The sequence below is a fragment of the Poromitra crassiceps genome (assembly GCF_964638095.1).
Source record: "Poromitra crassiceps genome assembly, contig: HAP1_SCAFFOLD_89, whole genome shotgun sequence".
Classification (NCBI taxonomy): domain Eukaryota; kingdom Metazoa; phylum Chordata; class Actinopteri; order Beryciformes; family Melamphaidae; genus Poromitra; species Poromitra crassiceps.
The window spans coordinates 714,334-786,422 of NW_028152245.1; the positions used below are offsets into that span (position 1 = coordinate 714,334).

The window sequence follows — 72,089 nt, forward strand, 5'->3', positions numbered from 1 at the left end:
CGGTACTCTTATCGGTACTTTTTGTTATTTTTAAGAGAAAAAACCCCCGAAACAAATGGGACTGGTTGTTGTCCGTTCTTTTTGTTATTTTTAAGAGGAGAAAGGGGGGGGGGGGAAGAGACAAATTAACCTGGTCACAGTTAGGTGGCACTCATTTATCCTTTCCTCAGTCATTCTCCCACTAGCTGCCATGGTGAAGGGGTTTGTGCTTGGACTGGGCTGGTTCATTGTAGCTGCAGGCTCAGCTTTAACAAAAAAGAAGTTGCAAAATCTTAATGGGTGCGTTTTTATTATTAATTTAAATATCCTAAAATATCCTTCTACCACACTGTGCCAATAGCAACATTCAGCTAGGGAAAGCATAATAAAAATAAAGCAAGACAGTATATGTCTGCTGTACTTCCCCCCAAATCAGAAATCACTAAATAAAAATCCCCCCTGCTCTGAAAGTAAAATTTCTGAACGACAACTGAGATGATGACCGTCACCTGACGATTTATAGCAGACTGTATTTATGATGATTAACACACCCAAACAGCGGAGAAATATTTACTACTCTCGTCTTAATCATTACCACGTTCACATAGTTAACTGATGAGGTAGACTGGGTAACGCAACCGTGGCATCATTGACAGGAGATGATGGAGGGCGAGCTAGCTTGTCAAAAACGGCATTTCTCCGTTTGAATTTGATGCACTTTGGTAAGTGTTTAGATAAATTGCTCGTTTTTCCACCTTTACTAGCGAAGGTTTTATTGCACTTGTGACAACGTGAATTGTCACCATCGACTCGAGTGAAGTACAACCACACTTTAGATAGCTTCGTTCTTTCAGCCATTCTTAACGTGTGCTCTGCTCAGTTGCATGTCTATCTGCCTGCTTGCCTCCCTGTTCCCTGCATGTGTGGTGTGTGTGCTGTAAGGCACGCCCAGCAGCCCCTCCCCTCTCTGTCCTCACTCCACTCCTCTCGTCTCGGCTGCACTGGCAGCAGCAGCAGCTGTGTCTCTGACGGAGAGCGCAACGCGGAAAAGATTATCCCTTTTCTTGTTAGGAAATCGCAAAAAACACATCATATGCCTGTCTTACGGAGTTGGTGAGATAAAATGTGCAGGATAACGTAACGTTTATTTAGCAATTATATAGCCTATAGGAAATCTATTTTCTTAATTTCTCCACTCCAGTACCGATAAGAGAACCGTTAACGTGAAAGCTTATTGATCCTCCGGTATCCCGAAATACGGCCCCGGGGCCAGTTTGGTACCGGGTCTCGGTACCCATCCCTATCCAACATCATGTCAGACACATCAATGCGCCTGGAGGCACAAAGGCTGGACGAGTGGGCAGCAAAGAACAAAATGATGCTGAATGCGAAAAAGTCAGTAGAGCTGCGGATATGTTTTGCACGGGACCCACCACAACCCCCCCCCCCCTGATGCTGGGGGGACAGGAGGTACCTGTTGTGGAAACAACAAAGTATCTGGGATACCACCTTGACCAAAAAATGACTGGAGATCTTCACATTGAGAAGGCAATAAAAACTGCCTCCAAGCGGCTGCATTATCTCACCGTCATGGCGAGACACGGATTACCAGCAGATGACCTCATCACCATCTACACCACTCTCATCAGGCCGTGTCTGGAATACAGCTCAGTGCTCTTGGTGGGCTGCTCTAAAAAACAACAGGCAGAGCTAGAGCGAGTCCAGACACGAGCCTGTAAAATTATCAGAAGGAGAGCTGGTAACATCTCACAACCCTCACCATCACTCCAAACAGGAGGGAGGAGGCTGCAGTGAAGCTGGTCAGGGACATGCACGACGAACAACACCCTCTGCATGACCTGCTACCTCCAACACGAGGCAGCTGCACTGCCAAGACACTGAGGAACCAGCACAAGCTGGCTGAACCCAAGGCCAAGACCAACAGGCTGAGAAACTCAACTCTGCATACTGCAGTTCGACTATAGTTGGCCGCACAAATAACAGCAATGCCATGACTGCTACCTGTCCTTGCTGCCCTGCCCTGAAATATTCTTAACCCTGTAATTGTTTTTTGTATGTAGCCTATCTTTTTAAATCTAGTAATTGTGTGATTTGTAAAGTTCTGCAGTTTTTCAGTGGGGCCCTGGCTTCACTGCAAGCATGAATTAATAAAATCAAATAAAATCAAATCAAACTCACTTCTGGTTCTGCTCCAGCTCCAGGAGGGTTGATAAAGCGGAGGTGCCCTTCTTGCCTGCCGGGGGCGCTACAGGCTCTGGAGGATACTGGGGCAGAGGACTAGTGACCTGCAGTCCCTTCATCGGCGTGCCTTTCTGATGTGGGGGGAAAACAGGGAGAGAGAGACAGAGAGTCAAAAAACAGCACTAAATAGCCTCCATCATTCACAATCATATTGGCACTTGTGTGTTGGAAGCAACGGGGAATATGGGAAAAATGTCCCACAACGCTGCAATGCGGCCTTGAGTGTGAGGTAACGTTACTGGGAGTTCAAAATAACTGAAGAAGAAGAGACCTGAGGTGAGCTGGCCTGAGAGCGGAGGAGGCCTGCAGCCACACACCCCTCAAGAACTGTGCAGATACAGCAAGTCTGTTAGCAAACTGTCATAACTTAACTGAAAGCTAACATTAGCAATGAGGCTAACATAGCTTTATCAAAAGGCTTGTTTTGAAGCCAGTACCTCTACCTGCTTGGCTTGAAAATAGACGAGTAGCCGAGTGCAGTCAGGTGAGGAATCAACAAGCCGAACACTCCGGAGTGCACACTTGCTGCTCTCAGAAAACGCACACCGTTTGCCAGTGATGTGCACACTGACTGGCTGCTCAGGTGACATTTTCCAAATGGAAAAAATGAAGTAAAAAAATCCTCTTCATCCCGGGGAGGATTTCTGTTCATCCCAAATACATCTTTCAAAATGTAATTATTTGTCAATACTTTGTAAACAAAATCCAATATTTTTAAGGCCTTATTTTTACAATATTAAATTCAATGCCTTTTTAATACTTGTAAGACCCCGTGGGTACCCTGTGACTTGACTTGCTGCTCTACATTTAGACTTGAGACTTGGCACTGGAGCAGAGTTGACTCGGGCGGCCACATGTCTCGCTGTGTACAGACTGACTCTGATGATCCTGTCGGAGCGGTGGCGTCGGCGGATGCGGTTGAGGGCCTTGAGGAAGCGGATGAAGCCGTCCAGCAGCAGCCAGTCGGGGGAGCCGCCCCCGGCGCCCGCTCCCTCCCCGTACACGTCCCAGTGGCCCTCGCCGTCCGCCACGCCCCTCCGGCCGGCAGCAGCAGGAAGCGGGTCCTCCAGAACTTCAGAGTCCATCAAACTTGGGAAGCAGGAAATGAAAAGGCTCATTTTAAAAGACTAGCCCTGTTCAAAACCGGTCCCTATTAGAGAAATAGTGGACTATATAGTGTGTTAGCCATTTTGTACTAGTGTCCGAATTCTCAACTGTTCATTTAATTCACTATGTATGTATTCACCTTATTCTTTGCCCATTCAAGGACACTTCTGCATGGTTTTAGACATGGAAGTAAATTACGCCTACCCTAGTCATTTTTAGACTTGCCAAAAAGCTGTTTTCAAGCAAAAAAAAAAAACTGTTTTAATATTTTTCGGGTGAGAACGTAACATATATGTGACCAGTTTATCAGAATAACGCCTATTTAGAAATATTTAACAAGCAGCGAGGACCGGGAGCGCTGACACCGGTCGGACTAGCTATCTGTCAAACCCTACTGTAGTTAGGCTACTGGCAGTGAGAAAACACTGTCGACGTGCTTTTGTAACTAACGTTACAGCCATCGGCTCCTCGCAGCAGTAACGCTATGAACAGCTAAATATGCTATGTAGCTTAATTCTGAATGTTGCCAAACTTCATTCATTATTATAGTGACGTTTTGTTTTGAAATTGGCCGCCAACTAGCGCTGAACCGGAAGAACAAATACAATTGCGTCTAACGCGGAAGAGAGAAAAAGTGGGCGTGGTGAATAAGGTGAATATAGTCCACTGTAAAAAAAAAAACACAATGCAGAGCAATTTCTAGTGAACAGAGAATGTAGCCTACAATTCCTCCCATCTACCACAATGCAATGCTGTCATGTTTACCGAAGGAAAAGAGTGAGGTAGTGTCCAAAACTTGTTTGATCGTTCCCTATATAGTTCACTATTTGATCAACACTACATGGGGAATAGTGAGTGAGCGAATGAGTGAACCATTCTGAACACAGCGTCGGCTTATGTCAAAGATACTCAATACACCAACCAGATGACCCATTACGAAATGTTATACACTTCCTGTGACTGTCTCCTAAAGCTGTGTTCACACCGAGATATTTATTTTTCTCTCTGTCGCTTGATTCAACCCTTTGGAATCGCTCTGTCGCTGTGTTTAAATCGCTCATCAACAGGCACACGAATTGACGGACATGTGGGGGCTATAACGTTACGCAATGTCATGATGTTTGTCCACTACGAGCCACCGTAGCTGTTTACAAGCTAAGCCTATCAGCGTGCTCCTAATGCGAGCTCCATACCGGTAGTACAGACTTCACTTCATGTCAGCTGTCAGCCAGTCAATCAGCTGTCAATGCGGTTTGTTGCCACACAATAAACCAGCGGTTTATTCCAAGTCAGTGTGATCCGTATCCATATAGCGCCGTTATCACCCTCCACTCCGCCTCCACCTGAAAGGTATGAGCCGCGACACGGAACAGCCTACTATCAGAAGTAAGATAACCAAAGCATATCTGCAGTCTGTCTCACCTGTTGTGCGTTAAATAGACTCCTCGGTTATAAGAATAATCTCTCTCGCAATAGGTGCGCACAGAGAAATCCATCTGCAGCCTGCTTTATGGACAGCTGCAAAATTATCTTCAACTCCCCAGAATATTCATAGCTTTCAAGGGGCGTTACGTGCTGCCGGGAACGCCCACCTGGCGGTCAAAAAACAAACTTGTTCATTCGCTGCCAGCCAAGTCGACTAGTTTCTCACGCAGTGTTTGTTCACACGTCTTTGCGGCCAACATTTCCTCAAAGGTAAGCTCAAGTAACGTTACAATAATGATTAAAATACCCCGTTAACGTTACTTGAGCTTACCTTTGAGGAAATGTTGGCCGCAAAGACGTGTGTACTTTGATGGTAGCCATTTGCCCTCCCCAGCGACTGAACCACGTCACCACCTCCTCATGTCTGAGTTTTCTTTCTCCGACGGCATTCTGTAAAAGCACAAGCCAGGCGAAAATGCCGGATACCTGTTGTGCTATCGGTTGCACTAACCGACGAGGAGACACGCCTGGCTTGTGCTTTTACAGAATGCCGTCGGAGAAAGAAAACTCACACACACACACACACACACCCACACCAGTCCCCTTACGAGGGAACTGCTTTTTACTGGCAGAGCTGTGCTGCGTTTCCAATATGAAGCAGACACTGGAGTCACGGTGCAAAGTGAATCGATTCACCGTGTCAGTATGTCACTAATGAAACAGAGCTGTGCTGCGTTTAAATATTCCTGACACGAAACTGGAGAAAAAAAGACCGCTTTTGCGTCTGGTCAGTGTTCAGCGCCATTGTTGTTTTGAGTTTTGACCGCCAGAAGGGGCGTTCCTTGTACTTACGTAACGCCCCTTGAAAGCTATGAATAGGCTATTCATGCATCCACACGCAGTAGCCTACGTCCTCTCATAATAATGCAGGTGGAATATGAAGATGTTTCGGTAGCCTACCTTGTCTTGGAGAACACTTTAAATGATTCCCAGTTTCTGCATTGTCAGCATATTTGGGTGAGCTGTCGACTGTCATCTTTTCTCTTAGAGCAGCTGTTGAGAGCTGCTGTGTGTAGGCTACATGCCCATGTTTTGGTTAGTTTAGTTGGTGACCAGCATCATTTTAATTTGTCGGACTTTGATTAATTATAATAATGAAACTCAGCGGCCGTCGTTCACCCTCGTTTCAAACCGGGAGGGGTGGATGGCTGGATGCTATCTGAAAACGCACTCCGAGGTGGAAATATAGCAGGGCTGCTTGGTCTTGTGTGAAAGCAATTTCTGTGGCAAGGTAGCCGGCGGTGCGGGCCTTCTGAACTGCAATATTGATCTCGATCTCGATCTGTGTGTGAAAGAGACTAATGCTTGTGCATTATTTTGCTGCTAAACCCCCTACAAGATCCAGCAGGAGCTACTGTTGCCAGATCTGGTGTGTGCTACTGAGACAGAGACAGGTCTCCAACAAAGTTCATTTTCTCCTCATTTCCCTGTCTGAAAAATGCCATTTTAGTGTCAGAATGTTCGGAAGATGTGTGGCTTGTGAAAAATACTCAGGAGGACCTGCTGTCGCTAGTCTCCTAAAAAAAGAATCACGTGGCACAGATACAGGAAACGACTCGCAGTTGGGCCATCTCCCTCTCTGACTATGTGATTACCAGATAAGCAGAGAGAGAGAGAGAGAGAGAGTGAGTGTGTGTGAGTGTGTGTGTGTGTGTGTGTGTGTGTGTGTGTGTGTGTGTGTGCACGTGTGTGTGTGTGTGTCCACCTGAAGTCCTCTGAGCCAGCAGAGCAGATGTACTGGTCCAGGTAGTTCCACTTGTACAGGTACTCCTCCAGTCTCTCGTGGCCAAACTCCACCCAGCAGGACAGGAAGTGGGTGTCCGAGTGTGGAGGGCACAGGCTGTAGGTGTACTGGATCTGGGCCGATTCACACGGGTACCTAACACACGCACGAGCGCGCGCGCGCACACACACACACACAAGTAAGGGGGCCGATGAACACTCACTGTCTGCTTCGCACAGCACACACATTTAATAAGCATTTTTGGACGCGAGGGTCGTCCCGCTTCCCAGTATTGGACATCGCTAGGTAGGGTATCTGGATCTGGTTGCGTCCATGCCTTTGATTTAACGTTTACACAGCGTTTGTGAAGATTCAATGGCAGAACCGCAAATTCCAAGTAGCATCAAGTCAGGCAGTATAAAACGAAAACTTCCGGGTATAACCTTCGCAATAATGGCAATTAAATAAAGTAAATGCACGTGTAATGTTTTTTTGTGTGTGTTTCGAAAGATACAGAACGGAGATAAACTGGAAGAATATCTGCTCCTTTCGAAAAGTCAATTTTAACCCGTAGTGAGTCGACATTCTGATTTTTTGTTACTAAGTAATACAACATTTATTTTATTTTGAAGGTAAAAACGTCTAGCTTCCTGTATTCTGTATAATTCTAGTAGGTTTGATGCATTTTAGGACTGAACATAGCAAAGACGTGTTTTGTTTGTAGTGCTTGCGACTCGAGGAAATCGATGCATCTGGGCGTGAGTTGTAGGGTTGTTTAATTAATTACTAACGTTATGCGCAAACGATTATATGCCGTGAATGTTAGGCAGTTATCGCCCATTATGTATTTTTAGTTTTCACAACTCCCCATTGTGTGGTCATGCCCAAATTCCCCCACCCCCGCCCCCTCTCTACTTTACAAACTCTGCGGAGGTGCTACTCATGTGTGAAAGCAACATGCCTCATGTGTGAAAGGGTACACTTCACGTATCATCCGGGGCAGGCTCAGTGGGGAGCAACCCTCACCTGAGGCACACACACGTTAGTGTGTGTGTGTGCGTGTGTGTGTGTGTGTGTGCGTGTGTGTGTGTGTGTGTGTGTGTGTGTGTGCGTGTGTGTGTGTGTGTGTGCGTGTGTGTGTGTGTGTGCGTGTGTGTGTGTGTGTGTGCGTGTGTGTGTGTGTGTGCGTGTGTGTGTGTGTGTGTGTGCGTGTGTGACCGACAGGGAAGGTGTGCATCCAGCGGCGGTGGTTGGAGGTGAGCTTCATGGGCATCCTGGATGGGGCGAAGGGGTTTACAAGGGCCCTCTGAGGGGTGTAACCCCCGGGCCGGATGTGCAGCGTGGACTCAGCACTTCCCACCGTGAACCTGCCGGGGGCGCTAGAGTCTCGCTGAGACTCCATAATCTTCTCCAGCAATTCTGACAAACAAGAGGATGGAGTAACAGAGGGTGGATGAATGGGATGGAGAAAGAAAATGAAATAAATCAAGCAATCCGATTGGTTCATCAGAGCCGGCTCTGCTTTGCACAATTCTCTACGTCTGAGAAGGGTGTTCAAGCAGTGCTGCAGACATCAAGCAGTGCTGCACACATCAAGCAGTGCTGCACACATCAAGCAGTGCTGCACACATCAAGCAGTGCTGCCGACATGAAGCAGTGCTGCAGACAGCAAGCAGTGCTGCACACATCAAGCAGTGCTGCACACATCAAGCGGGGCTGCAGACAAAGCAGTGCTGCAGACATCAAGCAGTGCTGCACACATCAAGCGGGGCTGCAGACAAAGCAGTGCTGCAGACATCAAGCAGTGCTGCACACATCAAGCAGTGCTGCACACATCAAGCAGTGCTGCAGACAGCAAGCAGTGCTGCACACATCAAGCAGTGCTGCACACATCAAGCAGTGCTGCAGACATCAACACACATCAAGCAGTGCTGCAGACATCAAGCAGTGCTGCAGACATCAAGCAGTGCTGCAGACATCAAGCAGTGCTGCAGACATCAAGCAGTGCTGCAGACATCAAGCAGTGCTGTACACATCAAGCAATGCTGTACACATCAAGCAGTGCTGCACACATCAAGCAGTGCTGCAGACATAAAGCAGTGCTGCACACATCAAGCAGTGCTGCACACATCAAGCAGTGCTGCACACATCAAACAGTGCTGCACACATCAAGCAGTGCTGCAGACATAAAGCAGTGCTGCAGACATCAAGCAGTGCTGCAGACATCAAGCAGTGCTGCACACATAAAGCAGTGCTGCAGACATCAAGCAGTGCTGCAGACATCAAGCAGTGCTGCAGACATCAAGCAGTGCTGCACACATCAAGCAGTGCTGCAGACATCAAGCAGTGCTGCAGACATCAAGCAGTGCTGCACACATCAAGCAGTGCTGCACACATCAAGCAGTGCTGCACACATCAAGCGGGGCTGCAGACAAAGCAGTGCTGCAGACATCAAGCAGTGCTGCACACATCAAGCGGGGCTGCAGACAAAGCAGTGCTGCAGACATCAAGCAGTGCTGCACACATCAAGCAGTGCTGCACACATCAAGCAGTGCTGCAGACATCAACACACATCAAGCAGTGCTGCAGACATCAAGCAGTGCTGCAGACATAAAGCAGTGCTGCAGAGATCAAGCAGTGCTGCAGACATCAAGCAGTGCTGTACACATCAAGCAATGCTGTACACATCAAGCAGTGCTGCACACATCGAGCAGTACTGCAGACATCAAGCAGTGCTGCACACATCAAGCAGTGCTGCACACATCAAGCAGTGCTGCAGACATAAAGCAGTGCTGCAGACATCAAGCAGTGCTGCAGACATCAAGCAGTGCTGCAGTGCAGACATCAAGCAGTGCTGCACACAGCAAGCAGTGCTGCACACATCAAGCAGTGCTGCACACATCAAGCAGTGCTGCAGACATAAAGCAGTGCTGCACACATAAAGCAGTGCTGCAGACATCAAGCAGTGCTGCACACATCAAGCAGTGCTGCACACATCAAGCAGTGCTGCAGACATCAAGCAGTGCTGCAGACATCAAGCAGTGCTGCACACATCAAGCAGTGCTGCACACATCAAGCAGTGCTGCACACATCAAGCAGTGCTGCACACATCAAGCAGTGCTGCACACATCAAGCAGTGCTGCAGACATCAAGCAGTGCTGCAGACATCAAGCAGTGCTGCACACATAAAGCAGTGCTGCACACATCAAGCAGTGCTGCAGACATCAAGCAGTGCTGCAGACATAAAGCAGTGCTGCAGACATCAAGCAGTGCTGCAGACATCAAGCAGTGCTGCAGACAGCAAGCAGTGCTGCACACATCAAGCAGTGCTGCACACATCAAGCAGTGCTGTACACATCAAGCAGTGCTGCAGACATCAAGCAGTGCTGCAGACATCAAGCAGTGCTGCAGACATAAAGCAGTGCTGCAGACATCAAGCAGTGCTGCAGACATAAAGCAGTGCTGCAGACATCAAGCAGTGCTGTACACATCAAGCAGTGCTGTACACATCAAGCAGTGCTGCACACATAAAGCAGTGCTGCACACATAAAGCAGTGCTGCACACATAAAGCAGTGCTGCAGACATAAAGCAGTGCTGCAGACATCAAGCAGTGCTGCAGACATCAAGCAGTGCTGCAGACATCAAGCAGTGCTGCACACATAAATCAGTGCTGCAGACATAAAGCAGTGCTGCAGACATCAAGCAGTGCTGCAGACATCAAGCAGTGCTGCAGACATCAAGCAGTGCTGTACACATCAAGCAGTGCTGCAGATATAAAGCAGTGCTGCACACATCAAGCAGTGCTGCAGACATAAAGCAGTGCTGCAGACATCAAGCAGTGCTGCACACATCAAGCAGTGCTGCACACATCAAGCAGTGCTGTACACATCAAGCAGTGCTGCAGACATCAAGCAGTGCTGCAGACATCAAGCAGTGCTGCACACATAAAGCAGTGCTGCACACATCAAGCAGTGCTGCAGACATAAAGCAGTGCTGCAGACATCAAGCAGTGCTGCACACATCAAGCAGTGCTGCACACATCAAGCAGTGCTGTACACATCAAGCAGTGCTGCACACATCAAGCAGTGCTGCACACATCAAGTTCGTTGATGTGGCTTCTACCCTCTTCACATCATCATGTGACAATGATTTCTCAAAAACACCACTGAGTGACTGAAACACTAGCTGACCAACATGTATGTACACTCATGCTGATTTCAATGGTGAAATCTGTTTCCGGCTCAGTTGCTGAGAAAACTGCGTTTTACAAGCTAATCAATTGTGACAACCAAACTTGCTAGCTAAACCAGGGAGACCACGACAACAAACGCTAGCCTGTGTTGTTAGCTGCTAGTGTGTAAGGTACTAACCCTACGTTGCTTAAATATACTACTGCAGAAGAGCCAAAGTGACAGAGAAAGAGTGAGAGTCAGTAAGTGACAACACAAGCCCAGCTGTGGAGGATCACCTCTGGTGCTGGTGTAGCCCAGGGAGCTGCTGACTTCATACTGGGCGGGAGGCATGCGGGGGATCAGCAGGATGTTGGAGACGGGGCCCAGGCTGTCGTTGGAGGCCAGGCTGCGCTGTTCGTCAGGACCGCCGCAGTGAACGGGGGGCAACGCCCCGATGCCTCCGCCGAGCCCCAGCTCTTCCATCCGCTCCCCTCTTTGTCGCAGCCAATCCTGACAGATGAGTCACACGGTCAGGTCTCACGAGTCCAGAAGATCTATAGATATCTCTATATATATACACATATATATATATATATATATATATATATATATATATATATATATATATAGATAACCTATATATAGGACAAGTGTGGCGTTTGGTGCGATTTTGGTCACAAACCTGAAGTTGGTGCTCCTCTGAGCTCGCGACGGACCGGGAAGCCGGAACACCTGAGCGCCGTGGGCGTCGTAGTCCACCTGTATGGGGAGGCTGTTCTCAGAGTCCTTTGGAGCACAGAGAGCTGGAACAGATCATGGAGAGAGGAGGTTTGGGACACATGATGGAACATCATGACCTGGTGAACGCTGGAGAAAGTCAAAAGGAGCCCAGAGACAAACAGTGGGATCTTACTGTGGTCTTTGTTGCTCTTGAATCGTTCCGCATGAAGCTAGAATAAAAACAAAACATTGACTAAGTTTACATGTACTGCAATATTCCCATATTAACCCGATTAAGACAATACCGATTAGCTTAATCTGATTACCTGAATAAAGGCCATAGAGACACCTGCGTAACGCGTCATCATCAGAAGCCAAAAGGGGGGAAAACACAAACTCCCGTCCAATCCTGGCGTTCTCCTATGTCACGTGCATGGTCGGGTGTTGCACAAAAAGATCGTATATACGGTAGATGAACACTCCAACTTACTTCATTGACAGCAACATCCACATTTTTCTTCTTGCCAATTCTCAATGGCTTTCTTGTTTCCTCGGGAGTACAAAAAAACTTTAACTGGCGATTTTTTACATTTGTTGTCTGCACAGCCCACCACACAACAGCTTTTAGCTATGTTTAATTCAAGGAAATGAAGTCTGGTGTGTGTGGAAATGAACGGAGCTTTTCCCCCGTGATGGGCAATTCCACCTTTGGACATCATTTTAGATTCAACTCTATCAATCCTGTGTTCCCATCAAGCGTGTTGTCTTGCCTGTGGTTGATCCAGTGCGGCAGGTTGTAGTCATTCCCGGCACGAGAGTCTCCAGGCACCGTCCTGTTGTGCAGCTGCAGAGCGCAAGGGAGACATCATCAGTCAGCAGGCAAAGACGACGTACCGCCGAATACAACCGGAGTGACGTGTCTCCTGAATATCTTACCTTTAATAGTGGTACTGCATGCAGTGGCTGCTCGCCCATACACACCAAGTCTACTCCAATACCTGACAAGGGGAAAGCATTTGAGACGATATGTTTCATGATAGCTGTATCCGTTGACTCAAAGTGTTATTTATTTTGTATCGCCGGGCTCACCGTTGTCGATCATGCGCTGTTTGGTGAGAATCATGAGCAGACGGTCCACTTCGAACACGCCCACCCCCGGCGTGATGACCACAGACATCTGGCCAGTGCGGTCAAAGTTGCGGTTGATGTAGTGCTTGTCGAAAACTGTGGAAGAGGCAGTGAATTGGAGCATTTCGGTTTTAGTAACACAGGAAAGAGAGTGTTAACTCATTCAGGGCCAATGACGTCTTTGACGTCTTATCAGGAATAGCCCAGAGGGCCAATGACGTGTTTGACGTGTTTTTGTTTTTATTACTGCAGGGCGTAGTTAAAACACTTCCCCAGCCTGTCACATGGTATCAGGTCCCTATCATCTAAGACAACACGTGAACAAACACATACCGCAGCTGTTGTTTTGAAATTGAGCAGGAGGAATATCAGAAAATGGATAAGGAGCTTGCCTTGTGCAGACAGGAGAAACCCCATTGAAACGCCCCTCACGCGCTGCAGGAGCTGGTCGCTTTCCTGTGTGCCAGCCTTCCTGTGTGCCAGCCGGAGAAAACCGGAGAAAGTAATCCACAGATGCGTTTGATCATCGGAGGAATGAGGAAATGATCGATCAGCAGTGATCAGAGGGCGGTGAGGACGTGTTGAATAGCCGAGGGGAAAACGGGAGCAGGGAGAATATGACAGGGGGAGACATGGACGAGCAGCACACGAACAGCTACTGTAGGCAGGCAGAAGCCCGCTGCCCGTTCTCAAGAGCTTCATGAAATCGCTGGACTGCGTGCCCTCCAGTGTAGTGTCTCTGCTCCAGTGTTGCTCCTGGCCAATCCCGGCGCCACAGGGCGTGGTTATTGCTTATCCTATGTGGGGTTAGAAATCACGCAACGAAGGGGGATCGTGTGTGTGTGTGTGTGTGTGTGTGTCTGTGTGTGTGTGTGTGTGTGTGTGTCTGTCTGTCTGTCTGTCTGTCTGTCTGTCTGTCTGTCTGTCTGTCTGTCGGTGTGTCTGTCTGTCTGTCTCTCTGTCTGTCTGTCTGTGTGTCTGTCTGCACACTCACTCACACTGCTGTAGTGTTGAATGTAAAAAAAAAGCACTTCATGTGTATATATATATATATATATATATATATTTTTTTAATTTGTGTCATAACGAATAGTATTTACATGTCTGATGTCAATACAGTTCAAAATAAAAGAATTGAGAGCGAGTTCTCCTTGAGAATGTGTATTTTACAGAAATTGCATTTGCTCCTGTTTGTCATCTGAGAGAGAGACATTTTGGGTGAAAACAGGGTGTATATAAATGGATATAAGTAGAGTACAGAACATGCTAAAAGCTAACTTTTTTTTTCCTGGTGAACCCAGAGACGTACATCTTCATTTTGAGGTATTGCAAATCACTCTGGTGCTAATAGATAATTTACTGTGGGTCTTGAAAGATGACCAACAATTATGAAAATCTTTGGCCTGTGCTAAATATTGGCAGTCCTAAACTGGCCCTGAATGAGTTAAGAGTGCTGCTGCGGAGTTTAGAGCACTAGCCAATGTCGTTGGCTGATACCGATGACGCATACCTAATGACAACTGATACTCATATACTCTGTACATGCCTGGTCTCTGTGCATTGTCCAATCCAGTGGTTCTCAACTTCGTTTTTATATCAAGGACCACCAAAATGGTCCACGTTGGGCTGATGGTGATTTCATGAGGCCAGGTCTGAGAAGAGTTTGTATTGTTTAACATGATGCTACCTGTAGTCCCATGACTGTGTTGTGAATGGAGGGATAGCACTAGGGCTGTGATCGGGGCGGCCAATGCTCTATAATAAATCATATTATAATATTATAAAATAATGCTCTATAAATATAATAAGATAATTCTCTAATTGATGTGGAGGTACAGTAGTGGAGAGGCTTGACTGTTCACCATTCTGCTGGGGACCCCGTGGGAGCCTCTTTTGGACCCCTGGTGGTCCATGGATCTCACATTGAGAACCACTGCTTTAACTGACATGTAATATTGTTTATTTCATGATATATACTGTCAAGAAGAACGTGCATTTTTCTATCTTTCTTTCTTTATTACATTTTTTGTCTCTCTTTTGTTTGTTTTCTTTTGTTTTGCTTTGTCAAATCTCCTTATTGTCTGTAAGTATTGTAATATGTTTTAAAGGCTAAAAAGCAATTAAAAAAAGTTTAATCAGGAGGAAAAAAGAGCACTAACCATTGAAGGAAAGGTTAATGGCCTCCAGGTCATTTCCTTGAGCAGCGGTGGAGTTGTGACCGGAGGGGAAGCCATCTGTCGGCAAAATAAATTCACAAACGTAAGGATTCCGTTACTAAAGTCACATGATCCCAGCTCAGCCCCATTTGTCAGGTCACATGACTAGCTGCTTCTTTCAGCCGCACCAGGATGGGATACTGGATGAAGAGCTTCTTGACAGTAACCAGTAATGTGGTCCACTCGTCTGAGCCGCCACCCTGCACGCAAAAAGGTCAACATCTAACGGAACACAACGCCCTGTTCACTAGATCCAAGTGAACCTGACCAGGGTATATGCAGGAATGATCAAGTTAAATCCAATACCTTTTAATAGCTTCTTTAAGTCCTTTTCCATATATTTTAAGAGCTCAACGCCACTTTTGTCACATCAGCGATAAGGGTGTAAATCACAAGTTTCATCACGATACGATATTATATAGATTCTTTGGATAACCATATTTGCTGATATCACAAAGTCTGCCACAGTATGATTTCGATTCAAATCAGGGGTCTGCGATGGATATAAGACGATATATATATATATTTTTTTACCTTTATTTATACAGGGGGAGTCTCACTGAGAGCAATGTTCTCTTTTTCAGAGTGCCCTCTTCACATGCACACACACATTCATACCTGGAAGCTGACCAGTACAACCACAGCCTGATCTGTTGGCCACTGAGCAGCTCCACTGGAGCAGTTGGGGTTAAAGGCCTTGCTCAAGGGCACCTCAGTGGTGGTAATGAAGGGGGGCAAGCACTGCCTTTTCACTTTCCCCACCCAGATTTATCCTGCCGGTCCTGGGGATTGAACCGATGACCTTCCGGTCACAAGCTCGCTTCTCTAACCATTGGGCCACCACTGCCCCATATTATGTTCATTTAACACAATCAGCACACTAGCTACAAAATGTTGTACATCATCAAATGGCGATTAAGACTTTTTAAGGGTTGGATAGTGTAGCGGTAGATTCCCTGCCTACCAACACGAGGGTCGCAGGTTCGTGCCCTCTAGTTACCTCCGGCTTGGTCGGGCGTCCATACAGGCACAATTGGCTGTGCCTGCGGGTGGGAAGCCGGATTGGGGGTATGTGTCCTGGTCGCCGCACTAGCGCCTCCTCTGGTCGGTCGGTGGCGCCTGTTCAGGGCGGAAGGGGAATGGTGGGAATAGCGTGATCCTCCCACGTGCCATGTCCTGCCGGTGAAGCTTCCTGCTGTCAGGTGAAAAAGAAGCGGCTGGCAACTGGGCATGTGTCGGAGGGAGCACGGTGCTAGTCTACGGCTCTCCCGAAATCGGCAGAGAGGGTGGAGCAGCGACCGGGGTGAGCGGGGGGAAATTGGCCGAGTACAATTGGGGAGAAAATGACGCTGCCAGATGGTTTCTTTTCACGTAACCATCTGGGAATGCCGACGGTCAAAATACCAGACTCAAGGCTTCAAAAGTAAACATCCACAAACCAATGGGTAACATCACGGTGGCTATGTCTATATTTTATACGGTCTATGAGTAGACATAAGCAATAGATGTATGCTCACCTGTAGAAGTCTTCATAAAAGCGTCCCTCGTGATCCTGCCTAGAGTGAAGTAAGGGGAGTGAGCTATACTGGCTGGTTAAAAAAGAAAAAATCTTACACTTCTAAAGATGCATTTCACCATTTTTTGTGTGTGAAGACAACACTATGCCACCTCGATTTTTTTTTTGCGGACTAGGTTTGGGTGGAATTCGTTCCTCCTCGCCCCACTCCATTGCACAGCCGACTAACGTGAGGTGGAGCTTCATATAGTCTCTAGTTTTCTGGCTGGGCACGGGCCTTTGTGCCAACAAAACTGTTTTAAACATGGGGAATTCACACCTGACATGTTTGTTTACTTGGCCACAGCGCTAGTGTCTGATATTCTTACTACACAGCGGCATCTCCATTATAGCTGGCCGAGAACGCGCAACGTTATTACCAGACCAGAGTAAAAAAAATATATATATATATATATTGTTATTACGCTATCGATAATCGATAATTGATCGTTAATTTTCCCGAATTTCGATTATGGAAATTGTTCAAAATGAACATCCCTAACCACTACTATGATGGTCACTCTAAATGCTGTTTCAGAGCGTTTTCCACCCTGACAAGAACACAATTCCTAAAGAAACACCGAAAATAACTTGCAATTTCTTGGCTTGAAAAAGGTCAAATTTAAAAAGATGCAGTACTATTAATTGACACGAAATATTGGCTATCGCCGACTTGAAAATATCAGATGTCGGAAAATATCAGCATCAGCCTTCAAAAAGCCATATAGGTGGAAGCCCATTTCTTACCCTGGTGTCTTCACTGATGTAACCACAGGTGAACTTCTCTCCCTTCACCCACAGCTCACTGGCCTGGGCTCTAGAGGGAAAACACTGTAAACATTAGGGGTGTCACGATACACTCAGTTCACGATACGATACGATACGATACGATACACGATATTGGGTTCATGATAACGATACGATATTTTAACAATATTTTTTTGCGATCGATCATCCTCCACGCTAATTTGAGTAATTTCACCATTTTCATCCTCCGTGTCTGTAACGTCCTCCATTTTGTCTGACTCTGCAAATGAGTTCTTCTCCTTCTTCTACTAGTGTTTCTGCAAATGAGTTGACCGGACACAGACCTGCTTCACCTACTAGACTGAACTCAGAGCGCCCTCGTCTGTTCAAACAAAGCAATGAAAAGGAGAGCGAGCATGCAATCAGGTGCAGATCAGTGCCACCATGTTCAGCTTCTTTTTTTAGCGATATGAGATTTCATCTCAATGATACATATCGTCACGTTTTGATATCGTGATATATCGTGGGACGATATATTGTGACATCCCTAGTAAACATACATGCATGCAGGGACATCAAAACAAAGCAACTTCTTTTCCCCCTAACTTCAGCACTAAAAAATGCACATTAGCCTTTTGTTTAATTTACACATACTATCAGTTGGGTGCTTGCTGATCATAGAAAAACTGTAGATACATGTTAACATATTCCCCAGTGTACACCTACTTCATGTCACTAGTGTAAATGCCTTGACGTAAACACAATGTACATAATATGCTTGATAATGCCTACAAACGTTAGGGTTGTGCTACAACCCAGGTTTTACGAGTGAGAACGAGAGCTCTCACTAGTGCCTTAAACGCTGCAACGCAGCCCTATGGAAGACTGTTATTTTGCTCCAAAATTACTTTTCATTAAAACCTGACCACCCACCCGTAGGTGGCGTGGTACCCCCTGGGGCTGACACGGATCCACGTGACTACGTCACGTCTTGCCAGCCCAGGGAATAATCACTCTAATTTCTTCCAGCCCGCTGAGATCCGACGCACCCCGTGACGCATTGACACAGCAAGGCTGGGTAGTGAGAGCTCTCGTTCTCACTCGTAAAACCTGGGTTGTAGCACAACCCTAACGTTTTACTTCGTTTCGAACTCAAGCTCTCACTAGTGCCTCCATTCAACCGACCTTGCTGCCGGGAGCACCCCACAGGGCGACCCGAAAGGCACCGGTGAACCACGGCCATATGGCAACGTTTATGCCTAACCGTCTGACATATTAGAGTGGCAACGATACTACTTTCTTGCCACCAACAGCACCGCGTGCGCGAACTGCGCACCGGACACGTCGAGACTGTAGTACCTGACAAAAGTGTGATGAGAGGACCATGAGGCCGCGGCACACATGTCCTCCACCGACACACCGCGCAACAACGCAGAGGATGTCGCAACACCTCGCGTAGAAAGCGCCTTGATACCCTCCTGGGGAACCTTGCCCACGGCAGAGTATGCCAACGCGATCGCCTCCACTATCCAGTGTGATAAGCGATCCTTGGAAAGGGGTCCGCCCTGGGCCCTTTGCCCAAAGCAAACCAACAGCTGATCTGTAATGCGTAAAGAACGCGTCCTGGCCACATAGGCCGAGAGCGCCCTTACGGGGCACAGCATGAGCAAACGTCTCTCCTCGCCCGTCTCTAACTGAACGGCGGGGGACAGAATGCTGATAAGTCTATGACCATAGACCTAAAGCTGACATTAATAATCTTAGGTTGGTAAGCCGGGTTAGGTCGCAACGTAACCCTGCGCCCATCATTACCACACAGGCCTGCTGCACCGAGAGGGCAATCAGGTCACCAACTCTCTTTCCTGACGACAAGGCCAGCAGCAGCGCGGTCTTTAAAGACAGAACCCTTAAATCGGCGGAGTCCAAGGGCTCAAACGGATGACCCGTTAGCCCGTCCAGCACCGTAACCAGGTCCGATTTGGGAAAAAAAACGCACCGCGACGGCGGGCGCAGTTTACGCGCCCCTTTCATGAGGCGCAAGACCAAAGGGTACGCCCCCACGGGGCTCCCTTCAATTCCCCTATGGCACGCAGAATCGTGGCTACGTACACCTTAAACGACTGCGGGGACTGACCCGCGTCAAGCAGGCTCTGAAGGAAACAGAGAACTGGTCGCACACTGCAGTTCACTGGATCCACGCCCTTACTTGCTGCATAGTGCATCCCACATTATCAGGCAAGCCCTGGGCTAGCAACTGGTCCGGTTCAGGAGCCAGACCGCTAGCTTCCACCTGCCTGGGGAGGGGTGGAACACCTCCCCCTCCGCCTGGGATAGGAGATCGGCCCGTACCGGCAATGCCCAGGGCGGATCTTGCGCCAGGGAGACCAGGTCCGCAAACCATGTCTGCCTGTGCCAAACAGACTAAAACGAGCCGGAGGCGCTGTTCCCTCACCCTGTCCAACACCTGACGGATCAGGGGGGGGTCGGGGAAACGCATAGAGCCCCTCCCTCGGCCACGCGTGCGCTTTTAGCGCATCATGACCTAACGGGGGCTGTCCTCCTGGATCGAGAACCACAGTGGGCAGTGTGTCGCGCACCGCGATGCGAGAGATCGACGCAGGCGCGACCAACCCTGGCCCAAACCTGTTCCATCACCCGAGGGTGGAGGCACCACTCCGTATAACGGGGATTGCCTCGAGACAGCAGGCCGGTCGTAACTCCGCCGTCCCGGCAGATAGACCGCTGACACTGAAAGGAGACGGGGATACACCCGCAGGTGAATCCCCGCTATGGTTCAGCGCCCCCGACCGCACACCGCCCTGTTTGTTCAGGTGGGCGATCGCTGCCCTATTGTCCGAGCGAATCAGCACATGGTGCCCATGTGTGAGCCGCTGGAAGTGTTACCTCCGCATGCCGGGGGGACTGCGGAGGCAACGTTCTCTTTCGAGTCTGGCCACACGCGGACTTGTCCGGCAGTGCGGTCCCCAAGAGAGCTCCCAACCAACAATGGGCCCATGGCGCCATTGATGGTGGGCTTGTCCTGAGGCAGAGCCCGGCGAATCGCCTTCAGCTCTAGCACGTTTATGTGGCGAAGCTCCTGAGCCTCCCACCGGCCGTTCGCCGAAAAATGCCCGCAAATCGCACCCCCTCCCCAGAGGGAGGCGTCTGTGCGAATCACCATCCTGAGCGGGACAGGGCCCCACCGAGTACCTCTCGAGAGGTAACGGGGGTCCGCCCATATAGCCAGCGCCCGCCAGGCCTGACCTGTCAGAGGAACCCTGCGATGACGGTCCCCGGCCGAGTCCAGGCGAAGCCTGAGAACCATATTTGGACCACGAGAGCATGTGTAGCCTCCCTAGCGGGAGCACATGCAGTGCTGAGGCCATCAGGCCCAACATCACTGTGCACTGATGCACTGACACCGAGGGCACAGACCTAACGTCCTTGGCTTGCTGTCCGAACCGTGCGAGCCTGTCGCTCTGGCGAAAGGCTCGCAGGAAGTATAGCTCGAGCCCCAGGAAGGTCGCCGCCTGCGCTGGGACGAGGCAACTCTTCTGCCAGTTCACAAAAAACCCTAAGGTTTGCCGGTGATCGGTCACCACCTTGGTATGATCCGCGGCACAGACCCTCGAGTCGGCCGCTAAGAGAACGTCGTTGAGATATAGGAAGACGCGGATCCCCCTCGTGCGGAGGGGAGCCACGGCTGCCTCCACGCACACCGTGAGGGTTCGCGGGCTCAGAGACATGCCGAATGGCAAGCCACAGAACTCGTAAGCCTTCCCCAGGAAGGAGAACCTCAGGTATTTCCTGTGTCTCCTGACCATGTGGACATGGAAGACCGCACCTTCCAGATCCCTGGAAGTAAGCAATCCCCCTGTCTCAACTTGAACAGGCGGGGAAGAGAGCATTCGGGATGGGACTTCCTCAGCGTCTTGTTGAGACGCCGAAGGTCCAATTTTGGACGCATGTAGCCGTCCATGGCCTCCTCCTCCACGGCCAGATCGGGGGTCCCGTCGAACGTGGGTGGGCCAACTGTAGCGCGTATCCCCTCTGGAGGGTGCGCCGTAATGGGGACGGGGGAACATAGATGCTCCCAGGCATCGAGCCTGTTGGACAAGATGGTCTCTTGTGGCCAACGGAGCGGTACCCGTTCCACCACTCCGATCATACTCTCTCCCTCAATGTCCCCATAGGAGACAGTGAACGGTCATCAAAAGCAGAGAGCATATGAACTGAATCAAGTCTCTCTGCCCGCTTCGCGCTCAGAAAAGAGTATCACCGTCTCATCATCGTGGATTGCGAGACTGAACATTTTAGAAACACATTTCTCAAGTTAGAAACTATAGAAATGATCCCTGAAATATAGTCATGAGCATATTGCTGGGCACCGGGACCTTTCGATCCGGTGCCCTGATGGGGGGGCGGGACGTGAGAGGCTACGCCCCCCCGCCGCATGGACAGTTCCGTAGAAGCTGTGCATGCTGGGGGAGAACTTCTTACGCAAGCTCCGCCTACTGACGCGCTGTTGTATCGAAGTAACCCCCCCCCCCCCCTGCCGTGCGCCTTTCGCAGGCTGGGGGGACTGCGGGGGTAACGTTCTCTCTCGAGACGCACGTGGACTTGTCCGACAGTGCGGCCCCCAGGCGAGCTCCCGACCAGCAATGAGCCGTTGGTGCCATTGATGGTGGGCTGTCCTAGGAGCCTCTAGCCGAGGCCAGGCCGTAGCCATGGACCAAGGCGAGTCTTGATGCTGGGTATGAGACCCTGGGCGAGCTCCCGACCGAACTCGGGCCTTGGGCACCGAGGACGGTGGGTCTAAAGCTACAAGCCGCAGGCTGGAACTAAGCCCAGCCTTGGTGAGCCAACCGGTGGGCTTGACCTGGGCGCTGCCAACCGAGGCCAGGCCGTGGCCATGGACCAAGGTGCGCTGTGCCCCCAGCCAGGCTCCCTGCACTTGCAGGGGGCGCCCCAACAAGGGAGTGCGACCCATGGAGAGCTCCCAACCACCCCGGGCCTTGGGCACCAAGGGCGGTGGGCTTGTCCTTAGAGCTACAAGCCAAAGGCTGGCACTGAGCCCAGACCTTGGCGAGCTGTAAGCCCTGCTGGACGCGTAGCGCCAGCAAGGAGCAGTATGTCTATTGTAGCGGAGGTATCTCGCGCCCAATGTACTTAGCACACAGGTACTAACTGCACGGGTGCACGCCAGCTATCTGCAAAATGCTATCGTTCTGTGCTAAACAGTACTAATATTGCTATCTGCACCTATGCAAGGCAAGCTAGCTTTAACACTTCTTTGAGAGCGGACCTTGGTCAGCTCTAAAGAGCTTAGCTGCGGACAAGACCGAAGGTTCAAGGCGCCTGTGCCGCGTGCTCGTGCCCAAGGCCGAAAACGCACTTAACGTGCCGATTCATACTCGGCCAAGTAGTTTTACACACGGCCCATCCCCTCCCTGACCTTCCCTGCTCAGTAGCAAGAGGAAGCAGGAAGCTAACCACTAATAGCAAGGTCCTGCAGGGCGCACCCTATTAGCGGGAGTACTGCTTAAGCACGCTAGCAAGAGGCACAGGCTAGACAGTAAGCAACCCGGAGGCTAGCGAACGTGCGCATGCAATGGTAACGTAAGCGGCAATAGCCCATCCCGAAGGGGGGGCACCAATACCCACAACCTGTTAACCCGAGAGAACAGACGTGGAAGCCACTAGCTAAGCTAGCATAAGCACTGAGAGACAAGCGTGCGCTAACACAAGCCTGCGCACAGGCCGGTGCAGCGCGTCTCTACCCTGAGTAACACGGGGAAGCAAGCGTGACCGCAAGCAAAGGCCAGCGGCCCGCAAAGCTAGTCAATCTCAGAAGAAACTCCTCAGCGGGAGTTGCAATCTAGTAGATGCTAATTGCACGAGGCAAGCAACACTTAGCAGACAAGCAAGCTGGCTAAGATGGCGTAAGTACTGAGAGAAGCGGCCCACACAAGGTGCGGGGCGAGCTCACCTAGCTAGCGAATCGCCCAGCTAAAATCTCAGACGCCAGTAAAAGCTACACTACATTTATGTAGTTTCAAATTAAATGTGCCGGTCGTAACCGGCCAGTAGCCTCACAGCTAATACAGCACCTAGCTGTTCCCCCTCTCTCTGCTAACAGGAAAACGGGGTTACACATCGCTAGATACTGGCTGCATGGGAGCAAGCTAGCTAACTAGCTATTTCACTGAAGAGCATGGCTACTAGCTACTACTCTCGCTTAAGGCGCGCCCTACACAGAGGTAGCTGGCGCGAAGTACTTGGCACACAGACACTAACTGCACGTGTGCACGTTAGCTATCTGCCACAATAACCGGGTGCGTTACCCTGTCTGGGGACGCAGCCAGATATGGAGTGCTACAAGGTAGTCCAAGCTAGCTGCACTGAGCAAACTAGCTAACGCGCGCGCTCTAAAGCCGGCGTTCCTAAAGTACCTAGCAACAGAAACAACCGCACGGATGCAGCTAGCTACTGTGACAACTGTGCTATTTAGCCTGTTGTTCTAGTGCTAACGGTACAAGCTATTCTGCATGTATGCAAACCTAGCTAGAGTTATGAGTGCAGACCTGAGTCATGCGCTCGAGCCTAACAACGTTAAGCCGTTCCCGGGGAAACGTTTCACATCAACTGCACGGCGGCAGTGACAACAGTTAACTAAGGAAGATACTCTTAGCTTTTTAGATGACTTGTTCCGACGCCGCAGGGTGAAGGGTACAGGGTCGGGTCTCCGAAGCCTGCTTTATCCCGTCCACGCGACCCTCTTGAGGTGGGCAAGTCAGCCGGAACGAGCCTAGTATCTAAAGCTATATAATATAACTCCTCGATAACCGCTGAGCTTTCACAAAACACGTCTTCACAGCGGCTGGAAGAAAGCGGAAGTGATTATTCCCTGGGCTGGCAAGACGTGACGTAGTCACGTGGATCCGTGTCAGCCCCAGGGGGTACCACGCCACCTACGGGTGGGTGGTCAGGTTTTAATGAAAAGTAATTTTGGAGCAAAATAACAGTCTTCCATAGGGCTGCGTTGCAGCGTTTAAGGCACTAGTGAGAGCTTGAGTTCGAAACGAAGTAAAACTCCACCTTCTGGGTCACATAAGCACAGGTGCTCACCTGTAATAAACAGTATACAAGTGAAAAGCTCACATCTACAAGCTATTCCATATTATGCAGGTATGTCAAACACACATTATGCCTCACCAGACTCTTCTTAAGCCTCCACATGTCACCCCTGCTGATATACTGGTCTTTGAAGGTCAGCTCCACGAGGTCCAGCGTTACATCCTGTGAGGAAAACACACTATAACACCCCATTTACACCTGCTTTTTAAATGTGACCTGTATCCGGAGAAGTTATCTGGATGTTATCTGGTGTAAATGCATCGTGATCAGGATGTGATCAGATCTTCCTGACCACATTGGGGGAGGTAGCCTGGCTCAAATTGTGTTCAGATCTTTTAAACCCCATTTACACCTGTTTTTTAAATGCCACCATTATCCAGATAACTTATCCGGATACAGGTCACATTTAAAAACTAGGGGTAAATGGGGTGTAAGATTAGTACACACAACGCATGTGAACGCGTTGGAAATAATGTGGAGAGCGCCTCCATTGCACACAAAACACAGCGCACTGAGCTTTCTTGTGCTTCGTTTTGTTTTTCCCTGCAGTCGCGTGCAGTACAGTTCAGGACGCAACGATCACACGGATGGTAGCCAGCTAGTTTCATCTGTTTCATGTTGTTGATTATTCGCACTGTAAACATGAAAGCCAGATTATTGGCAATTCTGGCAGCAGCGGAGGTTGAAGATCCCCCTGGCAGGAGAAGAGGTAGGAGGAGTGACTGACGAGCAGCGTGCTTTTCCTCCAAATGTTCAACTTTTTTCAGCTTGAGATGCCCAGAGCGCTCCATCAAAAAACACGAGCCGCCAAGAACGCTTAAACGCCCGGTGTGTTCCTTGAAAGATGAGCTTAGCGCTTAGCGCGTCCTTACCATAGAGAATTAATTGCAGAAAGGCCGCTAAGAGCTGCTGTTGAACTTAAATATGGTCCCGCCACAGAGAGAATTTACCTTAGGGAAGATTTACCTTAGGGTCCACGATGTTCACAATGACATCCTGGTACGCCCGCAGCTTGAAGGCCTGTGCCACTGTCTGGTCCACGCTGATTGTCTCTAGATTAGGAGAAAATATCCATCAGTTAGATATTTTTAGTGAAGGGCAATGGCAGTATGCTTTTGTATATTCTACCGATGGCACAGCAGATGGAAAATCAACCAAAATTGGAGAGACACGGTTTTCACATGACAACAGCGATATGATAAATGTTTGTTATGTCACCGCCAGCTCCATATCTGACCATGTAAATAGCTACAATGCATATTTCTCATATTGAACACTTCGGCCCCTCGAATATTCAATTTATTCTATAAAATGTCACAAATGACAACTGCCTGTAAAAATGTTGTGATATATTACTAGCAGGTTCTAAAGACAACTCCCTTTCTTGTCTATCTGCATAAGAGAAGGATCTTCAGCTAGAAAGCTCTGGGAGGATACATGATCTCTGGGAGGATACATGCCTTCAGGCCCAAAACCCAGACTAGAAACACCAGAGGCAAACTGTTACAGTATAAATAGAGCTCAGGATTTATATTACGCCGGTCAACCTAATAAACTGACAGTTGGATTAAGTGCATTGAAGAAATTGCCACCTTATTTCCCTGCATGTGTACTCTTTTGTTTACCATCTGAAAACATTAGTTGTGCCTGTGTTGGTCCTACTTGGTGCTTGTCTACAGACTGTATGATAGTGCTGTCATCGTTAGGTGAACAGAAAATGCAAATTGAACTTGCTTGTTAATACTGTGTGGAGGGCCACATATAGTATTATTATATTATTATTTACAGTAGATTTTGAGAGCCAAGCCGAGGGCCACTTAAAATCGGTCCGCAATTGGCCCCCGGGCCGGACTTTGGACATGCCTGGCCTAATGGAAAGTAACTTGTAATTTTTTCAATGTGGATGTTCGGTTTATTCAAATGAACAAAAGCCAATAAACATAGTATTGAAAATAAAATGACAACTGCCCATCAGAAGTTTCACAAGAGCCCAAAATTATCAATTTCATACGGATATGAAACAGAGGAAAGCAGCACATTTGAGCATTTGTTAAGCTGTAACCTGCAAATGTTTGGTATTTTTACATGATAAATGACTAAAACGATGAATCGATTATCAAAATTACAATTTCCTATCAGTCGACTAATCGATTTCAGCACTGCAGAGATCATGAAAGTTTTATATAATCTAGTCTCATCTAATCGCTTGTACAGTACATGACAAACACACTGTGAAATACATACGATGTCAGACCATAATTCATGTACCTTTCTGAAGGTCTTCTTTGAGACTCTTCACCTGCAGCAGGAGAGGACTGGGAATTTAAAAGAGAGGATGATTATTTAAGGGAGAGGTTTTCAAAGAGGGAGGCAGGCCTCCCCAGGGGGGTTCCAAACAGTTTCAGGGGAGGCTGACTGTTTTTCTCACTTTTCTAGCGTCAGAAACAAATAAATGGCATTCGACAGACCTTTCTATGTATTTTGGTCTAATCTGAAGTGTGTCAAACAGCAATATCTGGCTATCTTGGGACAATTGTTGAGTGTCTATGGGATCAAATAACACAATGATGATCTCATAGGCATTCAGGAATTGAGTGTGTGTGTATCCCTTTAAGACCGTGAACCGCATTAACGAGGTTCGCGGTCTTAAAGGGATACACACACAAATGAGGGATATACACGCAAATGCTGCATCAGGTATCAATGGGTTAAGTTTCTATAAAGGTTTGTAATTGTATGTATATGCAAGTCTGCCCTGATTCCTTCTCTTTTATGGAGAGGTGGTCTTGCTAAAACCTATTCAAAAATCTTATCAATTTGGCATATATATGATCAAAATAGCACTCATTTAAACAAGATGTCAACCTTTAGAATAGTTCCACCTGTTATTCTCATAATCTTCTTATTTAGATTAAGATGGTGAATCTCATTGTGCCGAATTGTCCAGTGAGCCCTAACGATTACATTAGAGGTCCCCAGCCATGTTCTATGAGAAGCACGGTCACATAAAACTGCCAGATTTGTTGAATGGAGTTGGACATAATGTACCATCTTCTCTCCATACAGGACAGTATCGGGGCAGTCAGAAAAGCTTTTAACCCTAGTCAGCACAACTATGGTTAGTTACTCAATCAAAATGTGACAAATGAACAGCATAAAAAAGGAGTTAACTTTTACCTGAACAAACAGCCAGTAACGTTAGCTAGCTAACTGTCCCGTTGTTGAAATTTCCTAGCCTAGCATGCTGAGACAAGAACTAATAATAACTAAACTAATACTGTCTAACCATGAACAACTAACAACACTACCCACGAACCTCAGTTAAGTAAGTTACTAAAGATGTCTGGAACTTTGTTGTTTTGGAAAGGCAAACAAAAATACGTCTGCTTCGCATGACGAAAAGTAGACAGGAGTACGCTAGGCTAGGCTAGGCTAACAACTAGCCTAGCATAACACATCCGAGCACACAGGCAGCACAAAGCCAGCACCAAGAGACTGAAGAAACTCACTGACTTTACCTGTAGCTTAACGCTACAACTTTTAACCAGGACTTTTATCAGGAACTACTAGATACTCAGATAAACACAAAGAACGTGAAAGGCAGATAGGGCCGAGACGAGTGGAAAGTAGCAGCAAAGCAGCGTTTACTGTCGGCAGCAGTGTACTGGAATGTCAGAACAGGGAAGGGAGGGGCAGGGCGCGCGCCGCGGGCCCGGGCTGGGTACCAGCGTTGCCAGACGTACGATAATTATCGTATTTGTACGATAATTTCGACCTCTGTACGATCAATAATCCCCAAATCCCCCAAATGTACGATCATTTCATCATTTTGTGACACTTAGACAAATCCTACGTCTATCACTCTATCTGTTTATACAATCATCTCTTCAAACAACATATTTGCTGCCAATACGTGCAGGGTGTTTTGTTGTTGTTGCAACGCAGGCTGAGATCACAGTGTTGAAAAATCATGCCAAGTCCAAAAAGTAGCCTGTGATCAGCCGCAGTCCCCCCGCGCTGGGGTTGGGGGCGTACGATAATTTCACTCCAAAAACGATAATTTTGAACCTCTGGTACGATAATTCAACATTTGCCATCTGGCAACACTAGTGGGTACAGCGATAGTGACGTCACTAAAACTATGCTCTCGCACAAATCCATGTGCTCTCGTCTACGAGAGTTCATGGGGGAGGGGGGGGGGGGTTCATGGGGGTAACATTAAAACACTTTCATCTATTTATTTGAAGCTTAGCCTATGTTTAATATGACCATCCAAGATTGTAACAACATATACAAAATTAAGAAATGCATAATAGGGCCCCTTTAAAGAAAACATACTTTATTGATGAAAGCTCGTGTCCTTACTGTATATAAAGCTGCATTAGTTACTGTAAAAATTGACCCTCATCAAAGATCCCCCCCAACGGTGACATTTGTATCCCTGGGTTAATTTTAAAGTCTAAGATGAACCCAGGGATACAAACGTCACCTAGTGATGTCACCAGTGATGTCATAAATCACTGATGGTGTCTATGGCTTTCCGGCAGACTGGATGCTTGCGGCACATTGCTGGATCTCGCAGTTGGATGGTCTCACTCTAGACCTGGCTACAGATGGATAACACTAAACTCACTCACTCTCTCTCTCACACACACACACACACGACCAAACACATGATCTCCTGGCTGATCCCTGGGCCATCGCAATCACCCTTTAAAGATCAATTGTTACCACTATAGTGTCCCAATTAATTTCTGGTGCAAATGACAGCAATGTATTTCATACACTATATTAACCAAACAGCTGTTGAGTGACATCAAATACAAAGATGGACATGTAGTAAAACTTGTATTACTTTTTTCAAGTCAAAAAACAAACAGAAGATACAGAGAATGATACAGTGGCAATGTTATTCTTTAATCTTTAATTTAAACCTTCGTTTCCTGAGACATGTGAAGTTTTTTCCAACTCAAAACCCTGTCTCACCCTTTTGACTCAAAACTCGCTCTCTGCACCCTAAGTCAGTAGTTCCCAAACTGGTGTATGAAACTAGAAGACCTAAAGCATCAGTTGGTATCAATCAACCATGTCATGCCAGCTTGTCAGGAAGGTGGTTAAAGTACACTCCAGATTTAGGCTACATTTTTGTGAGGGGGGGGGGGAACATTTTCAAAGGGGTCCTCTTTTTCACAGCTTAATGTTGGCAGGTGTGTGTTTGCCCAAACCAAATCAGCAACAAACAAAAATGCAGTGGAAGTGGTCCCTGGGAAATTTGGTTGGGTACATATAGTGGTACTTGGTCTGAAAAGTTTGGGAACCCCTGTCTTATACTATATTACACACAAATGTCTAAGGTCTTGGTTTCACATTCAGGTGACTCATTGACATTCAAATCCTCCCTCCACCACAGATAGCAATTGAATATTTACTCTCCTGTGTGGACTATCATGTGTGTTTTCAAACTTGTTTTTAAACCAAAAGCTTTACCACAGACTAAGCAATGAAATTGTTTCTCACCTGTGTGGACTATTATCATGTGTTTCTTCATGTGTCCCTTAAGACCAAAAGCTTTACCACAGACTGAACAATTAAATTGTATTTCTCCTATGTGGACTAAAAAGTACAAAAAAGGCACGCACATCCAGTGAAGGGTTAAAACCAGGTGCAGGACCGAAGTGCAAATAAGTAATAAAAATAGTCCGCACTGGCAGCTGCTCCCAAATATTTATTTGACCACAAAAAAGTGACATTTCGGGCAAAGCCCTTCCTCAGACATAAATGTAGTGTAGGGACACACCCCTTAAGTACCCTCGCAGGGGTCACCTGACACATCATGTGATACATATAATTAAACATACAGTGCACTTGTTCACATAATCAAATGGCAATATCAAAACATAATTGTCTCAAAGGACAATAATGGAAGTTTTCAGAACAACTTGAATATCACATAAACTGGGGTTATCAGGTATAAACCGTCATAATGAAATGTAATATTTAAGAAGAAAGTGTGATGTGAACTATTACAAGGTGGTCTCTACTACTTTGAAATTGTGGTAGTAGTAAAAAAGTATATGACGATACCACAGCTGTGAAGAAAATGACACCGGACAGAGATACTAGACAGAGCAATATTCACTACGATGTGGACATAATGAGATTAGCACACACAAAAGCACACCTACAAGCACACCTGCAAAAGGACTACAAATGACTACAAAAATGGCCGCAAGTCAAAATCTTCATTCAGCCCTTTTGGGGCTCGAGTGTCCAGGGTGAAAATCCAAAAGGCCTCTCTTTTAAGTAGTAGAGAGTTGATGTCACCTCCACGTACAGGGTGTTTAACAAGTTCAATGCCAGAATATCTAAGAGAAGAAACATTGTGAGAAGCTTGTGTGAAGTGGACAGCCACTGGGCTTCTGATGTCATTGTTGCGGATGTTGGATCTGTGTTCTGAGATTCTGGTCTTAAGTGGTCTGGTGGTTTTGCCTATGTAGGCGAGGCCACATGGACATTTGAGCATATAGATGACATTATTACTTTTACATGTTATCACTCCTTTGATGTTAAAGGGCTTTCCTGTACGTGGATGAGTAAAAGTGGTGGCTTTGTGTGTAAAGTTACACTGTGTGCAGTTGCCGCATCTGTAGTTACCGTGAGGGATAGACTGTAAAAAGTGGGGCTGGGTAGGAGGTGGGAGGTAGGCTCTCACAAGCAGGTTTCTTAAGTTAGGTGGTCTCTTATAGACGATCCGAGGTGGTGTGTCAAGGGACTTGAGAGCTGGATCAGATTCTATAATGTGCCAGTATTTTTGAATAAAAAATTGAAATTCCCTGCCTAGGGGTGAATACTGGATTATACAATTAACTCTAGATTCAGATGCTCTGGATCTGGTGTGGCTGAGACACTCTGCTTGTGATACATTTTCAAAACGGTGACGTGACCCATTGATGTTTATACTGTCTCTGTTGGAAACGTGTTTCTAGGTCAGCAGCCTGGGCTTGAAAATCATCATCAGAGCTACAGATACGGCGAATGCGGTTGAACTGAGAGATGGGCAGACTTCTTTTGAGTGGAATTGGATGGAAAGAGTGTCCATGCAGAATGGAGTTTCTGTCCGTACTTTTACGGTATAGGTTGGACCCCAGATTATTAGCATCTCTGTATACAAGAATGTCTAAAAAGTTCATCTTATGCCTGTCATATTCCATTGTGAATTTCAGATGACGACTGTTGGTATTGATAAAATTATTATTGTATTATGTTTGTATTGTGTTTCAGATCCTTTCCACACAAAGAAAATGTCATCAATATACCTCTTCCAGTTGCTGATGAAGGGTAGATGTAGGTTGCGATGCTCATTAAAAATGATGTGTCTTCCAGTTGCTGATGAAGGGTAGATGTAGGTTGCGATGCTCATTAAAAATGATGTCATGTTCCATGAGTCCACAGTATAAGGAGGCAAAGCTAGGAGCCATTTTAGCCCCCATGCTCGTGCCTGACACCTGGTGGTAAAAGTCAGAGCCAGACAAAAAGAAGTTAGAGGTGAGCACAATTTCAAAAAGGTCTACAATACATTCAGTACTGGGGGTGCAGTCAGTCCTTTTATTTAAGAAAAACTCTGCAGCCTGTAATCCCCCTTCAAAAGGTACGTTTGTGTAGAGAGATTCAATGTCCATGGTAACAAAAAAAGGAATCTCCGTCTGGTAGCTGAATAGATTGAATCATCTTAATGAACTCCATAGAGTCTTTAACATAGGATGGAAGAGAGATGACAAGAGGTTGGAGGAAATGATCAACAAATGCTGAAATGTGTTCTGTTAGACCGCCGATGGCGGCTACAATAGGGCGGCCAGCAGGTATATCAGCGTAAGATTTATGAATCTTGGGGAGGGTGTACAGCACCGGTGTAACAGGAAAGTCTACCACCATAAATGCATGTTCTGGTTTGGTAATTTCCCCCATCTCGAGGAGCTGATCCAATTTATTTCTGATGCGTCGTTTAAAATCCAATGTAGGGTTTTGACTTAGTTTTCTGTAAAAAGTGGTATTACCTAATTGTCTTTGAATTTCACTGTCATACGCTTGCGAGTGACGTTCAAATCAGATTTGGTGGATCTGCGCGTCCGCACTGAAGACACATCAAGTCAAGTCAAGTTTATTTGTATAGCACATTTCATACACAGAGGCAATTCAAAGTGCTTCACATAAAATGGTTGACAGGAAAATAAAAGAAGAGAATAAAATGGACATTTACATCAGTCGAAAGCAGATTGGAAACTACCTCCATATGTGGTTTGGGACAAGTGACACAAATCAGACTTGGAGCATCCAGACTCATAAAACCAATCTGGATGAAGTCATTAATAGGTCACTAAAGTTCACAAATCAGATTTGGCCTCGTAGTCTGAACATGGCTTAGTCAATTATTATTGATATTGGTTGGTTGATGGGATCCATAGTGTTGTCTCGCTGTGTTTCAGTGTGTACATACCTGGAGTGTTATCAGTGTTTGTCTTAATCGTAGTTTCTTGGGAGACGGAGTTGTGTGTGAACTCTCTGGTCCCCCCTCCTCCTGCCTGCCTCGCTTTGGCACTGCTGAAACCACACGCGCGCGCACACACGCACACACACACACACACACGCACGCACGCACACACACACACACACACACACACACACACACACACACACACACACACACAGACAATATTTCTATATTCTAAACATGGAGCTGCAACAATATGAGAAAGATTGTATATATGAGGTGAGGGTCCTACTATAAAATTACTGTCCTCAACTTTCAGATGCTAAATTCTACTTTGGAATGGGGTTTGGCAATGGACCCCGATTTCTCAGATTTCCATAATTCTTACCAAGGAGGAAATACCTGGTACCATGTGTTCATAGAAGGGAGAAGCCAGCACTCCAAATGTCTTTTCATATGATTTAATTATCCTCAAACCTGGGCAGCAGATAACGGACGTTTCAGTCAAAGACCTTCCTCAGCGTTGTGCTGTGTCAGGCAAAAAAATATGGCTAAATACAATCAAGCCGGAAGTACAATCAATTAGTAAATAAAACATTTTACAACACAATAGGACTTACCAGTAGAAGCAAGGTTCTGATTATCAAGAATTAGAAAAGCATTTAGAATAATAACTTTACAATAATCACAAGTACAAGTGTTGTATAAACAATTATACAATCAAAGCGGAAGTACTTCACAATAAGGCTCTGTATAAAGAACCTCACAATACCACAACGTAGAATGGGCTCAAGTGTGAACCAGGGCTGGACGCCCCATTTACTGTAAGAGGAGGTTGGTTAACCTTACTTGTAGTAAACAGATAAAAGGTCCTATTGTTCTCAGCCCAACTGATAGGATCATAAATACATTAGGAATATATCAAGAATAGAAAATAGAAAATATAATTTTAATAATAATTGAGCCCATTCTACGTTGTGGTATTGTGAGGTTCTTTATACAGAGCCTTATTGTGAAGTACTTCCGCTTTGATTGTATAATTGTTTATACTATATATTTATACTACTATTGTTTATAATAACTCTTTTATTAGCCAGGATGAATATAAATTTATGCTTCAGAAGCATCCTATACGTCCAGTGTTCTATACTCTTCCTAAAATACACAAGAGTTGTGTGGAACCAGTACCTGGTAGGCCCATTGTGGCGGGTACTCAGTCCCTTACAGAACCCATTTCTAAGTACTTAGATCAACACATTAAATCACTAGTGTCCCTACTTCCGTCTTATCTTAAAGACACCACCGATTTTCTCAACAAGCTAAGTTCTATACAGCACAATGAGGAAGGTAGCTTTTTATGCACAATGGATGTGAACACTGAACAGTCTTTATACTAACATCACGTGCTCCATATGGAGGGTTTGGAAGCTCTCACACATTATTTAAGCACAAGACAGAACCCTACACCCCCTACTGGTTTTCTAGTGGACCTGTGTAAATTAATCCTCAACAGGAATTACTTTAAATTTGAAAAAGCATATTATTTACAATGTCAGGGTGTCAGCATGGGGAGTCCATGCTCGCCCAACTATGCAAATCTTTTCATGGGTAAGTTTGAAGATGACTTTGTACACCATAATAACCCTTTTGGTGCCTTTTTTGAGTGTTGGTTCCGTTTTATTGATGATGTATTTCTTATTTTCACTGGGTCTCTCGTCCAACTGGAGGAATTTAAGGTATATATAGATTCCAGATTGCCTTCTATAACATTTTCAATGGAATATAGCCTTGATTCAGTCTCCTTTTTGGATGTCTGTGTGAAAAAATCAGATTTCCTCACGACCAAGGTCTACAGGAAAAAGACAGACAGAAACAGCTTTTTAGACTTCTCCAGTTACCATCCTCCCAGTCTTAAAAGGGGTTTACCTTACAGCCAGCTTTTGAGGATCAGAAGAATTTGTAACAGAGATACTGATTTTGAAGAACAAGCTGCTGAACTGTGTGCTCATTTCAGGGTGAAGGGTTACAACAATAAGGTTCTAGACAATAGCCTCCAGAAGGTCAGAATCTTGAAGAGAGATGACTTATTGGTGCCCAAAGTTTCCTCTGTCCAGAATGTTAATATGGTTTGTGCCACTACCTTTTCTCCTGTGTCCCAGGACATTAAATCCTGTGTTTTAAAACACTGGCACATATTACGTAGGGACCACCAAGTGGGCCACGTATTTATTACATCTCCTGTTTGCTCATAAAAGAGCGAGAAATCTGAGAGATGTATTAGTCAGAGCTGACTGTTACACACACCCTCTACATTTTTTATCTATTTTACCTAATGGGAATTTTCCTTGTTCAAACTGTATTCACTGCAATGCTATGATCAGAGGTGGGTCCTTTTCACACCCACACTCAGGTAAGAAGTTCCTTATCAAAAGTAGGATTTCCTGCAAGACTAAGTTTGTTGTTTACCTTTTGAAATGTCCCTGTGGCCTCTGTTATGTAGGCAAAACCATGAGGGAACTAAAAGTTTGCATTTCTGAACATAAAAGTAACATTAGGAATAAAGAAGAGAAGTCGTCTGTAGTCAGACACTTTAATTCATTTGGGCATGATGTGTGTTCTCTCAGATTCCAGGGGATCGAGGCTGTTGGCCCCTTAAAGAGGGGGGGCGACAGAGACAGAGCTTTATTGCAAAGGGAGGCATTTTGGATTCATGCCCTACAAACAGAACACCCTAAAGGCCTCAATGAGGAGCTACTTCTTAGCCGTTTTCTTTAAAACCTTTTTAAAATTATATTTTCTATTTTCTATTCTTGATATATTCCTAATGTATTTATGATCCTATCAGTTGTACTGAGAACAATAGGACATTTTATTTGTTTACTACAAGTAAGGTTAACTAACCTCCTCTTACAGTAAATGGGGCGTCCAGCCCTGGTTCGCACTTGAGCCCATTCTACGTTGTGGTATTGTGAGGTTCTTTATACAGAGCCTTATTGGGAAGTACTTCCGCTTTAATTGTATAATTGTTTATACAACACTTGTAATTGTGATTATTGTAAAGTTATTATTCTAAATGTTTTTCTAATTCTTGATTATCAGATCCTTGCTTCTACTGGTAAGGCTTATTGTGTTGTAAAATGTTTTATTTACTAATTGATTGTACTTCCGGCTATTGTATATAGCCATATTTTTTTGCCTGACACAGCACAACGCTGAGGAAGGTCTTTGACTGAAACGTTTGTTGTCTGCTGCCCAGGTTTGAGGATATTAAATCATATGAAAAGACATTTGGAGTGCTGGCTTCTCCCTTCTCTGATTTGTTTTACAAGGAACCATGTGACAGTAGCATTTCAACAACAAAGGTTACTACCAATTTACACACACACACACACACACACACACACACACACACACACACACACACACACACACACACACACACACACACACACACACACACACACACACACCTGCACTGGGAGTTGTGTACTATAAAAACAAAACCTGGAAATCCTCCAAAAGCAGCAGCAGCAGCAACAACAACAACAAGACAAATCACATGCCTGAGTACATCAACATTGCGAGCATAAATGTGTGTTATGGTGAAACCCCACCAAAGCGCACGTGCCGCATCTGAGAGCGATATGCTCACGTTATTCACGCAATCCCGAGTCCTAAATGGGTATAAAGGATGTGATGTAGGCCAGGGGAAGCTGGGGGAAAGAATGGAAGACTTAGACATGAAGGAGACAACTGCAGGGCGAGACTTACAGGCGAGCGACCCACAATAAGATCCATAGAGACCCTACTGCTGTCGCGCGGCTAAAAAGAAACAGGAAATAAACTCAAAGCAAATTGCTTTGGAGCTTAATGCCATCAACCCCGATGATGCAACTGTTCTCCGAGCCCAGACGCTTATTCCTGAGGCCTTTCAAACTAAAGTCGTAGAGAACACTGGGAAGCTTTGAAGGGCTGGAATCAAACTTTTCCTTTTTTTTGTGTGCACTTGGCAGGAGAAACTACTGTTCATCAGATTCATTCAAGTTCATAAAATACATCAAAGGACGCAAATCAGATGATGACCATAAAAAGCATATTAGGATAGCGGTCTGTGTGTGTTTGAATGTTCAACATTATATCTATGGTGGCTGTAGGCGGTAGGGGCGGTTTAGTGTGGGTTAGGTTGGGGTAGGCTGGGATGAGTGGAGACATCTTTGAATGTCTGTGTTTAGGGACATTTTTCCCAACCAGTTAATATTAAATAAGGTCGTGAGAACAACCGGTGTCACTTTCTTCCACCGTGAAGATCATACGAGCTTCCTCAGCTGTGCCGATGGTCAGGATGTTTCATTTAACGGCTTCTCAGTACGACCTAGCCGTCAAGGTAGTGCATGAATATTATATTTGCCACAAAAGGCCAAATGTATTCAGGTGGGGTGGTCGCGTTGTAGTTAGCAGGCTTCTACCTATCTACACTGCTGTCAAAACAAGCTAGCCCGTCAGGTGAGCTGTCTCTCCATCACTGCTGCTACTTCATATAAAAGAGAAAGTTGAATTCACTTGAACACTTGTGAAGAATGTGTACTGTAGTTTATTCTTTCTTGACATTTTTCACAACACAAGCTATCAGCTCTGAGTAACCTGTCTGTGGCTCTGGTGGCTGCTTGGTGTTTGAATGCGTGTTTGTTTGTTGCATGGTGGTATGGAGTTTGCCGTTTAAGCACTGTGCTTGGTCTGAAGGACACCGCACAACCGGGAAACTAGAGGCTGTCTCACAAAGCTACACGTAACTAAGTTTCACTACCGGGGCATGGTGGCACAGTGGTAGAGATCTTGCCTCACAGCAAGAAGGTCCTGGGTTCAATTCCCGCTTTGGGATGCTGTTGGCACGCCTCCCCATGCCTTCTGTGCCCCGTGTCCAGGTGGGCTATCTTGTGAAAAGGGCCTTTCTGTGTGGACTTTGCATGTTCTCCCTGGTGCTCCCTTGGGGTTTCCTCCATATAAGATCAATATGGACCCCCACTAAAAACATGCAAGAAGATGGTGGTCCGAGCGCATGGTGAGAGGCCTCACTTGTTGTTGCTGAGATTGATGACCTTGAGCTTCTGCATGTCACCCAGCTCCTCAGGCAAAGACTCCAGCTTGTTGGAATGCAGGAACAGCACAGTCGCACTCTTCCAGTTGCCCATCTGTGAGGGGAGGAAAGCAGGGAGTCAGAGCCGTCACGCCTGGGCTGACAGACATGCCACACCGCTTTACTCTATATGGCTGCAACTAACCCTTATTTTCATTGTTGATTAATTTGTCTATTATTTTCTTAATTAATCAATTAGATGTTTGGTCTATAAAATGTCAGGACACGGTTTCGATCAGTGTTCCCCTAAAGCCCAAGATGACATCCTCAAATGTCTTGTTTTGTCCACAACTCAAAGATATTCAGTTCAAACCAAAAAATATTCACATTTAAGAAACTGGAATCAGAGGATTTGACTTTGTTTTCTCATCAAAATGACTCAAACCGATTATCAAAATAGTTGCAGATTAATGTAATAGTTGACAACTAATAGATTAGGGTTAGGGTGCAGCTCTACTTTACTCATGTGTGCGCGCATGCACACACGCACACACGCACACACACACACACACACACACACACACACACACACACACACACACACACACACACACACACACACACACACACACACACACACACCTCTGGGAGGAGCTGTGTAAGGAAGTTGTGATCTGCAGCAAAGGTGCGGATGTTGGTACACTGGCCGATGGTGGAAGGCAAGGCCTGGATTTCATTGAAACTACAGTCCAGCTCATTCAAGGCCATCAGTCTGGTGCAGAGAGGAGCAGAAAGGGGAAGACAAGAGGACTTTTATTCATGCATTGTAAATTGTTTTTACTTTGTGAAAGGAGTTTGCAACTCTTGACTAAGTTCATATCTAAATGAATGTTAGAAAAGTAGGCTACCACTTCATGTCAAAGATCTGGAACATCCACATGGTAAAAATGAACTGTAATGTCCAACTTAAGGCTTTACGAGCAGCTATGCTATGCGGTATGGCCAACGTTCTAGAACATGCTGCTATATTATCCAGTGAAATCTTTGGATCCCCGGCTAATCAAGTATTTTAAGTATTTTTCCGATGACCGAGAAGCATGACATTGTGAAATCGTTCTAAATTGCCTCCTGTGCTAAGAGAGAGAATAGTGACCACGGAAGTCCACAATGCTTGCGAGCCTGCGAGGTAATAACGTAGGCTACTAGCCTACTATTTATGAAAGACTTGGATGTGCAAATATCGCAACGCAAAACTTTCCAGCAGCAAGCTGCTCCTGAAATGGACCAAGTGATCCTCTGTTTATTCTCAACAGAAAAACTCTGCCTACGTGCATCTCTCTCTCCCCCCCTCCCCCTCCCTTACGTGCCGGGGAGGGCGAGCTACGGCTGCATGTAAACGGGAATATTAGTGGATTATTCATTTAGTTGGAATATTGTCATTTTCCGAATATGGGCAAAAACCGGAATATTGCGTGCATGTAAACGTTGTCGGCCCTTGCCTGGTCATTTGCTTGTGGAAGAAGAAAGGAGGAGGCAGGGGCAGAAAAATAAGTAGAAACCACAGCACTAAATGGGTGATATCATGCAGCGACAGGCTCAAGGGGCTTTCTCGAGGGTCCCGTCGTCGTGGAAACAATTACTTCTGTATTGGAATGATCAGATTCGCTTAACGAGCGCACCAGCCAATCAGAGTGATTTCTCTCACCGACGGCGATTCAACACGTCAAATCGGCCGCAAAAGCCGCCGACAAGGCCAACTAGAGCCGACTGTGCGGGACACAGCACAAAAACGACAGACGCTCACCGACGGCACAGACCCCGCCGGCTTGCTGTGTCAGTGGCAAAACCGCCGTTTCTAACAAAGTCACTAACGACCTTCAACACTCAAAAAGCATCGGAACACATTCTTAATGAGAATATCTGATCTACTCTGACAGGTTGTTTTTTTTCCAGTCATGCGTGGATGCCAGATGAAAACTCTGCAGAGTTTTAAGCTATTGATGTGACACTCACCCTCCCACGGAGTCTGGCAAGTACATCAGCTGATTCTCATCCACTTTCAGAGCAGTCAGTTTCTTCAGTGAGCCTGGAGAGAGAGAGAGAGAGAGAGAGAGAGAGAGAGAGAGAGAGAGAGAGAGAGAGAGAGAGAGAGAGAGAGAGAGAGAGAGAGCATTACAGAGAAGCATAATATAATACAGCTCAGGGCAGTTATTGATTATCACTTGCTGTCATATCACAAAAGAGGAATATCCATTACAGCAGTTGGAAAAAGTTGATTGAATTAATTCATATACACATAATGATTTAATGTGTCTTTATTTTCAAGTCAATTGGATCGAGTGTCTTTCCCTCGAGAGTTTCAGGAAGAAAATACTCAGGAAACATCATCACAAGTCAAGACAAATCAGAAATATGCAATCAAACATTCAGGTAGAGATTGTGTGTCCTCCCACAGCAGTGCCTATCACATTTTCACAAGAATAGAACTTGTGCTTCCTTAACTGTCTAAGTTTGATCAAACATCTCATCATCTGCAGAAAGTGCTTGAATGATGAAGTCTGAGTAGACAGGTTCAGAGGAGTACAGCGTCTCTCTCTTGAACTTGAGTGACTGACCTGAATTCACCTCGAGGACCACAGCGCTGTAGCTATAGCACAGTGTAGGGGTGCACAATTAAATCGAATATTAATTGTGATCAAGATTTTGGCTTCCGAAATGGAAGATCTGCCCCTCCTCCAGAGCCCAAACACGCTGCGGTGCATGTAGTTCCAACTCGAGTCAAGAACAGAGAGTCGGCCTGTTTGTGCGTTAATGTTGAAACCTTCCTTGGTAGAAGATGACAGTTCAAAGAGATACAGTCTTATCATTATCATATATGCACGATGTTCCCAAAGTCAAAGAGTGATCGTGTAAAATAATCGTGATCTCAACATTGATCAGAATAATCATTAAAAGTAATTTTCCACTTACAATCCTCTCTCATTAACTGACATTTTGTGCAAGTGAGTGAGTCGTGCAAAGAGATTGTAAAGAGATTCTTCACACAGCACGTCAAGATCCACTAAAGAACTACATTTCCTAGCCTTTCAGTAAAAACATTGTGAAACTTGCAAACACTTGCACTAGGTTCCACCAGCCTACCAGGGCTACACAGAGGCATGCTAAGCTAATGCTATGCTGAGATACAGCATGCGGTACTACACACTGGTGTGTGTGTGTGTGTGTGCGTGCGCGTGTGTATGTATGTGCGTGTGTGGGTAGAACCACAAGGGGGACAAGCCAGGGAGCGACACGTAAACATGGAGTGTACGTGAAGAAAAAAAGCTGTGCTGTGCTATGCCAACATGTGCAGGGACTAAATGAAGAATTGAGTATGATGTTGAATGTGTTGGTGTTTGATTACATTATTTCTCAATATTCTTGCTTGTCATATATTATTGTGGACGGAGTGCTGCTCTAATACAGCATCACACCCGCTTCTATGTTTTCTATGAGTGCTGTCATCATGTGATTGGCTTATTGATTCGCACCTCCTACTCCCTTGTAACCAATGAGAAATCATCCTCTCTGGAGTGGAGGCTTTTTTAACTGTTGTATTATCTGTCTTCACTGTTTGACTCTGAAGAAGAAGACGCTGCTCGCGTCGAAACATTAGTTTTTGTACCTTATTAAATTTGTTTGCCAGTGATTTCGTGTGATCCAGTCACTTCTACCTTTCCAGTATTCTGTCCTCGTCTGAGAGCACCGACCTCCCTGTGTGGAGGGGCTGTAGCGCAAGAGATTCCTTCTACATTGTGCTGTGTTACACGTTAAGTAAAAAATATATATAAAAAAACTCAAATTTCTATTCTTGCCCAAACTATGTAAATTCAAGCACCTTCAATGGACTCATGCCTATTTATGCCTATTTTCAAAAACTTTCTAGGGCCTTGCTTCCCCCCCCCCCCCTCAAATTCACGAACTTTCAAGGATTTCAAGGACCCGTGGGAACCTGCATTTGGCAAGTTAGCAGAACAGAGGAGCACCTCCTCTTCCTCCTCGTCTTTCTCCTCCTGGTCTTTGCTGTCACGGCTCTCGCTGTCCGTGTCGATCACGATGACGTCCCGCTCTTCCTGATCGCCGGCCTGAGGGGTCATGGGCTCCGAGGGGATGGACTGGGACACGTCTCCTTCCCCGCCCCCCTCGTCTTCCACAGCCAGGACTGGAAAACCCTCCTCTGAGAGTGCCTGCACACAAGAATATTCAGTCATTCTACGCAAACATTTACTCGTGTTTGTTGCTCGTCTTCAAAAATCCATACTAACGAATCCTTACTTTTTACAAGCTGCAAGTCCCCACCTCAGCAATGCCACCAAACGTTCGCTATCTGATGAAAGAATTGCATCAGAGTTGTATCAACTGATAACTGACCTGGCTGTCGTCAGGTGAGTCTTGTCTTTCTCTCTCCTCTACCTCTCCTTCCATCCCCTCATCACCCTCCACCTGAAACACACACACACAGTATTATACAGCCTAAGTGGTGCAGTACTTCAATGAAGATTACATTAACATTTTATATCCGAGTCATACTAATATTGCTAGTTCATGATTTGAACATGATTACTTAATGTTAATAGATGTGTGGAGCGGAACCCGTATGCCTTATTACAGTAGTTAGATGTACGACTCGGTTACAAACATCTAATACGATACTTAAGGCCATGTTCACATTACAGGCAAATCGGATTTGCTGATAAAGTCATTAATCATCATTATCTTGATTGGTTTCCCAAATCTGATTTGGGAGTGTGTCCGCACTGCCACAAATCTGATTCTCAAGTCGGATCTGTGTGTCCAGACCTAAACAACCTATCTGCATGGGTTGCTATGGTAACGACGTGAGCGTCAGTAAATACGTACGTTGGTGACGTGGTTTTCCTGTGCAGAAGCATTTGATGACGAGTTGCGAGTGACATTCAAATCAGATTTGGTGGATCGGCGCGTCCGCACTGAAGACACATCAGTCGAAAGCAAATTGGAAACTACCTCCATATGTGGTTTGGGACAAGTGACACAAATCAGACTTGGAGCGTCCAGACTCATAAAACCAATCTGGATAAAGTCATTAATAGGTCACTAAAGTTCACAAATTAGATTTGGCCTCGTAGTCTGAACATAGCTTAAGCCACTTCTTAACATGCAGTGGAATCCGTATTATAACCTGCTCCTAGCCGGTTGGCCTGCATGTTAAACAACAATTAGCCGGCCTACGCGCACTCCCGCGAGTCCGTATCTTATTCATATCGGTCCCCGGTGTAGGATCCGGATTAGCGCAAAAGCAGCTGCTGTTTAACTCTGGCAGCTCATGATCCTGATCATGTAGGCTAGCTGTTATGTGGGCGGGTGGTGGCACTTCACGTTCACGTAGTTTATTAATTAATGAATCGTTCGGGCAATCGCTTATATCAACAAATTAAACGAGCAAACTCACGGTTTCCTCAAGTGCTGCAAAAACGTCTTGAATTGTTTGGTAGAGATCCCAACGCGCTTCAGCTATGCAGGCAGGCAGGTCCGGTACATCAGGAGGGACGTTTACTGCTGCGCTGCTTGCTTGCTCCCATGTCAGAAAAAGCCTAACTTTTGTGGGGAGAAATACATTGAAAACTAGTCAGATATGACTTGAATGCCACTTGTAAAATAAATCACCCACAGTGATTGACGACGGTCCGACCACTATTTTGACTGGGCGGCTTTATGTAGCCTAACAAAGGTGGAAGCGCTCATTTTTGGCACATTGCCACCCCTCGTGGTCGGAATGGACTCCGTTAAAACGGCATGTTTTTGAAGCCTCCAGATTTGTCGCTAACGTTAGTCTCTTCTGATAAGTTTTCTTGAGTTGGATGCAGCCAATTCTATTGTGTGAGTCAGCCATTTGAGGCAGGCAGTCTTGTGTGACTGTGCGTCCACACTGCGGAGAGGATAGGAGCTGACTGACCGATAGCCTATTTTGAGACATAGGCCTAGCCTAACTTTTGTGGGGAGAAATACATTGAAAACTAGTCAGATATGACTTGAATGCCACTTGTAAAATAAATCACCCACAGTGATTGACGACGGTGTGACCACTATTTTGACTGCCTCGTTTTTGGCACAATGCCAGGAATGGACCCTCTGTTAAAACGGCATGTTTTTGAATGGAGTTTGGTTACAAAGCTGTTTCCTATCACATTTCTTGTTATCGATACATGCTACCCCCCCCCCCCCCCCCCCCCCCACTGGCAGAAAAAACGGTTCATATCCAGTTGTTTCTAAACAAAGACCCCTCATGTTTAAAAAGGTAAAACCGGAAAATATCCTGTTCTGGACATGATCCAGACTTCATGTTTAAAAGCCACTACAGTCACTTATTATTGATATTGGTTGGTTGATGGGATCCATAGTGTTGTCTCGCTGTGTTTCAGTGTGTACATACCTGGAGTGTTATCAGTGTTTGTCTTAATCCTAGTTTCTTGGGAGACGGAGTTGTGTGTGAACTCTCTGGTCCCCCCTCCTCCTGCCTGCCTCGCTTTGGCACTGCTGAAACCACACGCGCGCGCACACACGCACACACACACACACACACACACACACACACACACACACACACACACACACACACACACACACACACACACACACACACACACAGCCAATATTTCTTTATTCTAAACATGGAGCTGCAACAATATGAGAAAGATTGTAAATATGAGGTGAGGGTCCTACTATACAATTACTGTCCTCAACTTTCAGATGCTAAATTCTACTTTGGAATGGGGTTTGGCAATGGACACCGATTTCTCAGATTTCCATAATTCTTACCAAGGAGGAAATACCTGGTATTCTGTGTTCATTTCAAATAATATCTACAAAATCAAAGGATTCTTGGTTTGAGGTTGTCAATGTGATATTTGGTTTGCTGTCAAACACAAACTCAGATGTATCATCAATAAGTTCATGTGTGCTAGCTGTGGAAGAAGCAACCTGCTGCCATGGTTTATTCCATATACAGCAGAGTCTTTATGTGTGCTATGCATCACTCGCTTACATAGCTAACAGTAGCTAACAGTAGCTAACTCCCCACTTACTCATATCTCCAAGAGATCCCTTGTGGCCAAACCCCACCTATAATAATGATTATTCCCATATGACCCGAACAGCACAACCTAACCAAACCAAACTCTATGGCTGTGCACCAGCGTCAGTTTCTTTGAATTAAACATGGCTGAAAGCTGTGGTGGGCTGCGCAGACAACAAATGTAAAAAATCACCAATTACGTGTTTTTGCACTCCCGAGCCAAATAAGGAAGCCATTGAGAAGGAAAATGTGTCTGTAGCCAGTTCCTCTCTATAAAACACATGAGTTGCGTTGGTTGCGTTCATGTGTGATGGCTCTCAGGATATGTTGCTTTGTATTGACTGCCAGTAGGCTACACAATATACAAAAGTCATGTGAAATCTCACTGACTTGTCATCTAATGATATGATATTTAACTTGGCATCAATCCACTTTAACAGCAATGTCATGTCAGTCACTCAAACTAGACTGAAAAGCACACCGGTAGCTGTAGCTTTAGACTTTTAAATATGAAGTGAAATGATTCAATATCTTTATATATCGACGTTTTTGTTTTCTTGTGTTCAGACATAGGTTTATAGATGTTATTTATTTACCTTGACAGTTTCGACTCTTTATATATCACAGCTTAAAATTCGGCGTGGGATTTTACCACATTTTCCCGAATTCCCGCATATTTTCAATTAATAAAGGGGGAGTAATCCCGCAATGGTTTGCACAGATCTATGTTTGTGCGGAACGGTGCTTAGCAAGCGAAACAGCTGTCTGTCTGTCTGACCCACTGACGGCTCCTACACACCGCCCGTGATAAACTCGCATGTACTCGCACTCGCCCAGTCAGTCCTGCCCCGCTGCTGCAGCGTGGTTGGCTGCCTTGCTGTATTTCCGTCTTCAATTGGTCGATTTCGAAATCCCCCTCCTTCCCTCGCTGCCATCTTGTCGCTCACCAGCTTGCAAAGCATGCTGGGATACCTGGCGTCAGGACATCGCAGGCGACAAGACGAGAGGAGGGGCCAAAACCGAAATAGACCAATTGAAGACGGAAATATAGCAAGGCAGCCAACCAAGCTGCAGCAGCGGGGCGGGGCTTGACAGGGCGAGTGCGAGTACATGCGAGTTTATCGCCTATGCTCACGTTTGGTGAGAAGGGGGTCTGAGTCTGAGCACAGACTGTAGAAAGAGATGCAGGATAGCCAAGCGAATGTGATTGGATGAACGTTTGACACTAGGCCAATCAGAGGCAGAGAGGGGCGGGTCATGCCTTCGCCATCATGGGGAAAAGAATATTGCGTCCCTGTGCTCTCTCGACATCAACGCTCCTCTGCTGATTTCTTGTGGATACAGACAGCTGCTTGCAAACATAATAGATCGCTGGCTAAAAAGGAAAACTACGTCGTCAGAAGGGGGACCCTCTCAGAAAAAACAAACGGGACAAGTCGAACAACAAGGCACTTCTAGCTGAAACGTCAACACCGAGTAACGTCAGGGTCAGTGATGTTTAGCGTTACGTTATTGACGATGAAGAATCTGATATGATATCGATAATGACGTTCATTAATAACGTTAATCCTCCTTATGCTGAGTGCCAGTGATGTCAACGATGTTGTCGCCATTCAAATGGCGTTTCTCATAAAGCAGCCGTGAAAATCTGGTGGAAGCATTTTCAATAAAAAGTGAAAGGACACACAGATGGTTTATAGTCACTTCAATAGAACTCTCCCCAATGCAAAATTCAAACAGGTTTAGTTGCCAGTAATGACAGTAAGTAAGAAAGGCAGATGTAGTGAGCAAAGATGGATGATTGAATATTCCATAGCTCTGACCTAACCAAATCTAACTGACATCACTATTGTGAACACAAAACAAAGAACACTTCTGATATAATATATTAGTGTTTTAGTAGAGTGTATCACTCAATACAAAATAATAAAGGCTTTCATAGAACCAAAAGCCTATGGCTTAGTCTGCAGAAGACACACGACAAAAGCCATAGTAATTTAGACTCGGGTGTCCATAAACTACTTCCTTTTTTAAATACAAAAATGTGAAATTACAGTATTATCGCTTATTGGACAGGAAAAGCGTTTTCGTTATAATATCACCTGAAAAAATCCCCCCCAAAGTCTATAAATCCCCCCATCTGAAGAACATAAGGGGGGAATTCCCCCCTAGTTTGCAAAGTGAATTTTAAGCCCTGTATATTATCTTACCTGGTGATTAAATCAAGTAACGTTACTGGTAAATCTTAAAGTATTTCACATCAGGCCACTGTGTGGGATAATTTATTATCCAGCTTTATTGAATGAAAGGACACTGATGGAGGCCATTAAGTTGTTTTATATATACTGTACATTCTCCTGTCTGACAGAGGCAGTGTGCTGAAATCATTCTTTGACACATTCAACTCATAGACTACAATAGGGCTGAGCGATAATTCAATATTATCGGTTATCGTCTTTCAGTGGAATCATAGCATGATGATATGAATGAAGATATTTTATTTAATTAATCGTGACACATTTCTGCTGTCTACATTTATGATAAGCAAATTTTTCTTAAAAACTGATCAAATGAGGTAAGGTAGGAATATTATTTGAATATTTCAGTTTTGTTTGACATCACACCTTACATCACTATTCGGTTCAATGAGATGTGCATTAATTTGATTATTTAACATGATTTTACATACATGAATGAATATTTATATTGAGAAAAATGATTATCGTGATATTGATTTCAACCATATCGCCCAGCCCTAGCCTACAAAAAGTAGGCTAGGTTGGTAGCCTACTGTAGAAGCCAGGTAGAAGTAGTCTGCTAATCACGCTACAGAACACAGCCAATGAATGGGAGGCTGTTTTGACCCTTTGATTAGATTTGCTCAGGTTGTGAGAGATACGGTACAGTGAGTCTAGGGCAGGTGTATGGTTCCTGTGGTGTGCCTCGTGGTTCCAGTGTGGAGGGTCTGTGCGGTGAGTGTGGCGCTCAGCAAGGGCAAGGGGTCTGTGGGAGGGCACACGCCACAATCAGTTCCCACTCGAGGCTATGGTTGTTTAAGCGTCATTTCTACTCAAACGTGAAAACCATAGTGCCGACAACGCCAAGCCTTCCAGCGAGGCTTTCATGCACTGCAGACCCCCCCAAAATGTGAGGGAGCGTGAGTTCGATGCGGTGGACGTGAACAGCTGATTGGCTGATTAATAATAATAAGAATACATTGATTTATTTGATTGCTCCTTGGCGCTCCCTGATCACTGCTCTGGGAGAGAGACAGCCCGCCACGGCTGACGGTCGCGTTCCAGGAGTATGACTGTCTAGTATGACTGTCTAGTATGACTGTCTAGCTGCCGCGGACAAGCTCCCAACTCCAGGCTCATGTTGAAGAATATATCGGGCTTTAATGGTTGCTATGTTAGTCGGTTACTCGGGAAGTAGTCTATTCGAGCAAACTGACAGTTGATAACTGGCAAAAATGGACAACCAGAGGAGGTGATGAGCTCTTGGTAACACCGTGCTGCTACCACATCCTATAATAAGAATGAAGTGTCCGCGTGTGTGGGAGTGAGTGTGCACAATTGTATTCGGCCACAGCTTTGCCTTTTTATTATATAAATCTGTTTATTGGCATTTTCAGTTTAAACATACAGGCCCCTATCGTCCCACTGGCCTTAAGTTAGCGCTTTACAGGCCCCTATCATCCCACTGGCCTTAAGTTAGCGCTTAGCGCCAGGCGCAGCCTATATTAATGCGCGTGGACCGGCGCAGTGCCTATTCTCGTGTCGCCGCTACAAGTGGAACTGAACCTGTTCGTCACGTGCATAATGAGTCCGTTTCAGACTGAAAACATAGTTTGTCTACGATGACAGGTTGAGAGGCGGGTCATAGTATCATGTCGATGATTTTATTTGACAATTCTGGGGACTGGATTGGGCTTTGGCCAATCATGGCGTGTTCCACCCCCAAATCGAGTGGGATTCAGCGTGTTGTCGTGCTACGCGAGTGGGATCCGCGGAGTACCAGGCAGCCAGCTGCTTCGTGCGGAGCGAGCGGATAATCCGATGAATGGGTGCTGCTCGCCCGCCTGGAATCTCCGAGGGGAGACCCCTGACAACCACACTCTCAAACGCTCTCAAGCGCGCGCCTTTTACGCTATTTGTGTAAATACGATATCCCTGGAATGCGAGTTTTAACGAGCCAGTTACATTTCTTTGCATTCTTAGAGATTATAGTTTTTGTTTGTTGTTCATGTCTCTAACAATTGGCCAAGTTAGTAGTTAGTTTATGGGATAGGAATTCTGCCAGATGACAGGCACTAGGCGCCATTTTCTACTTCATTTGGAAGAGAAAATTATCCAGAAATGAAGATTTGATTGACAGCTGCATGTCATGATATGATTGGTTGAAATGGGGTAGAAATTTGATAGTACTAGGTGACGTCAGCAAACTGTACATTACTGTTATCAATGAAATCTTGAAAAATGAACTTTTGATGTGAAAAAGTGTAAAAAACTAAAGAAATTAGATTGTTGTGATTTTGTTTGCATACATTATTAAATAGGTGCACTGCATACCCAGGTATTTGAACTAAAAGAAAAGAAAAGTCATTTTTGGGTTCAGCTCGACTTTAAGCATTATAACCATGCCTTTTAAGCGTAGAATTATTCACACCGTGCTCATTGGAGAAGTGCAGTAAATTAATCACAATGTCCCTTTCATGTTCCATTCCACGGAGCGATCCAATCTGGTCAGAAAAGCCCGACCAAAGCGCTCTGAGCTCCCCCCTCCCTCTTTCATCCCCGTCTGTCTCCATATATATTATTCCATATTATTATGCTTCTCAAACCAATCTCACTGCAGTTTAAATACAGCAAGCATGTAAATACGCTACACTAGATGAAAGTGAAAAGAATGTTCTAAACGCATCGGCTAGAAAAATATAGCCTATCCCTGGATGTCATGATGAGATTAGATTGGTGAAAGTTTGGGCAGAATGATATTGTTTTCTCTCGCTACCTTTTCTTCTCCCCCACTGCACAGGTAGGATGATGCAACAGCCTCTGAATGACAGGGGCTCAAAACTACGGTATAGCAACTTTTTTTTCATCGGTCATTATGCCTGTCTGACACGCGAGGGAGAGGGAGTGAGAGAGAGAGAGAGAGAGAGAGGGAGAGAGAGAGAGAGTGAGATGGCAGAGGAGAGCTGTGCGTAATTACGCACAAATCCCCGGCGCACTGAATAAGGCCTGGTTTTGAAAAGCGCTAAACGCTAAATTAACGCCAGGGGGGAAGATAGCGTTAGGCCGGTTTTAAGGCTGAAACGCCCATTCTGGCCTATTCTGGCACTGCGCCACGCCTCTTCGGCGTAAAGCGCATTTCGGGGCCTAAAACCATCTGTATATCTTCCCGAGGCAGGCGCAAAGCATGTTTTTTTGCGTTTAATGCCAGTTTTTCCGCCTAAGGCCACTGGGAAGATAGGGCCCGATATCTGTTATACAGATGGAAAGACTCAGGTTCCTGAGAACCAACTCACTTAGAAAGTTCTTAACTATTTGGGAGCCGTTTCTGGACTACTTTGACGAGGTTAACACATTCACTGCCAGCCGTTTTTCAATACTGTAGTTAGCTTCTGCCAAGGTTTTTTTTTTAGGATTTTGGCTCATCTTTCAAGAGCAGAGGATTCGTTTCTGTTAGGATTTTGTGAACACACAATATCTCTAAAGAACTAATAGAATGTGTGCTTTCTCTGTCTAAAAGAGTTAGTTTGTAGAGTTAGTAGTTATGTAAGCATTAGCAGTTGAATACAGCATGGTTTCAGCGTCTGAAAATTTATTCTGAGATAAACGGCTTTTTGTGAAATTCGATAGAACAGTCACTTTAACCATTCATTTTTGGCATCAGTAAGACGTCAGACATCTAAACAATAGTTTTGAACAGTAATTTCCTCCATAACAGCAGGAAACCCCCCTCTGCTTCCAACTCCTCCCTCCGTGGGCGTTCTCCTCCGCCCTCCTTGGCTCTGCAGCGGGTCTGTGACAAACGAGTTGCTGCCTGGCTGCTGCCTGGCAGTCTGGATGGGGCTCGCTGGATGGGTTTCGCTCGTTTCTTGGCGTTTCGGTTGAGAGCTCTGATGAAGCTCTTGCGATTCTGGGCTTATTTATGGTGCGTGTTTCAAAGTGTGCATCCAGTCTATTCTTGGAACCCCCCACCGTTGCCACCGCTGTGCGTCAGCGCGAAAGTGAAAGCGTTTTCGCCATCCATTTTACAGTAAGAGAACGGCTTCCTCGTGCTTTTCCCTCCAGTTTTGGCTCGCCTCTTTCTACTCTGGAGAGACATGTCGCCACTCAGTGGGTCGGTAAAATAGATTATACACATTCAATACCTCCAATATTGGTATAGGAGACGTAAAAGGGTTAGATCAACGTCCCACCGTCAAAAAAAAAAATCGATTTTTTGACGACTCAACTCGTCGTTGGCAGTCAACCGTTGGATTTTTTTTGACGAGTCAACTCGCCATTGGCAGTGAACGTGTTAAAAATGATTAGTGAATGGTGACTAAGGTTGGGGGTGATGGTGGGGTCTAGGGATGTTCATCAGTTATCGAAAATCGATAATTGATCGTTAAGGAATGGAATCGATCATGTGGAATTTTTATCGATTTTGTTATTATAATTATTTTTATTTTTTATTTTTTTTGCGGACTAGGTTTGGGTGGAATTCGTTCCTCTTTGCCACACTCCATTGCACAGCCGACTAACGTGAGGTGGAGCTTAATATAGTCTCTAGTTTTCTGGCTGGGCACGGGCCTTTGTGCCAACAAAACTGTTTTAAACATGGGGAATTCGCACCGGCATGCGCCGGGGACAGCAGAGTGTTGGAGAGGAGACACATTGAAATAAAGAGTTCATTGAGGAGAACACGTTGTCTTTCGTATTTTCTGCCATAGGCATTCATTTTGTTAAAAAAAATATATATATATATATATATATAAAAATATTATTAATATGATCGATAATCGATAATTGATCGGTAATTTTCCCCGATTTTCGATTATGGAAATTTTTCAAAATGAACATCCCTAGTGGGGTCCTATGCGTAATATCCCTCACAAGCACATAAGCACTTTTTGTGGCTGGTAGCACCATGTTAACAATGCCAAACGTCATTGATGTATGTATTTTATTTTATTTTTATTTTCCTGTGTCTGAGCCTGTTTGTCTTGTTCGTTTATTGTTATATTAAAAAAAAAAAAAAAAAAAAAAAACACAGCTCCACACAACTGAATGCGATCAGGATGAAACGGTAAAATAGCAGATATCAAACACAAACAAAACTAAAAAGAGAGATAAACTATAAGGCACACTTTACACGAGGACGGTTTCCTATGGTGACGGGGAATTATTGTATCATTAGTGCCTCCCTTTTAGACCGCGACGGCGAATTCGCGCTTAGGAAACGACACATTTTGAAACCACCTTCCAGAGTGAAATTCTTTGTGACACTCCCCGCTGCGCGCTCCAGGTAATCACTTTGAGACGGCACATTTCAGAAACTCTTGACATGCCTGCACACGCGACACACACGATTACGCCATAGCCGTGCGCGTGTTGGCAACCATTTTCAAAATAAAACGTCAGTATAAATGAAGTTTGGCAACATTCAGAATTAAGCTACACTGCGGCCAACTTCAGTTACATGTTCAGAACGTTACTGCTGCGAGGAGCCGATGGCTGTACCCGCTCGGCATTTAACGGACCCCAGGAAGAATAGTCTGAGTAGTCAGACTAATGGGGATCCATAATAAACAAATAAACAAATAAACGTTAGTTACAAAAGCACGTCGACAGTGTTTTCTCACTGCCAGTAGCCTACAGCAGGGTTTGACAGATAGCACACTCAGCGCTCCCGGTCATCGCTGCTCGTTAGAGATTTCCAATAGGCGTTATTCTGATAAACTGGTCACATATATGTTACGTTCTCACCCGACAAATATTAAAACTTTAAAACAGTTTGGGTTTTTTTTAGCTTGAAAAAAGCTTTTTGGCAAGTCTAAATGACTGCGGAAGGCGTACTCTACTTCCGTGTTTAAAACCGGAAAGACGATTACGAAATGACGTCATGCAGAAGCGTCCTTGTCTGGGAAAAGAATAAGGTGATCACACTGCCACCTAGCGACCTGGCATGTACATTACGGCGTTTTAAAAATTCAACAGCGCTCATGTAAACAGGGAGAAGGTGTGAAATAAAAGGTGTGAAGGAAACGCTATTGTGTCGTTTCTTCCAGAAACTGTCCTCGTGTAAAGGGCCCCTAAAGCTACAAAATAGCCTCCACAGCCTTTTAAAAGGAAAGAAAGGGGGGGGTGAAGTGAGACGTACTCAGCTGCACTACACACAGCAGCTGCTGCATCTCTGGATCCTGTGTGAATCCAGCCTGACACTACATTGCAGAGATATCACCCAGTGATCCTTTAGCGCCGCCGTGTGGTCATCATTGTGTGTGCATGACGTCAGGTTGCATCCCCCCAAAGTAGGATCACCCTGTACTCTCTCACCATATGACTGATGCATGTTTTTCACACAGCCCCCTGCTGCACCCAGTGTTGGAGCCTGACGCACTGAATACCCCCATTGACTATGAATGGAGTGTGGAGGAGGGGGGGGGGCTGCAGGCACATATAGTGCACTGTAAAGAACTCAAGGCAGCCTGGCTAGCTCAGTCGGTAGAGCATGAGACTCTTAATCTCAGGGTCGTGGGTTCGAGCCCCACGTTGGGCGCTGATTTTGGGGAGCACAATGAAACTAAGCCTCTGGGCTTTACTGTGTTAGCGGCCGTGTAGACACTTATTTGAGCTGCAAGCGCCTTTCTGCCATTTGTTCTCTATGTTAAGGAAGCACGAAGCGCGCTCCTCTTTCAAGGAACGCACCTCGTGTTTAAACGCTCTCAGCGTCTAGTGTTTTTGGCTCAACTCAAGCTGAAAAAAGATCAACATTTGGAGGAAAAGCACGCTGCTCGTCAATGTCACTCCTCCTACCTCTTCTCCTCCCAGGGGGATCTTCAACCTCCGCTGCTGCCAGAATTGCCAATAATCTGGCTTTCATGTTTACAGTGTGAACAATCAACAACATCAAACAGATGAAACCAGCTGACCGTGTGATCGTTACATCCTGAACTGTACTGCACGCGACTGCAGGGGGAAACAAAACAAAGCACACACAAAACGCTCTGTGCGCTGTGTTTGGTGCACAATGGAAGCGCTCTAGACATGATTTCCAAAGCATTCAAACGTGTTGTGTGTGCACGGCGCCTTATCCTGATGTTTCCTTTCAGAGCTGCTGTACTTTTAAAATGAAAATATCAAATAAAATCAATCAATCAATCAATCAACAACATTTATACTGAAATAACTACAGCATGACTGGTGGCATGATAAACTTGATTATTATTTTGACTGGCTATGTTTGCATGCATGGAGAATTACTTCTTATGGTTTTGGGTTGATGCATGTGTAGGTGGTACTTGCAGCAACCCATGTGTAGGGCTTGTCCAGGGGTGGATACGAACCGCCGACCTTCGGCTTGGGAGTCCGACATGTTAACCGCAACGCCAAGAGAGCTAGCTCCCTTGGCGGAACTGATTAACATGCCTTTATACTGGGGAGTGAGTTTAACCAATGCACTCGCTTTCCACTCGGGACTCACGAGGAGTCCTGATTCACCTCGGTTACATATGTAAACATAACTGGGTTAGAATAACCTGAGTAAACGCACTGATTATGAGAAACCGGATTGTTTACTCCTAATTGGCTTCCTGCGTCATGGAAACATTGTACGGCTTTCACTTGTTATTTTCGCCATTTGTGCAGACTTTAATGGGTTCATTTTGATGTCCAAGCAAGCCTACTTACTACTACTACTACTACTACTACTATTACTACTACTACTACTAGCGTAACTGTGTCCTGCAACGGACACCTGGACGCCTGTTTCGTCACGTCCGGGTCAGAGGTCTCTCGACGTGGTTTCCGGTACTTTAGCAGGCATTTCAGATGCTGGATCGCCGCTTTGTGAAAGTGGAACTAATTTATACATCTATATGTGTCAATATGTGGAATTTCATATGAATATGTGCATGGTAACATGTCAAATTACTTTAGGAAAGTGACTTTGATGACAGAAAGCCATAAGACGTGCTTGGGCGACGAGAGTTACTGATCTTTAAAGTTGCTAGCTTGCTAGCTAGCTAACGCTAGCTTTGTCTAAAACACAACAAGGCCAGCTAGGTGGCAATAATGCAGCAAAATGGGACTCAGGGACCACTACAAGCCACTCGCTTTGTTGACTATTACTGGCTTGCTAACCACTGGCTTGCTAACCAGCAGAGCCGCAGAGTGAGCTGTCCGTAACAGGACAAGAGCAGCTTTCAGTTAAGACGCCAGCGGTAGCGTCCGTTCCCCGACTCTGGTAAATCAAAGACACAACTAAAATAAATTATTTCAACGGTATGTTGCTAGAAAGAAGTTCGACTTAACGTTTTCGCCGTTAAACTACACGGAAACATGACATGATCATTGTAGCAGTGTTTGAAGCACAATTTTAACAGGAGTTTTGTAAAAATATTGTCCGTTGCAGGACTCGCTTCCGTTACTACTACTACTACTACTACTGCCTTAGCCGGGTCACCATGTAAACACAGTCAGTGGTGGCATTGACAACCTGGGATGACCACTTTAATAACTAATGTCCCTAAACAGGCGGTGAACTTCCTATGACCCTCATCTAAATGATTTACATTAATTTAATATCTGGAGAGGAATGGAGAGGCAGTCAGCTGAAGACAGAACAGATGGGTTTTGGAGAATCACAATGTCTCACATGAGCCAACTGCCTGAAAATAAGTTTGTCCAAAAGATTTCACATGGAACAGGATTTCCATCAAATGTTTTGGAGTTTAAACTTCCATCCAGACTTGATACCCTCTTGATACTTCAGGGCCTCACTTTGAATGCACTAACTAAATGTGTGGAGAGTTGCATCACAATGATGTGGGCCAGCTAATGTTGACACAGGCTCTCTTTGATTTAAATAAATATAGGCTATAAGGCTATATAACACAACAGCCATAATTGGGCTGAGTGCTGTGACACTGATTTAGCCATCTGAGAGTGATAGATGTATATGTCACAAGTTCCAACCAGGATAACTGCAGTCAAAATGCAATGCTGAATGTTTCTGCTATTATGTAAAGATTACCATTTTTAGTGAACTAGGAATGATCCTGGACCTGGATTAAATTCTGCTGGTCTGTATTGTCACCATTGATTGGATATCTGAGAATGATAGCCAGGATTCTACCTTTGGGAATTCCCAGATGACTCTGTCCTTGCTGACAGGTGGTGGGAAGATCATCCTCCCATTCATATCTTGCATGACGATTTAGGGCAGTTTCAGCCTGTGGGGGGAAGGTATAGCAGCAGTTAGCTTAGCACACCCTAATTGATTGCAATGCCACCCTTGAGTCTTTAATCATGTGTGCTGGCTGACTGTGTATGTCACACATTCTCTCTCTGTCACAAATCAAATAGAGGCGGAGCTAGTGTTCAATCGTACCATATACCAATACCATTGACTATCATTATTGTGTATGTGGAAAATGAGTTATGAATTATTAAATGAATTATGATCTAACGTTAATATGATTAAAAATCGATATAACGATTACGATATGTGTTATCCATTGTGTTATCTCAAGTGCTAGTGAAGGCGCTGCGTAGTCAAGCCATCCAGAGTATGGAGAGTAGTCAGAGTGAAACAGGAGGTACACTTGTCTTCAAAATAAAAGCCTAAATTTGCGTTGAGAGTCCCTGAGCCTGCCTGGCTCGCGGTCGGGCTCTCTCTCAATGGCCGCCTCGAACAGTCGGTAGATAGAATACAAAATGAAATTACTTTTTTTTCTTTCACCTATATGACTATTTGACGCCCTCAACCTTTTTGCTTGAAAATTGTTGAAATTAAAGATACTGAATACATAATCGCCATTCAGCAGGGTCAGTCCAAAACGATCAGTATTGGTATGATCGGCTTTCAAAAACCCATATCAGTCGTACGTCACACCAAGATAATGGCAGTTTGTCTCGGAAATAGAATTTGTGATTTAGCCAGTAAAAAGTGTCTAGAAAAGCATAATCTTCATAATCTGATTTATTTGTTTACAATGCATTTTATTACGATGCACATGTTGCACAGACACCAGTGAGACCGAAACAAGCATGGGACATTTATGGGATGTACATCATATTAACGCCAGATGGCATCTAGCTGAGTACAGGTATTTGTACAGGTATTTGTGTCCTGTGCAAACGTTTCCACTCAGCACTGCCTCTAAGTCCAGTTGACATATTCAGTGTTTTTATCCCCAGAAGCTGATCAACATCAGGAGTCGTAGTAGACTAATAAGAGCTCCCTCTTCTCTCCAATAAAACCTTTTTTGCAAAGTATTTGACGAATTACCTTTTTACCTTTTAGCAGCTTTCTCTGTCTGTTTCTGTTGAATTTGCTCAAATAGTCACTCAGCACCTCCTTGTACACTTTCTATCAGGCTGATTGAAGGTTGTTTCAAATAATATGATGAGCCTTGACAGGATCATTTGGACAGCACCAGCCAAAGTGAAAAGGACGGACTTACCCTCCCAGAACCTCATTGGGCTTGACACTGTAATAGGAGCCCATGGGAACCTGCTTGGCGCTGACAATGCGGTGTTCAAAGGGCGCCGGTGCAGGTGGACAGTCATCTAAGGAGAGGGGGACAAGGCAACAGGGATTGCTGGTGTGTGCGTTTGTGTTTGTGTGTGTGTGTTGTGTGTGTGTGTGTGTGTGTGTGTGTGTGTGTGTGTGTGTGTGTGTGTGTGTGTGTGTGTGTGTGTGTGTGTGTGTCTGACCAAGTTGGTGCCCTAGGCAAGATTTTTTCTGGTGCCCCCCCCCCCCAAAGAAAATATAATAAAAATTATATCGCAGCTAATTCCACCACAAATACTTATACAGTCACACAGAAACTGTATAGCTTTATGCATTTGAAGTTTATTGGAACAACGAACCAGTGCAAATATAGGATTACAATAGTAATAATATAAATAAAATAAAATATATAAAGCAGTAAAACACAACAAATTACAAATAGTCAAATAAGTAGTAGTAAGAGTAAAATAAGAGTATTGCACACACACACAGACACAACTAAAGAAAATTATGCAAAATTAATTGCAGTTGAGGCAATTTGGCAAATGACACAGACTGAGTCTGTAAAGTCCAATGAACCAGTGCAAATAAGAATTACAATATTAATAATATAAATAAAATAAAATAAAATAAAATAAAATAAAATAAGATAAGAGTATTGCACACACACACAACTAAAGAAAATATGCTAAATTAATTGCAGTTGAGGCATTTTGGCAAATGACTTGAGTCTGTAAATTCAATAGAGGGCACTGTCTACATTTGGAGTGTCTAATCTGGCCTCAAATTGACTCTTGTTCAACTAAATTCTTACTCGCCTTGTCTTTCTAGCAGCAAACTCATCTATTACATCAGCATAAGACAGCTGTTTTGAGACCACGTGATTTACACTTATGATGGCAAGCCCGCTCAGACGTTCTTGCCCCATCGTCGATCTCAGGTAGGTTTTTATTAGTTTGAGCTTTGAGAAGCTCCTTTCAGCAGCAGCCACTGTAACAGCTAGAGTGGCAGAGATTCTTAGCGCTACCCACATATTTGGGTAAATCTCTGTCAGCTTCTTCTCATGGAGGAAAGTCAAGACTTCCATGTTTGTCATGTTTTGTGGAAATTGTGGAAAATTTTGCATTTCCAGAGCAAGTTCCTTGCCATCAACATCTGTCTGTCCATCATGGGTTAGAGCAATGCTCAGGGTTTTACAGTGATCGAACAGTTGTTCTTCTGTCATTTTTGGCAAGTTGAGGAGCACTCAGCTAGAATTAGCTAGACATACTTTCTGTGAAGCCCTCTGAGACATGCTTGTGAATTAGGGCTATATAAATAAATTTGACTTGACTTGACTTGACTCACTCCAAATTTGTCATTCACCTCTCAAGCTCTGAAATCTCTCCTCAAGTGAAGACAGGGCTGTATCCTCCACTACCACATAAAAAAATGTGGTTTCCATTTTTCGAAGTGGATCACCAATAGGCTCATCTGGGGCCTCATAACTAAAGTGCCTTTTTGTTTTTCTCAGCCGCTTTTGTTTGAGAACAGCATCCACGCTCATCTCTTCACACAGCTCCTTTGCAGTTGTCTGTGAATCAGAAAACCCAGTGTTTCTGTAGCGTGTGAGAGAATCTCTGGTTTTCTCCAGCAGGTTGACAGCCACATCTAGCTGCATGGAGGGTGACTGCAGCAGTTTACTCACATGCTGGATCTTGTTGAGGATGTCATACCATATAACTGTGCATATACAAAACCGGTAGGAGCCAACCTCCTCAGCCAAAGACTGGGCTTCAACTTTCATCACAGGGTCTGCAGTAGTTTCCCTCACCTCAACAAGAGCCTCTCTCACCTGCCCAGCTTGGTACCTTACTGCCTCTACACTTTTTATCCTGCTTTCCCACCTGGTCTCTGACCATGATTTCACGGTGGTTTTGACATGTTTCAGGAGGATATCCCATCTATAGGTGGAGGCTGAGAAGATTGTGAATAATTTGCACAAATATCCAAAGTAGCCAACAGCATCTGGTGAGCTCTTAGCAGCATCAGCTACTACCAGATTTAAAGTGTGGGCACCACATGGGACAAAAAAGGCTCTTGGGTTCTTCTGAAGCAGCCTAGCCTAAACACCTTTATTCTTCCCCTTCATGTTGGCACCATTGTCATAGGACTGTCCTCTGCAGTCCTCAAAGGGGATGTTAAGCTCCTCCAGCCTTTTGAGGATGAGAGCTGACAAGCTTTCCCCTGTTGACTCCTCTGCCACAATAAAGCCCCAAAAAATGTTCTTTAATTTGTGGCATGTCTTCTTGTGTCACAATCCTGACAATGACAGAGAGCTGTTCCTTATGACTCAGATCAGGGGTGCAATCTAAAATAATGGAGAAATACTTGCATGTTTTGATCTCTTCCACTATTTGTTCCAGTATTTTTGTGCTGATGCAGTCTATCAGTTAATTTTGGATTTTGTTGCCCAGGTAATGTGGGTGATTGTCAGCTTCACTTTCCACCCTACGAATATGTTGCATCAATACTTGATCAAATTTGGCCATAAGCTCCACCTGTTTGAGAAAATTGCCATTGTCTGGTTTGTTTAATTTGTCTGTGTGCCTTAAAGCCAAGTTCCTTTCAGCTAAGGACGGAATTATTGCCACCAATCTAGAGAGAACTTCACGCCACCTGTTTCTCTCAGCCTCAAAGAGAGCCATCTCTTGTTCCTCTCAGCCTCAAAGAGAGCCATCTCTTGTTCCTCTCAGCCTCAAAGAGAGCCATCTCTTGTTCCTCTCAGCCTCAAAGAGAGCCATCTCTTGTTCCTCTCAGCCTCAAAGAGAGCCATCTCTTGTTCCTCTCAGCCTCAAAGAGAGCCATCTCTTGCTTATCAATTGTTAGCCCCTTTGCAAGACGGACCTCCATTTCCTTCCATGTTGCCATGTTTGTATTGTGCTCCTGGCTATTCTCATGGACCTTGAGTAAAGTGCCTGCATTTTTCCAATCCGCTAGTCCTTCCCTATTCAATTTGGAATCTTTCTTAGAGAAAAGTCTGCAACAGAAGCAGTGCAAACTATCTTTTTTTTTTAGTACATTAACCAGCTTCTTTTGATTTTTTCTCCATTGACTAAGACTCTGTTGAAATAATTGTGCTGACACCTTCTCCCCTCTCCGTCTTTTTGTTTAGGAAAGGTGAAACTGTTTTTGATCTGATATGGTCCTCTGAGAACAAATTCTGTTCTTACCTTATCAGTTAAAACTGATGGCCAGTCTGCAGGGTCTATTGGTGGAGCCTCTACATTGCTGGGCTGTGTTGAGGTAGAGGGGACAGGGTGAGGTGCTGATTCTGCACTACCAGGCTGTGCTGAGCTAGAGGGGACAGGGTGAGGTGCTGATTCTGCACTACCAGGCTGTGCTGAGCTAGAGGGGACAGGGTGAGGTGCTGATTCTGCACTGCCAGGCTGTGCTGAGCTAGAGGGGACAGGGTGAGGTGCTGATTGTCCACTACCAGGCTGTGCTGAGCTAGAGGGGACAGGGTGAGGTGCTGATTCTGCACTACCAGGCTGTGCTGAGCTAGAGGGGACAGGGTGAGGTGCTGATTCTGCACTGCCAGGCTGTGCTGAGCTAGAGGGGACAGGGTGAGGTGCTGATTCTGCACTACCAGGCTGTGCTGAGCTAGAGGGGACAGGGTGAGGTGCTGATTCTGCACTACCAGGCTGTGCTGAGCTAGAGGGGACAGGGTGAGGTGCTGATTCTGCACTACCAGGCTGTGCTGAGCTAGAGGGGACAGGGTGAGGTGCTGATTCTGCACTACCAGGCTGTGTTGAGGTAGCTGCAGCCACAGGTGGCCCAGGATTTAGAGAGGTGGGAGCCAAATATCTCAGAAATGCATCTGAAAAGGGAAGATGAGTAGATTGGGTTTTACATTATATGAATCAAATAGCTGTTAATTGTGAAACCATAATGGCATAACCATTACAACCAACCATAATCGCCTGCCTTCCCCTACAACATTCTAAACACAACAGCAAGCAAATATAAAAACAGTCCTAACTAACGTTATGCTTAGCTTATGCACAGACACACACACACACACACGCACGCACACACACACACACACACACACTCTCTCACACACACACACACACACACACACACACACACACACACACACTAACGTTATGCTTAGCTAGTTTATGCAATTTTGATAAACTAATTTCATTACATTACCTCTTTCTTTTTCTTGTTTTCTCCTTTTCCTTCCTTGTGCACCAGACGCCTTCTGTGCTTTCTTCATGACTGAGGACTGCACAGTCACAGAGATGAAAAGTGTATTAGGCTACTGTGTGCAAAGCTAGCTAGGCTATAGGCTACTACAACCCACACACGTGTCTTTATAAATCCCCTAAATCTGCACCCATCATCACAGTCACATAACATTAAAACCTCAACTCAACTAAAACATCAATGACACAAACTTTGCTTACTTACACATTAGGGTGTTCGGTGTTGTGTTTACTTTAATCTCTGGGGCTGGGGGCGATTCGCTTATCTCTTGCTTGTTGCTGGCTGCGCATCTCTGCTGCCTGTCAGTGGAGTGAGCAGCATCCAAACAAACTGACGTCATGTCGCTAAAACTGCTGCCTGCAGGGCAGGCTCAGTCAGAATCGCCCTTCCCCCACTCTGGGAAAAAGCTCCGAGCAGGTAGAAGGGGGCGCGGCCGCGTATGGATTAGGGACCATGGAGAAAGTGCTGCAACAGGCAGCCAGAAAACCAGAATTAGACAAATGATTTCACTATTATTTAAAGACTTAAGACGTTGTTGTGCTTATGTTTTGTCTACTATTGCAAAATAATAGTAGGCCTATTATCATGAAAAAGTATTTGTAAAAAAAAAAAAAAAAAAAAAAAAAAAAAAAAATTACCCTCTCTCTGGCGCCCCTAACGGCTCAATGGACGGCACGCCACTGTGTGTGTGTGTGTGTGTGTGTGTGTGTGTGTGTGTGTGTGTGTGTGTGTGTGTGTATGTATGGAAAGACATGCCCCCTTTTGCACAGTGGCCATGGAAACGTAATCAGTTCTTCCTTGGCCCATGCCGAACCTTTCCACCACACTGTTAATAAATAATAAAATAAATAAATCAAATCAAATCAAATCAATTAAAAGTTTTTTTTATATTGAATTAAAGTGCTATTCAGAGGTAGGGGGCGGGGCCATTCGACAGGATATATTACTTCTAGCTTCAGTTATTTTGTGCTTGTGTGTTTGAGCTTCTCTTGTTGTAAGAAAGTTTTGCACACTTGAAATGACAACGGCAAACCTTTAAGTCCACGGCGCAGTGGTGTGTAGCCATTCAGCTTTATAGCACCCTGTCCCCACCCCCCCATATGCCCCTAGCCACAAACCCAACGCACCCCTCGAATCCCGACTCTCTACCACCTTCCTATCCCTACCTTTTCCCTCACCCTGCCCACCCCTTGGGAAATTAGCCTTTGCAATTCTAGTAAAAAAAATGATGTTACGGTTTGTACTGTATCAGTCTGATTAATGCTGACATACTCTTCAGTACTCTTCACAAAGGCCCTATTAATAGGGTACTGGGTAGTGTTAGTAGGGTAGTGCAGGGTACAGTAGTATGTCTATTCACACCTGCCATTAGAATGTCTATTCACACCTGCCATTAGAATGTCTATTCACACCTTTCATTAGAATGTCTATTCCAGGGATACTCAACTTGCTTTGCCCGGGGGCCACTTTCGTGAAATGATAGAAGGCCAGGGGCCAGTTAATAAACAAACAATATACATTTTTCTGTAGCGGATTGTAGGTTTTTGGGGTGTCAGCCGGAGTTTAGTCTGACAATGTTGTGCACACCGGTTAGTTAGTTAGGTTAATTTAGTTAGGTTAAGTACATACATAAGTGCCTGGGTAGCGAGCAGACGGCGGTATTTGACAATTTAGCAGCTAAATCATAGATTATTGAAAGATATTCCATATTCCAGACTGAAATGCTATAACAGAAGTGGAGTATTGGCCAGAATGACATGAACATTTGGACACTTATTCAGCGGGTATCTTGCATGTTGCATTCAGGTGCACTGTAAAAAAGAAAAGAAAAAAAAAGATGTTGTTGTTGTTGCAATTCCATCGCGGGCCACACAGAGGGCGCCCGGGGGCCGCAAGTTGAGTATCACTGGTCTATTCACACCTGCCATTAGAATGCGTCTCCACATGCGTGGTGAGTATTGGCTCTTACTTCCCCCCTCTATATGCAAATAAACACATAGGGCCCTATTCTCCCACAGGCCTTAGGCGCAAAAACTGGCCTTAAACGCAAAAAAACATGCCTTGCGCCTGCCTCGGGAAGATAGCAACATGGCTTTACGCCCCGAAATGCGCTTTAGGCCAAACAGGCGTGCCAGAATAGGCCAGAATGGGCATTTCGGCCTTAAATACTGGCCTAACGATATCTTCCGCCCTGGCGTTAATTTAGGGCTTAGCGCTTTTCAAAACCAGGCCTATTCAGTGCGCCGGTTGCGCGGAGCGCTCCTCTGCCATCTGACTCTCTGTCCCGCTTCTCTCTGTGTCACTCCCTCTCTCTTGCTCATCAGTCTGACAGGCACAATAGACTGCTGGAAAAAAAAGTTCGCCGGTTCTCTCTCTCTCTCACTCCCTCGTGCATCAGACAGCAGACAGGCACGCCACAGATATGAAATCTCCCAGTATGCATTGAGGCGCATTGAGGCGAATCCGTTTGAGAAGAAATAGCAACCAAATCAGCTTAAATAGGGTAAGTGGTAGATCGAAATAATATTTCTCTTAAAACAATTGCAATTGTGGAACATTTCATTATTCGACAAAATAAAATGGCGAAATCAAATCACAACCCTATGTTAAACATATATGTCATCCTAGGGGCTATATATATCCCTCACAGATTTAACGTGATTTAGATAAGTGACAGCGTAATGCGGTTCTACTGTCATGTACTGTGATGTCCGCTCCAATAAATTGGCCCTACTTCACATTTAGTTTTACAATAAAAACACATTTCTGCAATGACTTTACATAATGTAGGCTATATTTATGTGCATCATCCTACCTGCAGCAGGGGAGAGAAAATGATATCATTCTGGACAAACTTTCACCAATCTAATCTCATAATCTTTTCTAGCCAATGCGTTTAGAACATTCTTTTCACTTTGATCTTGCTATAGTGTAGCGTATTTACATGCTTGCAGTATTTAAACTGCAGTTAGATTGGTTTGAGAAGCATAATAATATGGAATAATAGCCTATATATGGAGACAGACAGATGGGATGAAGGGAGGGGGGGAGCAGAGCGCTTGGCTTGTCTGGTTTTACTGGATTACTCCGTGGAATTGGAGCTTAAAAGGCAAGCTTGTGACTCGTTTACTGCACTTCCCCAATGAGCAGACTGTGCATAATTTTACTCTTAAAAGGTTGTGGTTGTAATGCGTAAGGCTGCGTGTAGCGCCGACACCAAGATATCGAGTGGGCTGGTCTACGCCCACTGATCTGCGCTGCGCGCTCAGCGCAGTTTATAGGCGGATGCAACGATAGGGGCCATCCAGCGTTTCCACTCTGTGTGTGTGTGTGTGTGCGTGTGTGCTTCTCTCCCTCTACAGTTGGCTTTCCGTTTGGCAATTTTGACTAACACTGAATTATTATAGAAACGTTATAGCTGCAATTATTATAGAAACTAGAAACAGAGCGCACAGAGCCGCCATGACAGTTGCATGCATTTCTAGAAAAACGTTGAGTTTTACAGTCACAATATTGCTCCTCGTTGGTGTCCCCTCGAGGTCTCGTCATTGTGCCTCCCTGTGCCGCTCTATTCCCTCTCCAATTATAGGCTGGTGAAATTACTGACTTATTTTGTAAACAGAAGCAGATATGAAGCAGTTACTATAGGAATGATTGAGCGATCATAGAAATGTCATAGAAACGTTGTATTGGCTGTTGGACGTTATTAGCCTACGCAGAAGGACGTCGGTTGATTTGCTACTTAACAAGAAGTCTACTCTTTCAAATCTTTTTTCATTTATTCATATTCAATATTTCTGTTTTCATTTTTTTTAAATAACACCAGAACAATGACAATGTGACATAGCAATGCAATGACAGTGTCGCCATTACCCCACACAACACAACACAACACAACACAACACAACACAACACAACACAACCCAACACAACACAACACAACACAACACAACACAACATAACACAACTTAACCCAACATAACCCAACACAACACAACATAACACAACCCAACACAACATAACCCAACACAACACAACATAACACAACCCAATACAACCCAACACAACACAACACAACATAACACAACCCAACACAACATAACCCAACACAACACAACATAACCCAACACAACACAACATAACCCAACACAACACAACATAACCCAACATAACACAACCCAACACAACATAACCCAACACAACACAACATAACCCAACATAACACAACTTAACCCAACATAACCCAACACAACACAACATAACACAACCCAATACAACCCAACACAACACAACACAACATAACACAACCCAACACAACATAACCCAACACAACACAACACAACACAACACAACACAACCCAACATAACACAACTTAACCCAACATAACCCAACACAACACAACATAACACAACCCAACACAACATAACCCAACACAACACAACATAACACAACACAACCCAACATAACACAACTTAACCCAACATAACCCAACACAACACAACATAACACAACCCAACACAACATAACCCAACACAACACAACATAACACAACCCAATACAACCCAACACAACACAACACAACACAACATAACACAACCCAACACAACATAACCCAACACAACACAACCCAACATAACACAACCCAACACAACATAACCCAACACAACACAACATAACCCAACACAACACAACATAACCCAACACAACACAACACAACACAACACAACACAACATAACACAACTTAACCCAACATAACCCAACACAACACAACATAACACAACCCAATACAACCCAACACAACACAACACAACACAACACAACATAACACAACCCAACACAACATAACCCAACACAACACAACACAACACAACACAACACAACACAACACAACACAACACAACACAACACAACATAACACAACCCAACACAACATAACCCAACACAACACAACATAACACAACCCAATACAACCCAACACAACACAACCCAACACAACCCAACACAACACAACACAACCCAACATAACCCAACACAACCCAACACAACACAACCCAATACAACCCAACACAACACAACCCAACACAACACAACACAACACAACACAACCCAACACAACCCAACACAACACAACCCAACACAACACAACACAACACAACACAACACAACACAACATAACCCAACACAACACAACACAACACAACCCAACACAACCCAACACAACACAACACAACATAACACAACACAACACAACACAACCCAACATAACCCAACACAACACAACACAACACAACACAACCCAACATAACCCAACACAACACAACACAACACAACACAACCCAACATAACCCAACACAACCCAACACAACATAACCCAACACAACACAACACAACACAACACAACCCAACATAACCCAACACAACACAACACAACACAACACAACACAACCCAACACAACCCAACACAACACAACACAACATAACCCAACACAACATAAAACAACACAACCCAACACAACCCAACACAACACAACCCAACACAACACAACACAACACAACACAACACAACATAACCCAACACAACATAACCCAACCCAACACAACACAACATAAAACAACACAACCCAACACAACACAACATAACCCAACACAACACAACCCAACATAAAACAACCCAACACAACATAACCCAACACAACACAACATAAAACAACACAACCCAACACAACACAACACAACACAACACAACACAACACAACACAACATAACCCAACACAACATAACCCAACACAACACAACACAACACAACACAACATAACCCAACACAACACAACACAACATAACACAACACAACACAACACAACACAACACAACACAACATAACCCAACACAACATAACCCAACACAACACAACACAACACAACACAACATAACCCAACACAACACAACACAACACAACACAACACAACACAACACAACACAACATAAAACAACACAACCCAACACAACACAACACAACACAACACAACACAACACAACACAACATAACCCAACACAACATAACCCAACCCAACACAACACAACATAAAACAACACAACCCAACACAACACAACATAACCCAACACAACACAACCCAACATAAAACAACCCAACACAACATAACCCAACACAACACAACATAAAACAACACAACACAACATAACCCAACCCAACATAAAACAACACAACACAACACAACACAACATAACCCAACATAACACAACACAACACAACCCAACACAACACAACCCAACACAACCCAACACAACAATGACCATCGTACCATTGACTGTCATCACAATTGCAGTACTAGAAGTCTACTTCTGATCGCTTCGATGGTAAATTAGTATCTTCACAGAGACGGCCTTGATTATTACATAGCTTTCTGGTCTAGAAAATAAACAGCGGATAGCGCTCACAACACATGGGCAGGTAACAATAATGTTCTTACCATTTCCTTCCATCAGTTCAGAAATACAGCAAATATTCCCAGGTTGTGAAGTGTATTGTTGTGTCTGTTCTGAAAGCCAGTCAGAGCCTAACTGACTCTGCAGTCAACCAGCTGCTGCAGTCAGCTTTTAATAATACCATGTAACAAAATATATATAGATAGATGGTTTCACTGGAAAGTTGGTTTGGACCCAAACATTTCATGTCAGCTATTGTATTAGCAAACACTGCAACAGGAAGTAAACGTATGTTGTCAAGTTGAAACTGTCTATTTTACAGTAATTGCACTAGTTTACAATTTTAACTGATAATACAGTTTGAAAACCAGTCTGCAGATTAGAATAGCCTGCAGAATGTTACTAGAATGAAGCGCCCTTCGGCCATTTCTAACCCCTGATCAAATTCACATTCACAGTATTGTACCCTACTGTAGATGGAGGCAAGGCCCATCGGTCCTACAGCTACATTGACCAAGAGCAAAGTAGGTTATGGGACATAATGTACAAGCTGACACAACTGAAGTTACTGTAACTGTTTCTGCCTAGAGAGGAGCTCACAGCAATCCCAGGATTCATAGCTCTGAAAAATGAATCTGATTACCACAGATCCTCAGACCTCCAAACACAAAAAGACAGATTAATTCCTGCAAAAAGATTCAAAATGTAGTTTCACATTTGCAAAACTAACGAGCTAGTTTGAACTTTTTAAAATGTGTATCATAGCTTCGAGCTTTCAGATGATGTGCCAAGCTTACCTATGACTGCAAGCTGAGACGCAGAGGCAGCATCCTGTCTGCTAGCTGAGGGAGCTGGCGTCGGGGGGGAGGAGGCTGGTGTCAGGGTGGAGGAGGCTGGTGTCGGGGTGGAGGAGGCTGGTGTCGGGGTGGAGGAGGCTGGTGTCGGGGTGGAGGAGGCTGGTGTCAGGGTGGAGGGAGCTGGTGTCGGGGTGGAAGGGGCTGGTGTCGGGGTGGAGGAGGCTGGTGTCAGGGTGGAGGAGGCTGGTGTCGGGGTGGAGGAGGCTGGTGTCGGGGTGGAGGAGGCTGGTGTCAGGGTGGAGGAGGCTGGTGTCGGGGTGGAGGAGGCTGGTGTCGGGGTGGATTAGGCTGGTGTCAGGGTGGAGGGGGCTGGTGTCGGCGTGGAAGGGGCTGGTGTCGGGGTGGAGGAGGCTGGTGTCGGGGTGGAAGGGGCTGGTGTCAGGGTGGAGGAGGCTGGTGTCGGGGGGGATGGGGCTGGTGTCGGGGTGGAGGAGGCTGGTGTCGGGGTGGAGGAGGCTGGTGTCGGGGGGCAGGGGGCTGGTGTCGGGGTGGAGGAGGCTGGTGTCGGGGTGGAAGGGGCTGGTGTCGGGGTGGAAGGGGCTGGTGTCGGGGTGGAGGAGGCTGGTGTCGGGGTGGAGGAGGCTGGTGTCGGGGGGGAGGGGGCTGGTGTCGGGGTGGAGGAGGCTGGTGTCGGGGTGGAGGAGGCTGGTGTCGGGGTGGAGGAGGCTGGTGTCGGGGTGGAAGGGGCTGGTGTCGGGGTGGAGGAGGCTGGTGTCGGGGTGGAGGAGGCTGGTGTCGGGGTGGAGGAGGCTGGTGTCGGGGTGGAAGGGGCTGGTGTCGGGGTGGAAGGGGCTGGTGTCGGGGTGGAGGAGGCTGGTGTCGGGGTGGAGGAGGCTGGTGTCGGGGTGGAGGAGGCTGGTGTCGGGGTGGAAGGGGCTGGTGTCGGGGTGGAAGGGGCTGGTGTCGGGGTGGAGGAGGCTGGTGTCGGGGTGGAGGAGGCTGGTGTCGGGGGGGAGGGGGCTGGTGTCGGGGTGGAGGAGGCTGGTGTCGGGGTGGAGGAGGCTGGTGTCGGGGTGGAAGGGGCTGGTGTCGGGGTGGTGGGTTTTTCTCTGTCCTTTTCTGCCTCGGTTGGTGGCTGAAGGTTGGGCTTGCCCCTCCCTCATTACCACCACTGAGGCGCCCTTGAGCAAGGCCCTTAACCCCAACCGCTCCAGTGGAGCTGCTCAGTGGCCAACAGATCAGACTGTGGTTGTACTGGTCAGCTTCCAGGTATGAATGTGTGTGTGAATGTGAACAGGGCACTCCTGAAAAAGAGAGCATTGCTCTCAGTGAGACTCCCCCTGTATTTAAAAAATAAAAATAAAAAAAATATCGGCATGTAAACCGATACCGATATTTTCCGATATCGATTTTTTATGCTAATATCGGCCGATAATATCGGTAGGCCGATAATATCGGACATCCCTAATCAACATTGAACCTGCACTCCTATGATGAGATGAATGTTACAGTGAAGCAAAGCAAGCCCGTCTAAATCACGGGTAACAGCAGAAACATTATGTCCAAAATGTAGCGTTTAATTAAATAGTGCATTGCGAATGAAAATACATGCAAGTGCATCAGGAAATGAATCTTCTTTTGAGTGAAGATGATGAAAATGTGATGTCATGTGACAGAGCTCTGTATGTTGAGGAGGAGATTTCCCCGACTAAATGGTTGACCTGCTCGAGAGGTGCTCTCCATTCTTCTCAGCTCTTTGAAATGAATGGAGCCCAGCTGGTTGTCGTGGTTGTTTGGACGTCAACGTTCCCACTGGTTTCCTGTCAGAGCACCAATTATAGATGAACAATTGGGAGGAGAGGCGGGGGATGAGGGTACATTAGGAACAGTAGACGACAAAAAAAATACAATATTGCTTGGTTCTCTTTTCAAAAGATTTGTCAAATGCAAGTTAAGGCTACTAAGTATCTAAAACATTACTTAGCTGCTCTAAATCTAAGCTTTTTTTGATAGCTTTTGCATCGGTAATCCATTACATTTACTGCCAGAAACACACCAATCAAATGACAGATTCCCTTTGAGATCGGAATGCCACACTTTGGCTAAAACATCTCAATTTCGCTGATTTAAAAGAAAGTGATTGTGATTGAGTGTTGATTCAAACTCATTTGTGTTGATTTGGCCAATACACAGGTAGTGACAAATCAAAATGTCCTAGATGAATTCCAGGGTATTGATTGGTGTTGATGGTTTAACAGCCTTCCAAAATGGCAAATATTTACCGTCCGTGTCACATTTGAGATATTGTTGGTGTATTGTATTGTACGAGGAAACTAAATAAGTTGTGTTGTTGTTGAGCAAGACTGTTGACAACTGGTTGTCAACAGCACCGTCAGTGGTAGGGCTGCTGGCTATTTATGTACATTGTGCGGCTGGAAGATGATATCAGGAACCATAGTAAACAAACACACATGACTGACTTAGGACATATCAGTAAAGGGTCAACCCACCAAAACTCAGATCAGATAACCTCACCGTAGCCATGACAGTATCAAACTGCTGTGAAATTACGATAGTATTTGAAGGTACAAAGCATATCTAATACATTTTAGAAAATGTAACTGATTTTTGTATAAACTGGTGGTTGACTTATGATAATCGCTGACTGGAGATCAGTTATCAGTCCGTGTTATGTACCACTGCATCATTTAAATTTTTATCAATAGGTAAAAAGAGAGAAAAGTGTTTTGGTAATTGAACTGTATCTAAACATGATCAGTGTCAGAGTGTGGCTACTTCAGCATGTGAAGCGATTTAAATGTAGTTCTCAACGTAAGTTCAAGCCAGGAAGACTATAATATCTTTTACACTTCCTTAATTCACTTTATATCTCCACTCTTCAATCTACTCACAAGATCATAATAAGCTATCAATTTCCGGATTTCAATGATCAATCAGCTGGTTGCCGCCCAGTCT

General features: G+C 45.3%; 1 pseudogene across 1 annotated transcript; it reads right to left on the reverse strand.

Moving 5' to 3' along the window:
• Positions 1–2,174: 2,174 nt before the first annotated feature.
• On the reverse strand, positions 2,175–59,402 carry LOC310800814 (GATOR1 complex protein DEPDC5-like; annotated as a pseudogene). The gene is made up of 25 exons: positions 59,078–59,402; positions 57,567–57,672; positions 54,033–54,069; positions 41,820–42,020; positions 39,500–39,561; positions 38,437–38,566; positions 37,794–37,909; positions 26,501–26,547; positions 25,199–25,284; positions 24,311–24,394; positions 24,189–24,223; positions 17,096–17,165; positions 16,311–16,345; positions 14,900–14,993; positions 14,737–14,811; positions 12,539–12,673; positions 12,386–12,447; positions 12,220–12,293; positions 11,776–11,798; positions 11,408–11,532; positions 11,026–11,239; positions 7,775–7,975; positions 6,539–6,782; positions 3,120–3,330; positions 2,175–2,312 (listed from the first exon to the last, which is right to left on the reverse strand). The product of its transcript is annotated as a GATOR1 complex protein DEPDC5-like (transcript).
• Between the last annotated feature and the right edge of the window lie 12,687 nt (positions 59,403–72,089).